Source organism: Eumetopias jubatus, unplaced genomic scaffold (genome assembly GCF_037043125.1).
Source record: "Eumetopias jubatus isolate StellerSeaLion01/CBP00866 unplaced genomic scaffold, mEumJub1_p1.0 scaffold_5, whole genome shotgun sequence".
Lineage (NCBI taxonomy): Eukaryota > Metazoa > Chordata > Mammalia > Carnivora > Otariidae > Eumetopias > Eumetopias jubatus.
In genome coordinates, this window is record NW_028274811.1 from 27,927,447 (window position 1) to 27,988,456 (window position 61,010).

A 61,010-nucleotide genomic window follows, 5' to 3' on the forward strand; every position below is an offset into this window, starting at 1 on the left:
AACTACAATACAAGTATCTCCCATTTAACATAGCACAACTCTAGAAAGTGATAATGAATCTGCAGAGATTATTTTTTTTCCTAACTACAAAAGGAGCTATGTTATACAGTTCTCTTTTAAAGCTCCCAATGCCATGCTTACTCTTATATTCAATGAAATATTTTATACATGAAGAGCAGATATTTGATGTATTTGTCACTGTGGCCAACTTATTTAAACAAATGAAGACCAAGGCACAGATACCCTCAGAACTTCCACAGGCAGTATGCAACAAGAATAGACAGCATCTCTACACCAAATGTATTATCAAAGGGAATGAAGTCAGGATAAATTCAGACAACTCAGACAACAGAACTAAAATTAAAGAGCATAACTCTGCATCCTTGAAGGAGACTCCAAAGGCCCTGTGAACATTAAATTATTTTTTATTTTATTTATTTTTTTTAGAGAGAGAGAGTGCACATGTGTCGGGGTGGGGGAGGGCAGAGGGACAGAGGGAAAGGGAGAGAATCTTAAGCAGGCTCCACGCCCATCATGGAACCTGCCATGGGGCTCCATTCCAGGACCCTGAGATCATGACCTGAGCCAAAGGCAGATGCTTAATCAACTGAGCCACCCAGGTACCCCAATATTGCTTTAAAGGTTTTACTAATACGGTTCAATGTGATAATTAGTAGCCACAAAGAAATTAGTCAGAAAAGCCCAAAAAATGCTGCCTGAATGTATATAAATAATCTATGGCTTGGTTTGAAATGTCCTTAGACTTTGGAATCATTCATGTGAAACAACCTAATTCCTAGCATGCATTTCTATTGCATCATTCTTCTGAGGGGGGTGCAAAAAAACACTGATTTAGAGCAAAAAACATTGCTGTATTAGTACCCCATCTTCACACACTGAAGTTCAGTCCAACGGAGGACAGAATGCCTTGTCTTCTGTTAAACCAGGACAGAGACTAGCTCAGATCCTGAAAATGCTGGACCCCGAGCTCCCTCTGGAGGAGGTTAGGACTAACTGATTTCAAAGAGAACTTGAGAATTGTTTTTACTCTTGGACTAGAAGGGCATATAGATTACATAATCACCACTGGACACCTGCAATCTATATATTGCTACCCATTAAATGAAAGCTACCTGTAAAAAGAAAGAACCTTAACCCAAAGTCAGTATGAAAGTCAATCTAAGGCAAAATTCATTTTATTTCCTGCTTTGAAGTGTACATGTCACAGGATCATTTATTCTTTTTTTCTTTTTTTAAGATTTTATTTATTTATTTGATAGAGAGAAACACAGCGAGAGGGGGAACACAAGCAGGGGGAGTGGGAGAGGGAGAAGCAGGCTTCCCGCAGAACAGGGAGCCCGACATGGGGCTCGATCCCAGGACCCTGGGATCATGACCTGAGCCAAAGGCAGACACCCAACGACTGAGCCACCCAGGCGCCCCAGGATCAATTATTCTTTCAATGCCATATGTATCCATACACTTAGGCAAAGAAGTCAGGAACTCATGAAGCAGAGATTTAGTGTTTTGTTCATTACTGCATTCTCCATGTCTAGAAAGGTGCCTGGAATATTTTGGTGGAGGGAGACCATTAATAAAATAAAGTTATGTAACTTGTCAGGTAAAGAAATGCTATATGAAAAAGTTAAAAAGGAATAGGAATGGTAAACGTTGTAATTTTAAGTAAAGTGGTAGAAAAGTCTTCATATATGAGTAAAAACCAGTAAGGAGGTTTCCTGAACAATGGGCAAGAAATGTGCATAGGAGTAGAGGAGTAAAAAGTACTCAAATTCTGGAAATTCCTTCAAGGTTTAGCTGAAAGAATGTAGAGTATGAGAGAAAAGGAGAAGTCAAGGATTACTCCAAGATATTTCCCCTGAGCCAATGGAAGAATGGAGTTGCCCTTAACTAAGGTGAGGGAAATATGGAGGAGCAGGAGGGAGTGAGGAAGCTATCAGGACCTTAATTCTGGACATGTGAAGTCGGAGATACCTATTATATGTTTTAGGGGAACTTTTGATGGGCAACTGGAAATGTGACTCTGGAGTTTAGGGGTCAAATCCAGGCTGGAAAGAGAGAACTGAGAGTTGTCAGTATGTAAACAGTATTTAAGGCCATGAATCTGGATGAGTTCACCAAGGGAGTACAGACAGAAAAGAGAAAGTCTAAGAACTGAATCCAAATGCTTTTTGATTATTTAAACTACAAAGCCATTATATCTCCTGCTTTCCCTTTGTTTACATAGCTCACTAAGCTATTATTAAGAGAAACTAACCAGATAAGACAAATTCATGATGATTATTGTCCACCATTCCTCTAGATAGCTATAAATCAACTGGTGATTTTTCCTAGGTCTTCAGGTTTCAAAATTAAAGTAAATAAATCTGTGCTCTTTTTTTTTCCAATGACATTTCATTTTTTTTCAAGATTTATTTACTTATTTGAGAGTGAGAGTGAGTGGGGGAGGGGGCAGTGACAAAGGGAGAGGGAGAGAATCTTCAATCAGACTCCCAGCTAAGCGTGGAGACCAATGTGGGGCTCGATCTCATGATCCATGAGGTCATGACCTGAACTAAAACCAAGAATCAGACACTCAACCAACTGAGCCACCCAGGCGCCCTTGCCAATGACATTTTAAAGAAGGGTGCTACATTTGTATGCCTTCTGGAAGGTCTCCCTAATACTCACTTATAGCTAATCTATAACTATTTCTTAGCAATCCTAGGATGAATGACAATGTATTAGACAAGACTGAATACACCACAGCTTTAACTAGTTTTGTCCTCTTCTCTTTTAGTTTGGCTTTCATCCCACCCATCATAAGTACATACTTCTGGTTATCTGACTTCAGGGTTACTTTTTTCAGGAAAGAAGAGAAATCATTATGATTCTCTGCCTTTACAAAGCCATCAGTTATCATCTTTTCCTAACATTATAAGGGGAGAATGTAGGCAGTTAGGAGGATAGCAGGATAGTAGGGTATTTCATTTGTTTCTATATTTTTGCTTTTTATTAAAATGAAGAGTGCTTTCTTGTTGTCTTGTATCATCTTGTAACTTATGGTTCGTACATCACCTAAAATTTCTTGATCATTTCCCTATGCAATTCTGCTGGTAGTTTCACTAAGATAGGCCAATTTCCACTTAGGGCCCTTTAATTTACACTTTGAACAGCTGTATGATTCTGTATTAAGCTAACTTGTCCTCTTCTTGGCATTCCTGTGTATTTGTTTTAGTTTCTCCTGTTTATAGAACGATGCTTTTTTTAAAGATTTATTTATTTATTTGACAGAGAGAATGAGATAGAGAGAGAGAGCGTGAGATAGGGGAGGGTCAGAGGGAGAAGCAGACTCCCCGCTGAGCAGGGAGCCCGATGCGGGACTCGATCCCGGGACTCCAGGATCATGACCTGAGCCGAAGGCAGTCGCTCAACCAACTGAGCCACCCAGGCGCCCTAGAACTATGCTTTTAAAAAGTATGACTTTCGGGCGCCTGGGTGGCTCAGTCGGTTAAGCGGCTGCCTTCAGCTCAGGTCATGATCCCAGGGTCCTGGGATCGAGCCCCACGTCAGGCTCCCTCTCAGCGGAGAGCATGCTTCTTCCTCTCCCTCTCCCTGCTGTTCTGCCTACTTGTGCTTTCTCTGTCAAATAAATAAATACAATCTTTAAAAAAAATAAAATAAAAAGTATGACTTTCTTAACCTTGAATTTGATGAAAATGTCAACTCTGCATCAGCAGTCTACCACATTTGGGGCCTTAGTAGGCACTGAAACTACTTTATAAACTACTGTTACTCAGGCCCTGGAAATCCAGCTCCTCTGGGAGAGGTGATAAAAGTTCTGCAGGAATGGAATACAAATAATTTAAACACAGAAATCAGGATATCTTCTTTCAAAGATTCTCCAAGCTCTGAGGCACCTGGGTGGCTCAGTTGGTTAAGCGTCTGCCTTTGGCTCAGGTCATGATCCCAGAGTCCTAGGATCAAGCCCTGCACTGGGCTCCCTGCTCGGGGTGGGGCGGGGGAGCCTGCTTCTCCCTCTTCCTCTGTCTGCCACTTTGCCTACTTGTGTTCCTTCTCTCTCCTTTTCTCTGTCAAATAAATAAATAAAATCTTAAAAAAAATTTTTTAAAAATTCTTCAAGCTCCATCCTAATGTTCTAGCCACCATGGAACATTTTCAGTTTTGATGTAAGCAACTCATTACTTCAACAATTTGCTTTTAAAAATGCTCTGTAACAAATATTTACAAGACAGAGTCATATGTGGGATGCCTGGGTGGTTCAATCAGTTAAGCGTCTACCTTCGGCTCAGGTCATGATCTCAGAGCCCTGGGATCAAGCCCTGCATTCGCATTCCAGGCTCCCTGCTCAGCGAGGAGTCTGCTTCTCCCTCTTCCTCTGCCTCAGACTCATGCTCTCTCCCTCCCCCTCCTCAAATAAATAAAAGCTTAAAAAAAATAAAAATAAAAGGACAGAGTCATATGTGGAAATGAAAGCAGACCAGAAATACAACTGAAACATACTTGCCTAATACCTTTTGACAAGTTTTATCAGCCAATAAACTATCCATTCTATCAACTATGTCCATTGCTGAAGTTTCATTTCATACTTGCATGCTGCAAGATTTCATACTATTGGCAAAGAATTAACAGAATTCTTAACCAGCTGAGCCACTCAGGCACCCCTCCACCACCAGAACTCTTAAACTGACCCTCTAGTTCTAGCCATGATGGAGTAGCAGGTATTGGTTTTACCTTAAACAATAATAAAACTGGATAAAACATATAAAACAACTGTTTTCAGATACTGGGCAGCAGATAAGGTCAATGTCTTCAGAAATATAAAGGCCCTAAATATATACGTACCTAATAACAGAGCTTCAAAATGCATAAAGCAACTACTAATAGAATGGAAAGGAGAAACAGACAAATCTACAAATATAAAGATTTCAATATTCCCCCATCAGCAACTGATAAAACAAGTAGACTAAGAATAAGTAAAGATATGGGACCTAAATACACTATCAACCAACTTGACCTAATTGTCATTTATAGAACACTACACCCAACTTCAGAAAAACACACATTTTTTTCAAGAATAATTCTTTTCAAGGGGTGCCTGGGTAATTGAGTCGGTTGAGCATCCAACTCTTGGGTTCGGCTCAGGTAGTGATCTCATGGTTGTGGGATAAAGCCCCACGTGGGGCTCCACACAGAGTCTGCTTGAGATTCTTTGTCTGTCTCCCTCCACCCCTCCCCTCTGCTATCTCTCTAAAATAAATAAACTTAAAAAAAAAGAAAAATTATTTTCAAGTGTACACATTCTTTTCAAGATTGTTCAACATTCACTAAGACCATATTCTGGGACATAAAATGAATCTCAATGGATTTAAAAGGGCTGAAATAATATATTCTCTGACCACAATGGAATTAAATTAAAAAATGATAACACTAAGTTATTTGGAAAAGACCTAAATAGCTGATAATTGAACAACACATTTCCTTCCTTTAAAGATTTTATTTATTCATTTGAGAGAGATAGAGAGCACTAGCAGGGGGAGGGGCAGAGGGACAAGCAGATACCCTGCTGAGCATGGAGTCTGATGTGGGGCTCCATCCCAGGACCCTGAGATCATGACCTGAGCTGAAGTCAGACACTTAACCGACTGATCCACCCAGGTGCCCCTTTAACAACACATTTCTAAAGAAATCATAAGGGAAATTGGGAAATATTTTTAAAGATTTTATTTATTTATTTGAGAGAGAGAAAGAGAGAGAGGGAAACAGCATGAGAGGGGATAGGGTCAGAGGGAGAAGCAGGCTCCCCGCTGAGCTGGGAGCCCGATGTGGGACTTGATCCCAGGACTCCGGGATCATGACCTGAGCCGAAGGCAGTTGCTTAACCAACTGAGCCACCCAGGCGCCCGGGGAAATATTTTTAACTGATTGAAATAATACCATTTAAATTTCTGGTATGCAGTTGAAAGGGAAATGTAAAGCTTTGAATGATCATATTAGAAAAGATGAAAAGTCTCAACTCATTGACCTCAGTTTCACCTTCAGGAGCTAGAAAAATAAAAGTAAATGGAAAAATTGCTTCCTCTACTCGTAAGACTTCTGACACTAGCTGGAGTTAGCCCACAGGTTAAGGGCTCAGTCCAAGACTGCCCCCATTCCAGACTCCAGTCACAAGTTTGGGCCTCTTCTACTTCTCACCAACTGGCTATAAATCAGGAGTTCCCACAACCTCCTTCTTGGGTCTAATAATTTGCTAGAATGGCTCACAGAACTCAGGAAAGTGCTTTACTTGCTATTATCAGTTTTTATATAGGATAGAATTCAGAAACAGCCAAATGAAAGAGATGTACAGGGCAGAATATGTGGGAAGGAGTGCAGATTTCCCATGCTTTCTCTGGGTGCGTCATTCTCCCAAGACTGCAATGTATTCATCAACTGGAAAGCTCTCCTAAGGGTTTGTTTAGGGTTTTCATAGAGGTTCCATTATATAGACATGATCAATGAAATCACTGGCCATTGGTGATGAACTCAATCTCTAGCCCTTCTCCTCTTCCTAGAGGTCAGACCTGAAAATTCTAATCCTCTTATGACATGGATAGTTCCTCTGGGAACCAGCCTCCTTACTCTGAGTCACATCTCATTAGCATAAACTCAGGTGTGGTTGAAAGGGGTTTCATTATCATAAACTTAGGTATGGGGGCACCTGGCTGGTTCAGTGTGTAGAGCGTGTGACTCTTGATCTTGGGGTTGTAAGTTTAATCTCTACACTCAACATGGGGTGTAGAGATTACTTAAAAATAAATAAGTAAATAAATGAAACTCAGCTATGGTTGTAAGGAGCTTATTATGATTAACAAAAGATGCTCTTTTCATCCCCATTAGTTAGGAAATTGTGTTTTTAGGAACTCTGTGCCAGAAATAGGTGATGAAGACCAAATATACATATTTCTTATATCACAATATCACAGAGCAATGTAAACCCAAAATAAACAGAGGAAAAAAACAACAAAGATAAATCAATAAATCATAAATCAATAAAATAGGCAAAAAACAATAGAAATAATTAATGAAACCAAAAGCTGGTTCTTTGAAAAAATTACCAAAATTGATAAACCTATAGCTAGAGTTACCAAGAAAAAAAGAAAACACAAATCGCCAATACGAGAAATGATAAAGGGGACATCACCATAGATCTTACCGACTTTAAAATGATAACAAGAGAAAAATGATAATCAGTGTTATGCCAATAAAATCAGCAACTTTGATGAAATGAATAAATTCTTTGAAAGAAGCAAATTACCAAAACTGTTACAAAGAGACTAACAGATGTGGCTATCTCTATATTTATTAAATAAATTTAAGGAAATTGAATTCACATATTAAAATACTTCCACAAAGAAAATTCCAGTCCTCATTGGCCTCTGTGGTGATTTCTAGCAAACATATAAGGAGAATATAAAATCAATCCTACACAAATTCTTTCAGAAAACAGAGGAAGAGGGAACACTTCCCAACCCAGTTATAAAGCAACATAACACTGATACCAAAACTAAACAAGGACAATATAATAAAAAAAGGGGGGGACTAAAATCCTTCATTAACATAAGTGCCAAAATCCTTAATAAAATATTAACCAATCAAATCCAATACAGAACATAAAAAGGATCAAGTAGAATTTAATCCTAGGAATATAGGGTTGATTTAACATTCAAATATCAGTTAACATAATTAACATTAACAGAATAAAGGAGGAAAATCATATGAACATCTCAGTTGATGTGGGAAAAGAATTTAACAAAGTTTAACACCTGTTCATGGTAAGGACACTGAGCAAAGAGAAACAGAAGGAACCTTCCTCAATGTAATAAAGATCATCTACATAAAACCTACAACTAACATCATACTTAATGGGAAAAAGCTGAATGTTTTGTTTTTCCTCTGGTATAGGAAAAAAAGTCATGGATGTCCACGCTCACTACTTCTGTTCAATATTATCACATGTCCTAGTCAGTACAACAAGGCAAGAAAAAGTAATAAAAGGCATAAACATTGGAAAGGAAGAAGTAAAACTATTTTTATCTGCAGATGTTATGATTACCTATGTGGAAAATTCTAAGAAATAGACAAAAAAAGAAGGAAGAAAGGAAGTAACAGATAAAGGAACAAGGGAAGGAAACCTACTAGAACAGTAAGTGAATTTTGCAAAGTCTCAGAATACAAGATCAATATAGAAAAACAAATTGTACTTCTGTATATTAGCAAAACTAACTAGAAGATGATATTTAAAAAATACCATTTATAATGCACCAAAAAAACAAAACATATGGAAATAAATTTAGTGAATAATGTATAAGACTTTTACAAAATATTACAGACAGAAATTAAAGATCTAATAAATGGAGAATTTATACCATGCTCATGTATGGGGAGGCTTAAAATTATTAAGATAACAATTTTCCTCAAATTGAGGTATAGATTTAACACAATCCCAATTAAAATCCAAGTAGGCATTTTTGTAGAAATTGAATCCAATGATATTGATCTAAGATCAACAAATACACAAATGCAACAGATAAGAGGCAGACTTGTATCTGTTGAACCTACCACAGGGAACAACTTTTAATTTCCCTGGAGATTAGTTGCTAAAAGTAACAGGAATTCTGTTAGAAAGATATATTATGTATAACAATCTCAGGTATGTATTCCAATCAACCTTAAAATGAGATGAAAAGAGACTACAATAGTGTAATAAAGAAATTATGTTTTCCTTTGTTTTTCATGTCTATTTAGTAAATACAAATCAGGTACAGCCCTGGTAAAACACCAGATAATCCCATTTTATTGTTGTTGTTGTTTTTGAAGACTAGGACAATCAAGAATTTTGGCAGTGTCCTCTGGGTTGTATATAATTTGTTTTATGGAATAGAAAAAGTTTGTATCACATAAAAGGCACTATCAGATGGAACTAGGAAACTGGAAGAGTGCTGGAATAAAAGAAGAAAAGAATAAAAGAATTCTCAACTAAGTGGAATTTAAATAAAAACAAAACAAAAAGAACAAAAGAATTTACTTAACATTTGAATACCACATAATTTCCAGGCATTTTATAAATACTATAGATGCTTTTACAGCTAAGAACATATTTTTAACCATGCAAGGGAAGAACAGCCTTTACAACAATGGGTCAGATATTTCATTAAGAACTCACTTCAGGAAGCCTGAGCATTGTAGGAAATATGCTAGTCACATAACTAAAGGTTATGTGACTAGCAGAGGGCAGAGATCAGTGTAAGTACAGGGTGTGTCATATGACAGTATGTGTTACCTACTCAGTAATCATGGCAAGTAAAGAAGCAGGCAGAGAGGGGAGATGACTTCATAATTCTAAACCAACAAAATTCTTAGAAGAAACTAAGAAGAAAAGAGTGAATGCTTTGCTAACAAAACAAAGTTGGAGGATGCTCATACAAGATGTGCAGCTGTCTTAATAGCCCATGTTACATTTCTAGTGTATATAAAATAAGAGAAGACTTGCCAATTTGAATTTTTAAGATTTAAAAGAAAAGACACTACCAGAAAAAAAATCTGTTCCTCTTCAAATTCTTCCCCTTAAAATGGCCATCTCCACCCTAAAATCAGAAACCAAGCCAGTAAGAACCAGCAATAAGAAATAAAATATATGCTGCCAAAACCTTGACTGTATCAATGTTTAAATTATATGTTAAAAATATATTCTATGTAAACTACTAATTGATAAACATGCTGGTAAGCCAAAAGATTTGCTTCAATGCTTTCCTCCATTTCTGTCCTTTTAAATGAACTTCATGATATGTTTAAATGCTATTCTAGAATGTTCAGTGTGGAACCAAATCCGTATTTCATGCTTATCAAGTATAACTGTTTGTTCAGAAATGTTTGGTGCTCTCAGACATTGGGATCTCACTTCATTACACAATTAGAAACTTTTCCTTCTATAATTACAAAGTTCTGAACCAAAGTTAAGAATGACCATTAATCATACATGACTAAGATAACAGATCATCGAATAAAATTATATGATTTAATGTAAGTTGCAGTTTTATTAGGATGTACCAGTCAGGCAATTTTTATAAATTAGTGTTCTAATTAAGAAAACATGAATAATTTAAAGATTAATAAATGTAAAAACAAATTTAGGTGAATATACACATAACTACACAGGATTTACGATATAGCTGTAGAATTTTCTAGTCAGCATTTTTTTGTATATGTAATATTAATAAAAAGGATTTTTTTTTTTAACCATACAATGATTCTGGGATTCCCTGAATTTTCAGCTGCTGCATTTTCTACTCTACATCTGGCAGGTTCTTCTTCCTTTCAGTTTGTGCATTTCCTGTATTCTAAAAAGTAAATAGAAATAGGACCTTAATTGAGGAAATGGTGAGTCTTTGGACAAGGAAATATAGCCACAGATAAGCGCTTGCACTTTGCACCTGGGCTTTGTTTTGTGAGAGAGACTATTTAGCAAAGTATTCTTCATGATCATCATGAAACAGAACTGAAGGTGGCTTTTGTATGGACTCTTTCATCTCTTGCCTATCTCATCAGCAGTAATTTAGGGTTTCTCTTAGATCATATTGTCTATTCAGTATACTACGCACTAATTCAGTATACGTTTAAGATGCCTGAAAGAACTGAAGATACAACTCGGAAACACTTGGATTTGAGTAGGTAATTCAAAAACAAGTCAATGGCACAGCCAAGAATAGAACAAAAAAGTTGCTATTTCCAGTCTTGTAAAAACATGTCATATTCTCTTGTGCTCTAAAATAACAAACTACCAACTCAAAATTTAGGACATTTTCTTAATTCTGACATTAATGTATTAAAAGTGTTTGGACTAGCCTTATATGAAATTTCACTGGGTTGTCAGAACTACATATGAATAGGTAACACAAAAAAACTATGACCATCTTTGATGACTACTCTAATAACTCTAACCTTTCCAAGGTCACTCTTAGAAAGGTCATCTTTTAAGGAGTTCTACACCACATGAGCAAGAAGGGATTTCCCCTTCCAATTTATTTATGTATTTTTTTAATGAAAGAACTGTCTGGAGAGTTCCTTTCTTCCTGCATTGGAATATAAATTTAGTTCCAGAGGCTCTCATAGGACAGTAGGATAAACACATGCAGCACACTACTAGGAGCCTAATACACAAACTCAGGAGCCTCATTTAGTCAGTCATTCAAAAAGTGTGCAAAGGGTGTGCTGCTCAACATGCTGGGACATCAGTAAGTCACCCAAATTTAAAAATTTAAAGCCACCTTATTACTTTCTATAATGAACTGAAAGATGACCATTAATGACTTTCTTGTTCTGTCTAGAAAATATTTCTTTCCTGCAAAGTGGATTGTGGAGTTCTTAACAAGTTCTAAGCCAAAAATAAGGCATAAGCATCACTATGAAGATATATCTAACAGTTATCTGGTAACTCTTTAATCTGAATGACTTAGAGATTGAATAGACATAGTGAAAATGCCTTCTTAGTATGGTTTCAAAGTTTCTCTTATTTTTCTAATTTCTCCAAATTTCCTTAATAAATATATGCTATTTTTATCATGAATAAAAATATAATCAATTTTATTTATAAAACAAGAAACTGATATAATGAAATTGATGACCTTACAAATGTGGAAATAGAAGGCCATCTATATGATTTAATTAAGTGGGTGCTGAGCACAATCCCCCTTCCCTTAAAAGAGTGTCTAGAGAGTATGCATTTGGATACGGAGGATCTTCAAGAATTCCAAATAAAATTAAGACTCTGGTGGGTAGGGATCGGAACATTTCAACACAGTTATCTGATAGCTGGCTGAGAACAAATCTTTGTGAATATAGAACAATAGGTGGACAGCACTGAAAACAGGAAGGGGGGGACTAAAGATAAATACATATGTTCCTGTGGCCAGCATAACTATATGTTCACACCATTATTTGTTTCCTCTGGCATGGTTTACCTGACCAATATTATGTAGTACACATAACACACGTAATATTTTCCCTGGGTACCATATATTCTAATCACTCAACATTCAAATGAGGGCTGGTATTAATTACCCCCCCAAAAAATAACTTTTAAAAACTTTTACTGATATGTCATTTTAAGAGAATATAGAACTGTTTCTCATGTTCAAAGACTACATAATTTTGAATTTTTATATAACTTTCTAATAGTAATAACTATATTTACGTACCAAGTCAAGGGTTCCAAATTGCACTGCATACTAAAACTATAAACAGAAAAATTTTACCTCTTGTTTTTCTTGATTTTGATCCACATTAAGTAAAGTTGGTATTTTAGATGAATCTGTTTTCTTTGATGCCCTCTTCAGCACTTTTATCTGTTTAACTTTTGCAAAAATATATACAATGACAACTTGTTATTCCTACCTTGAAATTTTACTTTCCTTTCCAAGAGTTTCAAATAGAACTTCTGATATCCACTAAAGTCAGTTTCTCAGTTTATTATAAAGGAACTGAATAAATCATCAGTTGTAATGGTAAGATACGCCAGTCATAAATGATCTGTTTTATAACTTTACAAATAGCCTACCAGGTATTAAAAGAAGACATTTATTTTTTAAAATTCTGCAGATAATTGTTAAGTGGATCAGATAATTCCTTGAACTGTACAAGTACTATTTTCTTGCTATTATATTAACTTTTCACAAGGTGTCGCTGTTCTTCAAAGAAACAAAACATTTACTGTGCAAAAAAAGGTGTTCCATTTTAAGAGCTCAGTACATGTTATAAATCTTAATCTACTAAATCTTTGGATGCCTGAAGCGCATATATTCCTGCTATTATCTGGGTAAAAATCATGGGGAAACAAAGGAAATTGATTTACTCCAAGTCATAGGATGAACCAAAACCGCTTTCCTCAAATACTTTCCTAACATTTCAACAATATTGAGCTAAGAAAAAATTTGCCTTTTAAAGTTTCCTTAATTCTTCTTTAAAAATTCTCTCCTTCAAGTCTTACCCCTTATTTGACTATGAGGGAAAAATTTCTCCTCAGCTGATAATATTTTTCACAGCAATTTACGATCTTCTATTAAAATCACATCATAAATGTAAGTTATCTTACAAAAAAAGGTCTTCTTGTAAAAGATACCATCTAGAAATTTGTAAAGCTGGGCAACAAATATGTACCTTCCATTCCTTTCACCTCCTTGGACTGTACTGTGAAAGGCAGTTCTGGGAAATGGAATTCCTTCCTGGCAGATCTGGAAAAATTCAGCTTCCTTTTGTTTCCATTTGCCATTTGGTCACTTTGACCTGTTCGCTCACTAAATATACTCTTCTCCATTTGGCTCTAAACAAGCAAATAAACAAGAGTTAATTTGAAAAAAAAGATGTGTAGCTGTTTTTTGAATGATAAGCCTAAAATTGCAGGCCATTTGGAAGGTAATAAGATAGGCATAAAATGTCTATCTTTGCAAAGTTATTTTAATAATTAATAAGTAGAATACCAGGGGAGCCCGGGTGACTCAGTTGGTTAAGTGGCTGCCTTCAGCTCAGGTCATGATGTCAGGGTCCTGGAATTGATACCCACATCCTGGCTCCTTGCTCAGCAGGGAGTCTGTTTCTTCCTGTCCCTCTGCCCCTCTGCCCACATGTGTGCTCTTTCTCAAATATGTAAAATCATTTAAAAAAAAAAGAATACCATTTAAATACATAAACATCAAATTCCAATAAAAGTTTAACGAAGCAAATTTTTAAAAATACATTGGATATTCTGAGAATAATAGCGTTGATCAGGAGAATCACCACCTTAACTTTTAATTTATAATCTTATTCATTGTACTCTGACTTTGGAAAAATTGCTTCAGTTTATTTTATTAATTTCTTTTTCTATTTACAAAATGATGTACTCTGGACACAGGGAGAGCCCAGCATTCTAGAAAATCTTTTGTGTTACCTATTTTTTACTTATTTTTGCTCATTTGGTAACTGATGATAAAAACTCTCCAAAGTTAATGAACACTCTACCACAATGCCATGTGTAGTATCCCACTGTGTAGATATATATTAATATGCTTAATGAGTCACTTGCTCTTAGACAGATTTGTGCTGTTCTCAATTTTTTATTATTATAAATAACATTATGCTCCCCTATGTAAAATGTTAATTTTGAATAAGCTACTTCCCTATGTAAAAAATGAGGGAATGAACAACACTGATCACATTTTTCTAGTGAAAAGTTTGATGTATTATTTGTCAATTGCCTTTAATCTATAAAATATTAAAAACATTTTTGGGGGGGTGAAAAAACAAAAAGTCTGTGACTTTATTTTTTTAAAGATTCTATTCTTTTGGGGTGCCTGGGTGGCTCAGTCGTTAAGTGTCTGCCTTCGGCTCAGGTTACGATCCCAGGAGGTCCTGGGATCGAACCCCACATCCAGCTCCCCGCTCAGCAGGAAGCCTGCTTCTCCCACTCCCCTTGTTTGTGTTCCCTCTCGCTGTGTATCTCTCTGTCAAATAAATAAATAAAATCTTTTAAAAAAAGATTCTATTCTTTTTATCTTTTTAAAGTAATCTTTACATCCAGTGTGGGGCTCAAACTCACGACCCTGAGATCAAGAACTGTATGCTCTTCTGACTGACCCAGCCAGGTGCCTCAAGTCTTGTGACTTTTAAGAGTAAAAATCTTAACTTTTTTTGTGCAAGTCACAGATAAAATACACAAATCAAATTTTAAGAAATTAACTAAAATTGTGAAAGCACTAAGGAAACGATGACCTATTTTCATCTCAGGAAAAACAAAAAAGCTAAAAGCACATTTTTAAAAATTATTTTTTAAATTTTATTTTAGAGACAGAGAGTGTGTGTATGAGTGGGTGGGGAGGGGCAGAAGGAGAGAGAGAGAATCTCAAGCAGACTCCACACTCAGTGTAGAGCCCACTGCAGGGCTCAATCTCATGACCCCGAGATCATGACCTGAGCTGAAATCAAGAGTAGGATGCTTAACCAACTGAGCCATCCAGGCACCCCTAAAAGCACATTTTTAAAAATGTTGGAGCCCCAAAGATAGAAAAAAGGATTTGGTGGGGAGGGAGTCAAGGATAATGTTGAAAGAGGCCATGTTTTAATGACTAGCTTCATGCCTTACTTGAGTGGGACCTGCATCCTCTTGCCTGCTATTAGACATAACCTGTCCAATAGATTGTGAAGAAGTACGTCTCTTTTTGGCTCGTTCAGTCAACCTATTATTTAAAAATTAATGCAAAGTTATTAGAACTCCCTAGAAGTACTTCTGTTTTAGCTTCAGTAATGAAGAAGTTATATCATGGTAGTCTAAAGTTTGAATGGTGAGTGCCAAAATGCAATTGTGAGTGTGTTAGTGCCAATTGCTCTAAGTAGGTGAAAACAGCAGAGAACAACTTGCTCATGGCTAACATCAGTGGTAACAACCATGTTGTGGGATTACTCTAGCTGGCCTGGTTTCTGTTTTAAATCTGGAGATCTTTTTTTTTTTTTTTTAAGTAGGCTCCACACCCAACATGGGGCTTGAACTCACAATCCTGAGATCAAGAGTCATATGCTCTACAGACTGAGTCACCTGGGTGCTCCTAAGTGTGGCTCTCCGAACTACTGGATTTCTGAATTTCTGAGCTTGCTGTCCAAAGCTGGTTTACAACCATGGTTATCGCAACCACGGTGTTGGGATCATCTCAAAAACGAATGGGTTCTTGCTGTCTGTAGCCTGCTGTACCTTTGGACTGACACAGAAATGTCCACTTGCCCACCTCTGCAGACCCCTCAGCTTCACAACTTATAGTCCAAACCAGTCTGCTAGTATTGGTTTGGGATATTGAATGTAGTCTCCTTCCTCATCTAGATTCACAGTAGTTTCCCTAAATTTAGTACTGGCCCTGATGCCTTGCTAGACAGACCCTTGCTATACAACACACTGCCCTTGATTAAGCAGACTCATGGTACCAGTCTTCCAATTTGTAACAGTAGCTAAATCTACAACTGGCCCAATATGTTGTTTTACTCCCAAAATATTTGACCTTCAAAATCTAATTGACTGTAAAAGATTATTTTCAACTGTTCTTTCTCCATTTAGAAAATTAGCTATGATACAGACGAAATGCTTACTTTGTTATACTAAGGCACATCAATACCAGAACCTAGGTTATATCACCTTCTTCCTATTCAGATGGGAAGAAATTATTCTGAGGGTCTTTTTTTTTTAATGAGGTCTTTCCAAAAGGCATTGGTGAAAAATTAAACATCTATATAAGCAAGAAAAGTTAATTTCTTCTACAGTATTCTTAACAAACACTAATGGTTCATTATATGATTATAATTTCAATATATCTTCAAATTCAGTTTATACACAGACACTACGATCTTGATTCTTTGAAATACCATTATATAGGAGCATTGTGTTACCTAGGTCCATTTCTTTCTGTCTCTTTTCTATTAAACTCACCTTGAGTTGGGATGGGAAAGATTTGAATTGGGATTTGAAGCCAGCAAATTATTGCTAGTTAGATTGATGGGTGGCATCATCATACTACCTCCAGCGTGTGGATCATCTTTCATGCCATTAGAATTAGTGCTGGGATTGACAGAGTTTGGTGGTTCATTGATTACAGGTTTTGTATCTTGAGACATAGTATGAGCATTTTCAACGGCATCCTGTTGACAATGTCCCCCTTCACACTCTATCTTGTTTGGTTCTAAGATATCTCCCTTTCCTCCTTTGACTTTAATAACTCTGACTTTGATCTCCTTGGGCTTTTTCTCTTTTTCCACTTCCTGGAATAGACGCATCCAAAATCTGAGTCAGAAGAATAGTTATTTTTATCATTAGAGTGCTAACTACACTACAGTTATACTGGCTAAAAAGAAAACAACTTTTACCTTTCCCAAAACTGGAGTACTTAGCAGTGTATTAGTATACGTTGTTTTTCTTTCATCTTTCATAAGTTCATTTTCTTTTGAATTCTCTTTTGGCTTTATGAATGAATTGACTTTTGCTTCTTGCAGTAATTTAGCTCTCAGTTCTGGTATGAATCTGATAAAACAAGCAATATCAACCAATAATCTTTTTATTTATGTAGATAAAGTATTTTATCTTTAATGGACCATTTAATCAATTAATTTACATATCAGGTATAGCATAAATAAGTTATCAATAATGCATACCAAGAAACGGTACAATATTTAATACAAATTTCTTCCTGGTAAAGATACATCTCCCAAAAATTTTGCCATGAGTATTTACTACATAAAACTCTTACAAAATAGTTTTATATGAATTAGATTCCTCTTGTGATGCAAACTTTACTCAATAAAAGTATTATTTTTCATTTTGATAAATATATTATTCTTTCAAGGAAAACTCAGACCATTTTGTCCTTTTTGTGGTTCTTTAAAGTAACAGTACTTAAAAGATGAACTAATTAGTTTCTGAAATCTTATTCTAAAGAAATATTTTTAGTACAAAATGTAACAAAATACATCAATATCAAAGGAAGATCATTTTGGTTTTGGTTTGAATTTTTTTAAGTTACTTATTTTTTAATAGAAAATCCATTGATATGGCTCAAAATTCAAAAGGCTATATTGAAAAGTCTCCTTCTTACCCTGCCCCTGAGTTGCAATTCCCCTCCCTGAAGCAGCTATAATTATCAGTTTGGGGAAATTTTATTTTATTTTATTTTTAACATTTTATTTATTTATTTATTTTTAAATGTTTTATTTATTCATGAGAGTCAGAGAGAGAGAGAGAGAGAGAGAGAGGCAGAGGAAGAGGGAGAAGCAGGCTTCCCGCGGAGCAGGGAGCCCGATGCGGGGCTCAATCCCAGGACCCTGGGATCATGACCTGAGCCGAGGGCAGACGCTTAACCATCTGAGCCACCCAGGTGCCCCTTGATTTTATTTATTTATTTGACAGAGAGAGACACAGTGAGAGAGGGAAAACAAGCAGGGGGAGTGGGAGAGGGAGAAGCAGGCTTCCCGCTGAGCAGGGAGCCCGATGTGGGGCTTGATCCCAGGACCCTGGGATCACGACCTGAGCCGAAGGCAGGTGATTAACGACTGAGCCACCCAGGCGCCCCTTAATTTATTTTAAAAAGTAAGCTGTACACCCAGTGTGGGGCTTGAACTCACCACCCTGAGATCAAGAGTGTATGTGCTATACTGACTGAGACAGCCAGGTGTCCCCTAGTTTGTGGAAATTTTAAAATATCATTCCATAAGTGAATTCTTCCCCAGTTTAGCCCAATCTTGCCAAAGCTGTGCAAGACACATGTCTAGTAAAGTGAAGTGTGAAGAGATGAAGGAAACAACCAGTGTGATTCATTGGGCTGAATAAGAACATGTCATACTTCTGTCAAAATGCCCTTGTATTGCAGAAGGTTCTGTGAAAGGGAGAGGCCTCTTATCAAAGGAAAGGGTCTTCCCCAAACATTTCCTGAAGATTCAATCATTGGAATTCAAGAACTTTCACCCCATCACACTAAAATCCTAGGATCTTAAGTACTCAAGAGAAATCAACGTGGTCTATGTAGAACTGATATAAGCAAATTTTTAACTCAGTAACGGGCACTTTCAATATATCTTCTTCTCATTTTTTTGTTTTAGATCAAAATTCTTGTTTTGCTTTATATTAAAATTCTTAAAATGCCTAAAGATATAAGTACTCTAAAGGATTCCCTCTTCTTTGCCTTTTTCTAGTTTAGTCTATCTTTGATGGCTGTTCCTGAACTTTTCCATGCCTAATCTTAAGTCCATCACATTTTAAAATGATGTCCATCTTTTCTGACCTCACATCCAAAGCCCACCTGAGTGACTCTGTAATTAAAGAAAAAAAATTTGTTTCTTTCAAAGCCCAAATAGAAAATGGTGGGGTTTTTTTTAGAAATACAGCTGATTTTAGGGGCACCTGGGTGGCTCAGTTGTTAAGCATCTGCCTTCGGCTCACGTCATGGTCCCAGGGTCCTGGGATCGAGCCCCGCATCGGGCTCCCTGCTCAGCGGGAAGCCTGCTTCTCCCTCTCCCACTCCCCCTGCTTGTGTTCCCTCTCTCGCTGTCTCTCTGTCAAATAAATAAAATCTTTAAAATACAGCCGATTTTAGCCAAAATATGGAAAGAGCCCAGATGTCCATCGACAGATGAATGGAAAAGAAGATGTGGTATATACACACAATGGAATATTACTCGGCCATCAAAAGGAATGAACTCTTACCATTTGAAACAATGTGGATGGAACTAGAGGGTATTATGCTAAGTGAAATAAGTCAGAGAAAGACAAGTACCGTATGATTTCACTCATATGTGGAATTTAAGAAACAAAACAGAAGAACATAGGGAAGGGAAGGAAAAATAAAATAAGATAAAAACAGAGAGGGAGGCAAACCATAAGAGACTCTTAACTATAGGAAACAAACTGAGGGTTGTTGGGAGGGGGTGATGGGCATTAAGGAGGGTATGTGATGTAATGAGCACTGGGTATTATACACAACTGATGAATCACTAAATTCTACCACTGAAACTAAAAATACACTATATGTTAACTAAGTTGAATTTAAGAAAAAAATTTAAAAAAAAGAAATACAGCTGATTTATAAATCTACATTGTCATTATATATTACATACACAATGTGGGACACAGAAGGCTAGAGGCATGGTCCCTCCTTCAGGAACTTCCACTTTGGTAGACAGAATATGACAATAAACACTATAACAGAAAGTAAATAAAGCAGAGGGAAAAAAACCATTTGGGAAATAAATGCCAATTTTAAGATATAGATCAGAGATGCTACCAGAAGAGGAAAAACCAGACTATTCTGAGTCAGAGGTCCAAATGGGAATAAAGCTAAAAAGTACTGATTATTTATTTACTATCTTCAGGCCTATGATCACCATTGAAAATGTGTATAAAGAGCTTAGCACACTGCCTAGGACATCGTAACTGTAATGAATGTTAAGTACAATTATTTTTATTAGTAGAATTTTCATCATGATGCCTATAAGTCTACCATAGAACTAGTTAATAGAGGAACTAAGTAAGTAAAGTTTTTGTTAAATTGAATTTTTTGTGTGTGTAACACTAAGAAGTCCACACACACTCAACATGCTTACTTTTCAATAAATCCATCTCTAGTAAAATACTCATGATGCAAAAGATCAGTAGATGATGTCCTCTCAGCAGGATCAATTTGTAAACAAGCCTAGAAAATGAAAAAAAAATTCTAATATTAAGTAAGGTCTTAACAGAGCTCTATAAGGTAAAAATTAAATGTATTTGACATATGTAAAAGTAAATAATTACCCGGAGCTAAAACCAGTCTTGAAAAGTTGGATTTAGACCTTAGGAATTTCTGACAATGAGTTCTGACCACTTACTTCCCAAAGAAATTTGTAGTTGTAAAGCATTATTATAGGTTAAATGTCCTATGATTCTAGCCAAAACAGAAGTCAATCTGTTTCTGCTGGAATTAGCAGAATTAGTTCATTTTGATCCTCTTATCAGCACTGTAAGGTGGAAAGTTCATGGATTATTATTTCCATTTTACAGAACTAGAAGCATAATTAGTGACTTACTATATGAGAATTTTAACTCATATTGTCTGAATCCTAATCCATTGCTTTTTCTATGGCATAATACAACTTCACAAACATTCAAGCCCCCAAATCTTTCAATATTCCATTATGAGAACAGCTCTTTTTTGTTTCCCTATCTTGGGAATACTTCAGCTGAATAGAGAAACAAGCAAACAAACAAACAGAAAACCCACAAAACAAAAACATGATAGAAGGAAGAGTTTTGAAAATAAGTCGAACATCATAAATTTATATATAATCAAATAACTTGTTGTAAATAGAAGATATTTTTTAAAAGATTTTATTTATTTGAGAGAGAGAATGAGAGAGAGAGAGAGCACATGAGAGGGGAGAGGGTCAGAGGGAGAAGCAGACTCCCTGTCGAGCAGGGAGCCCTATGCGGGACTCGATCCCGGGACTCCAGGATCATGACCTGAGCCGAAGGCAGTGGCTTAACCAACTGAGCCACCCAGGCGCCCTAAATAGAAGATATTTTTAACCAAAATATTAAAGATAGAATTTGAATAAAAGCCATTTGCAGTATAGTTTTCACTTCTTCCTTTAGAAGAAGGCAAACATTAAAAAAAGGCAAAACATAATAATAATTGGTAACTTTTATTGGTATTTACTGTGTGCCACACAATACTCTACCTAGTTTTTTCCTATAACTTGATGCCAACAACAACCCTACAGGTAGGTATTATTATTATCTCCATTGTACAGATAAGGAGACTGAGGCCCAGAGAAATCAAGTAATTTGTCTAGATCTAACAAATAGAAGAGTAGACTTAAAATCCAGAAAATCCAAGGTAATTGAATATAATATTACATTTTTGTCTATTTCCAAAATGTATGTGTTTAAATTGATTCACAAAAAAAGTTGTAAAGATCTGCTATACAGGGGCGCCTGGGTGGCTCAGTCGTTAAGTGTCTGCCTTCCGCTCAGGTCATGATCCCAGGGTCCTGGGATCAAGCCCCGCATCGGGCTCCCTGCTCGGCAGGAAGCCTGTTTCTCCCTCTCCCACTCCCCCTGCTTGTGTTCCTGTTCTCGCTATCTCTCTCTGTCAAATAAATAAATAAAATCTTAAAAAAAAAAAGATCTGCTATACAACAATATGAATATAGCTAACAGTACATTCTACACATTTTAAAATTTGGTAAGAGAGTAGATTTCATGTTATGTGTTTTTTACCACAATAAAAATACATTGACTCACAGAGCAAAATTGAGTTCATTATCTACTTTATGATCGGAGAATACCCAGACCCTTAAAACTGCAACTAGCTAAAAATATGGGCTTATTTTAGAATATTATAGTAATCCATCAATAAAACTTAGAACATGTTGGGGTGCCTGGGTGGCTCAGTCGTTAAGCATCTGCCTTCGGCTCAGGTCATGATCCCAGGGTCCTGGGATCGAGCCCCGCATTGGGCTCCCTGCTCAGCAGGGAGCATGCTTCTCCCTCTGTCCCTCCCCGCCCGCCTCCCTGCCGTGCTCGCTCGCTCTCTCTGTGTCTTTCTCCGTCTTTCTCTCTCAGAAAAATAAATAAGTAAAATCTTTTTAAAAATCTTAAAAGGTCTGCCCAACTCATAGCCTATTAGAGGCAGACAAATTAGTCCTTCTTTGAATAATATAATTAGAAAATTTAAATACATGCCTAGTTTGGAAAGTCTAAGATATTATACTTCGAGAAACAGACTGGCAGTTTCTTTAAAAATTAAACATACACATACCTTAAACCCACCCTTCCACTCTTAGATACTCAGAAGAATAAAAATATACATCTACAAAGACTTGTAGATGAATGTCCATAGGAATTTTGTTTGTAACAGACAAAAATAGGAAACAACCCAAAACAGGGGAATAGATTAAAAATTGTTATAGATCCTGGGGCGCCTGGGTGGCTCAGTCGTTAAGCGTCTGCCTTCGGCTCAGGTCATGATCCCAGGGTCCTGGGATCGAGCCCCGCATTGGGCTCCCTGCTCAGCAGGGAGCCTGCTTCTCCCTCTCCCCCTCCCCCTGCTTGTGTTCCCTCTCTCACTGTATCTTTCTCTGTCAAATAAATAAAATCTTTAAAAAAAAATTGTGGGCGCCTGGGTGGCTCAGTTGGTTAAGCGACTGCCTTCGGCTCAGGTCATGATCCTGGAGTCCTGGGATCGAGTCCCACATCGGGCTTCCTGCTCAGCAGGGAGTCTGCTTCTCCCTCTGACCCTCTTCCCTCTCGTGCTCTCTCTCTCTCATTCTCTCTCTCTCAAATAAATAAAATCTTTAAAAAATAAAAATAAAAATAAAAAAATAAAAAAAATTTGTTATATATCCTTATAATGGAGTACTACTCAGTAATAAAAAGGAATCAACTACTGACACACACAAAACATGAATGAATCTCTAAACCATAATGCTGAATTAATGAGTATATATCATGTAATTCCATATATATATCTAGACAATGTAAACGAATCTATAGTGATAGAAAGCAACTCAGAGGTTATCTGGGAACAGAAATGGAGGGATAAGAGGATTGAGAAAGGGTAAAAGGACATTTTAGAGGTTGATGAAAATGTTAGATATCTTGATTGGGGTGGTGGTTTCATAGGTATAAAAATCTATCAAAACTCATCAAATTATACATTTTAAGTATGTGTAGTTTAATGTAATTATATCACAATAAAGTTTAGAAAATTTAAATCTAGGAAATGATACAAGCTTTGCCCCAGATATTAAGATGGATTCTAAAGTTATAATAATCAATCAAACTGGTATTTATACTAGAATAAAAAAAGAAATCAACGAAATAGAAACAAACCCAAGTGCATATAAGCATTTTGTCTATGATAAATGTGGCACTCCAAGTCACTGGGATTATTCGAGTTGAAGAAAAATATTTACAACATATATGACAAAAGACTAATATGCCTATTATTTTACAAATCTATATGAAAAAAGATAGTCTAATTGACAAATAATGATTCTTAAAATAAGAAATACAAATGGTCAATTAATATTAGTAAAATGTTCAACCTTTCCTGTGGTGATATAAGTGCAACTAAAAAAAGATGGTATTTTAAGCTTATTAAATTGGCAAATATTTTGGGGTGCTTGGCTGGTTCAGTTGGTAGAATATGGTGACTCTTGATCTTGGGGTGGTGAGCTTGAGTTCCATGTTGGGTGTAGAGATGACTGAAAAAAAAACTTGGCAAACATTTTAAAAACTATAAATATCCATTGTTAGATTGAGAATGGGAACTTATATCCAGTGCTACTTGAGAGTACTTGAATATAAATCAGTGACACCTTTCTGGAGGAAAAAATAGCAAAATATATCAAAAATTCTGAAAAAGTGTAAACCCTATAGCCCTCTAATCACAATTCTAGGAATTTATCCTAAACAAATAATAAAGCAAGTTCAAAAAGACATATTTAAAAGATGCTCACTAAATCATCTTTACCAAGAGGGAGAAAACCTGAAAACAAATGTCCAAAATTGTAAGATCAGTTAAAGTATAGAACACTCATACAATGAAATACTATGCAAGCACTGAAAATTATGGTGTAGTTCCATATTTACTGACATGGTTACATAACAAACAGGTCACATTACTGTGTGAAGCATGGTGTCTTTTAAAAGCATAAATTCCTATGCACATATTTGGTTGGCAAAAGTCTAGAAGTATATAAATCAAAATGCCAATAGTAATTTTTCCCAGATTGTAGGAGTTGGGAAAATCTTACCTTCTTCTTCTTGTTTATCATGTATTCCCTACTTTTTCTATAATCATTATGTATTCCTTGTATAAGTAAAACTATGATACAAAAAATAAATTCAAATGAAAATGTAGCAAACATTGGGTTGCTGGGTGATAGACACTGGGGAGGGTATGTGCTATGGTGAACACTATGAATTGTACAAGACTGATGAATAACGGATCTGTACTTCTGAAACAAATAATGCAATATATGTTAAGAAAAAAAAAAGAAGAAGATAGCAGGAGGGGAAGAATGAAGGGGAGTAAGTCGGAGGGGGAGACGAACCATGAGAGACGATGGACTCTGAAAAACCAACTGAGGGTTCTAGAGGGGAGGGGGGTGGAGGAATGGGTTAGCCTGGTGATGGGTATTAAAGAGGGCACATTCTGCGTGGAGCACTGGGTGTTATGCACAAACAATGAATCATGGAACACTACATCAAAAACTAATAATATAATGTATGGTGATTAACATAACAATAAAAATTATTTTAAAAAAGAAAATGTAGCAAACAAATCTAATTCTTTTTTTTTTTTTAAGAAATCTTATTTATCTCTTTGAGAAAAAGAAAGAGAGAGTGAGACTGGGGGAAGGAGAAAGACAAGCAGACTCCATGCTGAGTGTGGAGCCAGACGTGGGGCTCAATCCCAAGACCCCGAGATTATGACCTCAGCCAAAAGCAAGAGTCAGATGCTCAACCAACTCAGCCACGCAGGCACCCCTGATTCTTTTTTTTTTAAGATTTATTTATTTATTTTAGAGAGAGAGTGAGCAAGAGTGGGAGGGGCAAAGGGAGAGGGAGAGGAAGAGAGAACCTTAAGCAGACTCCACACAGACCACAGAGCCCAACATGGGGCTCTATCTCATGACCATGAGAGCATGACCTGAGCCAAAACCAAGAGTTGGATGCTCAACCAACTGAGCCACCCAGGCGCCCTGAGGGAAAGAATCTTTTCTTTTTTTTAAGGTTTTATTTATTTGAGAAAGAGAGAGAGAGCACAGAGGGAGAGTGAGAGGGAGAAGCAGATTCCCTGCTGAGCAAGAAGCCCCATGAGGGGCTCAATCCCAGGACCCCGAGATCAAGACCTGAACTGAAGGCAGATGCTTAACCGACTGAGCCAAACAGGCATCCCCTGAGAGAAAGAACCTTAAGCAGACTCCCTGCTGAGTGTGAGGCCCACCATGGGGCTCAATCTCACAACCATGAGATGATAACCTGAGCCAAAATCCAGAGTTGGGACCCTCAACTGACTGAGCCACCCAGGTGCTCCAACAAATCTGATTCTTTTTTTTTTTTTCAACGTATCTGATTCTTAATAAACTCTAGTTTTCTTCAAATATCAATGAAATAATTTTTTCCTTTAAGAATACTCTTTAGATGCTACATATCATATGTTTAGTAAGTTTACCTAAATAATAACAGCAACAATTAAAATTAACAACATTTGTTGACAGCTTATTCAAGGTCCTGTGCTCAGAACATGTTCACCATTACCTCATTTAATCCTCCAGCCCCCCAAAATAAAGACCGTTAATGTTGTTTTATAGCCCAGTAAACTGGGGTACAGAGATTAAGTGACTTTCCCAAGGTTACAGAGCTAATTAGTGACAGAGCTGAGTTTTTGTCTATGTGATTCCAGAGCCCCTTCTTATAAACACTATACCATACTTACTTCGAAATTTAGGTAACTACTTTTTTTAAAGGGCTATACATCAGAAATAAGCTACCTCAGTTGACCCTGGGAAAGGAAATTAGCTAGATAAAGAAAATAAATAGAAGCAGATTTACTTTCCACAGTAAATTCTCTTGCTTTTTGAATTTTGCACTGTTATTGGTATATTTATTATGTAATTTAAAAAGAAATTTACAGGATGCCTGGGTTGCTCAGTCATTAAGCATCTGCCTTCTGCTCAGGTCATGATCCCAGGGTCCTGGGATCGAGCCCCGCATCGGGCTCCCTGCTCTGTGGGAAGCCTGCTTCTCCCTCTCACTCCCCCTGCTTGTGTTCCCTCTCTCTCGCTGTGTCTCTCTCTGTCAATAAATAAAATTTAAAAAAAAATACAAATACAAATAAAAAATAAAAAGAAATTTACATCTTAAAATAATTAGCAAGTGTTATACAGTATAATGTTTTTTTTTTCTCAAAATTCAAGGTGAATTTTGGCATTGGTATACCTTCAAACAACATTAAAACTGCAGCTGCCAATGCCTGGTAGATATCTTAGGATACCAGTGTACAAGGCACAGAGCCCTAGCTTGGGTAGACTGGCTATTAAAAGGTGGTGATAAACATGGTAAATCCTTTGAATTTTTCCAGTTTATCCCTAATTATCATTAAAATTGGGATAAACTAAAAATAATGAACAGGATTATCCTAGGGAGTTTTCAATTCTAACAGTCTATGAATTTTAATTTTTCTGGAGTAAAGACATAAAGACAGAAATATAGTAAATTTTAACAGATAACATTATGAATCCTTTCAGAATTTCATCAAAGTAATATTTTAAAACTATATTATAATTTACACAAATTTCCCAGAAATAAGTCCTTAATTCTTAACATACATCAACTATATCTGCCAACAATCCATTTAGCTTTGGGTATTTTTTTCTTGCATTTTTGGGGTGTTGAACTTGCGGAAGGACCACCCCAGCAAAAGTGGGACTCTTGGAAAATATATTCTGTAAGTGAGGTGTCAAATTGCCTGAAAAGAGAAAAAAATATGAATGTAAGAAAACAGAGAAATTAATCTGCAATCAAAATAAACAAATTGCTATGTGGTCTGCATTAAATCACTAAAAAGGGAGAATAACAATTATATTCTTTTAATTTTTTAAGGCTGAACAAGGAACTATCTGAATATAGCATAAAAATTGGAAGTTTCCCCAGTAATCTGTTGATAGCATGTAGGCAGCAGAAAACTTAAAACCAGGTACATTTTCATTTCCCAAAATACAAGACATAATATAAAATGCTATTAGGAAAAGCAAATTTTTACATATTTCCATATAGGTATCTAAATGGTCTAACAAGTGTTTACCAGCAAATTCTTACTCAAAACAGCTAAAATATCTAAATTATTTAGAAATAGAAATACTGCAAAGAAACAAGGCTATAGAGTAGTAGTAGAATGAAAAGAACTGTAAATAGAAGTGGAGAGAGCCAAGTTCTAGTGCCAGTTTTATTATAACTATTTCTGTGACCTTGGGCAAATCTTTTCCCTTTCTATGCTTCAGTTTCCTTATCTGTAAAATGACAGAATTAATCCCATCATCTCTAGCGTGTTTTTTTTTCTAACATTACTCTCAAAACCAGAACTTTAAAGATGACAAAAAAAGTGTGATGCTTTAAGACTCCAAACTATATCTTTAATTAGTATTTATCCAGACTTCATGATTTTTATTCCAGTATCTTCCTCATGATCCTGTAACAACATGTTTATGTATACCTTCTCTATACCACAAAAGGAGCTCTTCAAGATCATCATTCAGAAATATATCAAAAAAACAAATCATTGAAACTCCATGAGTAAGGCTAACCATCAGAATGTTTGGGTAGTCAAAGCAGATCATTTAAAAAGTAAAAGCACTCATCAAATGTATTTTTGAATAGGTTATTTAGCTACCTGGATTTCTACTGTGGTTTTTAAAAAAAAGTTTTCTCAATAAGTAACTTTCTATCTCTAAGTGCTTCAAAAAGACATCTAAATCAACTCTATTATTTAAAAGTCCACTTTGAGAGATGCAAATATTTGTAGAAGCCAAAAAAAAATTTTTAAGATTTTATTTATTTATTTGACAGAGAGAGAGAGAGAGTGAGACCACACAAGCTGGGGGAGCAGCAGAGGGAGAGGGAGAAGCAGGCTCTCTACTGAGCAAGGGAGCCCCATGCCAGGCTCAATCCCAGGACCCTGAGATCATGACCTGAGATGAAGGCAGACACTACAAACTGAGCCACCCAGGTACCCCCTAGAAGCCAAAATTTTAAAACAACTTTCAGACAAATTGAAGTATGTTCCTATTGTACCATTTTTCTTAGTATAACCATTAGCAAATGACTTAGCTATTTGCAACCTGGCAAAGAAAATATTATTTACAAAAACAGAGAAGAATTTCCTACCTTCTTTACCAGCCCAAAGCATATACCTGCTGCCATCTATCAAAACAATATGCTTCCCTGTTCTTATAAAGAAAAAACTGAATTTGAAAATCAAGCAGAATTGATATAGCAATATTTACTTTAAGCATTTAACAGTGTATTTCAGTAGTACCCACCTACTTTTAAAACAATTTTATGAAGTAAATCCAAATCAGAGCTGCTAGGAAGATAGGGATTTCCGGTGGCCATCTCAATGATCATACAACCCAAAGCCCAGATATCTACAGGTCTGAAACAAACAAGAATAAATCATTTTTTCATGGAGAAATATATAAAATATCTCTTCTTTTTATTTTTTTTAAGATTTAATTATTTATTTATTTGAGAGAGAGAGAGAGAGAGAGAGAGAGAGAGAGCACGAGCAGAGTGAGGGTCAGAGGGAGAAGCAGACTCCCCACTGACCGGCCAGCCTGAAGCAGGGCTCGATCCCAGGTCTCCGGTATCATGACCTGAACCAAAGGCAGATGCCCAACCAACTAAATCACCCAGGTACTCCTAAAATATCTCTTCTAAAATGTTTTTAAATAATGTTCCAGCCAAAGAAAATATAATGGTTAGATGGTATCATTTATAAATTTTCATTTTAATATCATATGCCAACTTTAGGATATATATTAAACACTGTCACATTTTATTAATAATATTAAATATTTTATATTTAAATCACATGAGAAACCATGTAGTAGTCCAGATGAAATGTAACTGTAATTCTAAAATTGTTCCAGATACTTACATAAGGACATTATGATAAATCGTTTATGAATTAGAGTAATTGAATACCAAAGCCATCTTGTACTTAAAAAGTAAAATTTAGGGCACCTGGGTGGCTTAGTCATTAAGCATCTGCCTTCAGCTCAGGTCATGATCCCAGGGTCCTGGAATCGAGGCCTGCATCGGGCTCCCTGCTCCATGGGAAGCCTGCTTCTCCCTCTCCCACTCCCCCTGCTTGTGTTCCCTCTCTCGCTGTGTCCCTCTCTGTCAAATAAATAAATAATATCTTTTTAAAATAAATAAATAAATAAAATAAAAAAATTTAAAAATCTTAAATATTTTACCACTTACATTTATTTATCTTTTTTTTAATTAATTAATGTATTTAAAGTAGGCTTCATGCCTAATGTGGGGCTTAAACTCATAACCCTGAGATCAAGAGTCACATGCTCTACCAACTGAGCCAGCCAGGCACCCACATTTATTTATCTTGTATTGTGAGTCATCCATAATTCCAACTTTTTTGCCACATAATCAGTTTTTTACAGATTTTTTTAAAGATTTTATTTATTTATTTGAGAGAGAGAGAATGAGAGATAGAGAGCATGAGAGGGAAGAGGGTCAGAGGGAGAAGCAGACTCCCCGCTGAGCAGGGAGCCCGATGCAGGACTCGATCCCAGGACTCCGGGACCATGACCTGAGCCGAAGGCAGTTGTTCAACAACCTGAACCACCCAGGTGCCCCTATAATCAGTTTTTTAAAAGACAGTTTATGTCACTAGGACTTCTAAAGATTTTATTTTTTTTAAGTAATCTCTACACCGAACATAAAGCTCGAGCTTAACAACCCCAAGATCAGAGTCACACGCTCCACTGACTGAGCCAGCCAGGCACCCACTAGGATTTTTTTTACAGATGTATTTATTTATTTATTTTAAGGAGGGGGGTTGTAGGGGGAGAGAGGATGAGAATCTCAAGCAGACCCTGCACTGAGCAGGGAACCCAACACGGGGTTCAATTTCCGGACTCTGAGATCACAGTATTAGCCAAAACCAAGAGTCAGATGCTCAACTAAGCCACTCAGGCATACCCCCACCCCACTAGGAATTTTAAATAGATAAAAAGTAGTCCAATCTCACATTCAGAAGAAATATAAACACTACAATGAACTGACCCAACTGATAAAAATTATAAGATTCAATAACTGCTATATTGGTGAAGCCATGGAAAATGAACACTCCTGTGTACCACCCTGGGAGTGTAAACCACACTTCTTTGAAGGGAAAATTGGCAAAAGCTACCAAAATTAAAAATGTACCTACTTTTGACCAAACAACTTTATTCCTAGGAATTTAACCAAAGATCTACTCACCCATGTGCACAAAGATAAATGATACAAGAATTTCACTGAAACATTGTTTGTGGTAGGAAAAAAATTGGAAACAACCTAACCATCCTTCAATATGAGAATTGCTATGTAATATTTTGTACAACCACACAATGAAATATTATTCAGCTATCAAAAAGGAGGTATATGCTAATAGAAATTGATCTCCAAGATGAACTCTCAAGCAAAAAAAGCAAAATTCACTGAAGAAATCCAAGAAGATGTATATAAAAGGAAAGATATTGATTGTGTGTTCATGATTAGGAAGACTCAATATTGTCAAAACGTCAGCTCTTGGGGTACGTGCACCCCGATGTTTATAGCAGCAATGTCCACAATAGCCAAACTGTGGAAAGAGCCAAGATGTCCATCGACAGATGAATGGATAAAGAAGATGTGGTATATATATACAATGGAATATTATGCAGCCATCAAAAGGAATGAGATCTTGCCATTTACAACAACGTGGATGGAACTGGAGGGTGTTATGCTGAGCAAAGTAAGTCAATCAGAGAAAGACATGTATCATAGGACCTCACTGATATGAGGAATTCTTAATCTCAGGAAACAAACTGAGGGTTGCAGGAGTGGTGGGGGGTGGGAGGGATGGGGTGGCTGGGTGATAGACACTGGGGAGGGTATGTGCTATGGTGAGCGCTGTGAATTGTGCAAGACTGTTGAATCACAGATCTGTACCTCTGAAACAAATAATACAATATATGTTAAAAAAAAAAAAAGAAGAAGATAGCAGGAGGGGAAGAATGAAGAGGGGGAAATCGGAGGGGGAGATGAACCATGAGAGACGATGGACTCTGAAAAACAAACGGAGGGTTCTAGAGGGGAGGGGGGTGGGGGATGGGTTAGCCTGGTGATGGGTATTAAAGAGGGCACGTTCTGCGTGGAGCACTGGGTGTTATGCACAAACAATGAATCATGGAACACTACATCAAAAACTAATGATGTAATGTATGGTGATTAACATAACATAATAAAAAAAAATATTTGCCCAAGAAGAGAGATTGTAGTTTCTTCCTTTACCTAGAACAAGGACAGACATACAGATCAACAGAATAGAACTGAAAGTCCAGAAATAAACCTTACATTTCTGGTCAAGTGGTTTTCAACAAAGGTGCCAAGACCATTCAATGAGGGAAAAACATTCAACAAATGGTGCTTAGACAAGTAGATATAGCCACATCAAAAGGAGGAAACCCCTTACCTTATGCCACATATTAAAATTAACTCAAAATAGAGGCATCTGGGTGGTGCACTTGGTTAAGCCTAACAACTTCTGGTTTCGGCTCAGGTCATGATCTCAGCGTTGTGAGATTAAGCCCCATGTGGGGAATCCGTGCTCAGTGGGGAGTCTGCTGGAGATTCTCTCCCTCTCCCTTTGCCCCTGCCTCAGCCCCCACTCGCAGTCTCTCTCTCTCTCTCAAATAAATAAATCCTAAAAAAAAAATTAAAAACTTTTGTGTGTCACAGGACACCATCAAGAAAATGAAGAAACAATCCATAGAATGAGAGAAAAAATTTAAAAATGTATTATCTGATAAGGAATTGAATCTAGAGTATACAATGAATTCTTACAGCTCCATAATAAAAAGCCAATACAATTTAAAAATGGGCAAAGAATCTGAACAGACATTGCTCAAAGGAAGATATACAAATGGCCAGTAACACATGAAAAGATGCTCAATATCATTAGTCATCAAGGAAATGCAAATCAAATCCACAATGAGATACCACTTCACACCCATTAGGATGACTAGAATCTAAGTCAGATAATAACAAGTATTGATGAGGATATTAGAGAAACTGTAACCCTCACACTCTGTTGGTGGGATTTCAAAATGATGCAGACACTTTGGAAAACAGTATGACAGTGTCTCAAATGATTAAACATAGGGTTACCATAAGACTCATTAATTCTACTCCAAGGGAAATGAAAACATATGTCCACATAAAAACTGATACATGAATATTTAGAGCAGCATTATTCATAATAGCCAAAAAATGAATACAACTCAAATGTCTATCAATGGACAAATGGATAAACAAAAGTGATCTATCCACATAATGGGGAAATAATTGGATTCAATTCCTTAGGAAAGGAAGGGGGTGCCTAGCTGGCTCAGTCAGAAGAGCATCTGACTCTTGATCTCAGTGTTGTGAGTTCAAGGCCCATATTGGGTGTAGAGATTACTTAAAAATAAAATCTTAAAAAAAAAGGAAAGGAAGTACTAATATGTGCCACAACTTGGATGAACCTTGAAATCACTATGCTAAGTAAACAAGTTAGTCACAAAAAATCACATGTTATATAATTCCACTCATATGAAAATCAGAATAGGGAAATCTATAAAGTTAGAAAGTAGATTAGTGGTTGATTAGGGCTGGAACAAGAAGGGTGGGGGTATAGGAGGGTGATAGCTAAAGGATACAGGGTTTCTTTTAAGGTGATGAAAATGCTCAAAAATTATGGTGATATTGCATCTATCTGTGAATATACTAAAAATCACTGAATTGCATACTTTAAATGCATGAATTGTATTATGTATGAATTTTATCTTAACAAAGGTTTTTTTAAAAAACAAGTAGGGAGCATTTATTTATTTATTTTGCATTTTTAATTTTTAAAATTTTTATTTTAATTTTTTGCTTTGTACCAACCATAATTTTTTTAATTTAAATTTTACTTAGTTAACATACAGTGCAATATTTGTTTCTGGAATAAAATTCAGTGATTCATCACTTACATACAAGACCCACTGCTCATCACAAAAAGTGCCCTCCTTAATACCCTTCACCCAAAAGTATTATAAGTAATAAGAAGAGGAGATAAAATTAAAATACCACCATTTGCAAACCCCAATGAATTGACAGATCTAGCCATTAAGCATCAGTGGCTACTAACGTCACAAAAAGAGACATTCAGACTTATGTCTCTCCTAACTCAAGAAGACAAGACTGCCTATAATCTTGCCAAATAGACTGAACCTCAGACTAACCCAACATCTGGACCCAGGTGCCAATTTGCACAAAATATAAAGGACAAAGAAACATGTTGAACTCCACTGCGAGTATGCAATCAACAAAATTCAGACTTAGAAACTCAATGGTCTGGGTTCTTCAACAGATAAGTTGTAAGAAAAATAAAGGGATAGAGGAAATTACTGTAGTTTAAAAGAGTCTTTAAAAACATATCAGATCTTGGGGCGCCTGGTTGGCTCAGTTGGTTAAACATCTGCCTTGGGCTCAGGTCATGATCCCAGGGTCCTGGGATGGAGTCAGTCCTGCATCGGGCTCCCTGCTCAGCGGGGAGTCTGCTTCTCCCTCTACCCCTACCCCCACTCATGTTTGCTTTCTCTTGCGTGCGCTCTTTCTCTCTCTCTCTCTCTCACAAAAATAAATAAAATCTAAAAATAAATAAATTAATAAATAAAAACAGATCTTATTTAAATAAAAAAGCAAGACTAGTTTTAACAAATATACCACAATAATGTAAGATCATGACGTCAGGAGAAGCAGAAATTGGGTGAGGGCTGTATGGGAACTCTCTGTACTATGTGTGCAGCTTTTCTATAAATGTAGAATTATTCGAAAATAAAAGCATATTTTTTTAAGATTTTATTTATTTATTTGAGAGAGTGCACGAGAGAGAGAGAGCACAAGTGGGAGGGAAGGGCAAAGAGAGAGAGGGAGAAGCAGACACCCCCTGAGCAGGGAGCCCGATGTGGGGCTTGATCCCAGGACCCTGGGATCATGACCTGAGCCGAAGGCAGACACTTAACCAACTGAGACACCCAGGTGCCTCTAAAAAGCCTATTTAAAAAAGAATGCCGGGGCGCCTGCGTGGCTCAGTCATTAAGCGTCTGCCTTCCGCTCAGGTCATGATCCCAGGGTCCTAGGATCGAGCCCCGCATCGGGCTCTCTGCTCCATGGGAAGCCTGCTTCTCCCTCTCCCACTCCCCCTGCTTGTGTTCCCTCTCTCGCTGTGTCTCTCTCTGTCAAATAAATAAATAAAATCTTAAAAAAAAAAAAAAGAATGCCTGGCTCAGTCGTTAAGCGTCTGCCTTCAGCTCAGGTCATGATCCCAGGGTCCTGGGATCAAGCCCCGCATTGGGCTCCCTGCTCAGTGGGGAGTCTGCTTCTCCCTCTCCCACTCCCCCTGCCTGTGTTCCTGCTTTTGCTATCTCTCTCTCTGTCAAATAAATAAAACCTTAAAAAAAAAAAAAAAGAATGCCTGGGGGGTAGAGGAGAAAGTCTAGGGTGGCCATAAAAAATGATAATAATAAGTGTTGGCGAGGATATGAAGAAATCATAGTCCCTACATTCTGCTGGCGGGAATGTAAAACAATACAGACACTGTGGAAACTAATCTGGCAGTTCCTCAAAGGATCAAACATAGAGTTGCCACCCATAATTCCAGCTCCCAGGTATGAAACCCAAAGAAATGAAGACACATGTCCACACTGAAACATGTACACGAATGTTCACATTATTCATCATAGCCAAAAAGTGGAAACAATCAAGATGTCTATCAACTAAAACTTAGATAAATAAAATGTGGTATATCCATAGAATGGATATTATTCAGCCATAAAAAGAAATAAAGTACTGATACATGCTACAACATGGATGACATTTGAAAACAATATTCAAAGTGAGAGAAGTCAGTCCCCAAAAAACAGATCTTGCTGAATCTCATTTATATGAAATGTCCAGAATAGGCAAATCCACAGAGAATTCAAAGTAGCCTGGTGGTTGCTAGGCCTGGAAGGCTTGGCAGGAAAGGGAGAGTGACTGCCAATGGATATAGGGTTTCTTTTTGGGGTGATGAAAATGTTCTAAAATTGAATGTAGTGATGATTGTACAACTCTGTGAATATACTAAAAACCACTGAATTGCACAATTTAAATGGGTGATTTTTATGGTATGTGAATCATATCTCAAAAAAGCTATCATTTAAAAAAGCCTAGATCAAACTAAGTGCATGTACTTAGATAAGTAGATAAAACTATAAAGAAATATAAGGAACTGAATATAATAAAAGTCAATATCATGTTCACTTTTGGGATCAGGGAGAACGATATAATTGGAATAGGGCACATGAGAGTCTTTGGAGGGACAGCAAAATTCTATTTTTTTAATTCAAGTATAATTAATGTAAAGTGTTATATTAGTTTCAAGCATATAATATGATTCAAAGATTCTATGCACTACTCATTGCTCATTACGATAAATATTTCTTAATCCCCTTCACCTATTTAACCCATCCCTCTGCCCCAAAATTCTATTTTTTGATCTGGTAGTGAAGCTATACATTCATTGTGTGAGCTTTTTTTGGATCCGTGTGTTGTTTAACAATAAAAGGATTTTTTTTAAAACACGCACTAGCAAATTTATTTCAAACGTAATGTGAAGTCTCACAGAATCCAAATTTACCATGTGTGAGTTACCAATTTTGTCTCTGTGGACTACAAGAGATTATATCTGTTCTCAAAGAACATATCTTTCAGCAGGAAGTATTTATTATTTTTTTAAAGATTTTATTCATTTGTTTGACAGAGACAGAGCGAGAGAGGGAACACAAGCAGGGGGAGTGGGAGAGGGAGAAGCAGGCTCCCCGCTAAGAAGGCAGACGCTTAACGACTGAGCCACCCAGGTGCCCCTGGAGTTAGATATTATTGTAAAAACAGAATAATGGTTTCTAGGAAAAGTGTGTGAGAATTATCCACCATCCCCCCATTTCTTGTGTTAAGTTGGACCACTTGGTCCCTTTATGTACTTCAAGATTTGCTATTTGTATATTAGGTTGCAATTTCATATACTGTTTCTATGGTTTCACAACAGACTGATACCATACTACTTTTTAAGGCATCTAGAGCAGCACAATTTAAAAATTATTTGCCAGGGCACCTAGGTGGCTCAGTTGGTTAAGGGACTGCCTTTGGCTCAGGTCTTAATCCTGGAGTCCCTGGATGGAGTCCTGCATTGGGTTCCCTGTTCAGTGGGGAGTCTGCTTCTCCCTCTGACCCTCCCCCTTCTCGTGCTCTCTCTCATTCTCTCTCTCAAATAAAGAAAATCTTCTAAAAAAATTATTTGCCAGACTTTGTAAAGAGGGTGCCATATTCCAGAAAATAGGAAACTTGGCAGTTCCTATGGTAACACTGGCAGAGTGAGGTAAATGATTTTTAAATCTCTGCAGAATGTAGAGGCTAAAGATAAGCGGAGGAGACAACTCTGCCAAGGCTGGGGCACAGCTTAAAGCAAGCGTGGATACAGCCTGAAAGATGTCTGCCAAGGTCACCTGAGGTTGGGGCCCCTCAACAGTACAGGGCAGGCAACATCATTATGTAGCAGGACAGGTGCCTAGAGGGTCTTTCTTTTTTTTAGAGGCATCCCTTTCTTATTCCTAACCCATAAGCACAAGGCAGAGGGTATTAGTGGTAGGTGACAGATACAGAAAGGAAAAAAAGAGATGACCAGGAAAGGTCAGAAAGGATCCCAAAATATACATACTTTCCGTAAGAGGTATCTTTTAATACTAATTCTGGAGCTCTATACCAGCGTGTGGCCACATAGTCCGTATAAATGTCCCCAGGAGCTGCTAGAGTTCGTGCAAAACCAAAATCACAGAGCTTAGTAATTCCTGACTGGGATACTAAAATATTCTCAGGTTTTATATCTCGATGAATGATCTAAAATCAAACAGAAGATGCAATAGATTAAAATGAGGTTTTATTATCTAGAGGATCGCTCAAAAATTATATAGAGAAAAATCTAGCTAATTAAGACAGTAAAGGTATTTTCTTACCATATGCAAAGGATTAATTATACAAGGCAAAAGCTAAATAGTTACATATTTTCAATTCTTGCCCCATCCATCATCTCAGAATGAAATGAAGCCAGGGGCACCTGGATAGCTCAATCAGTTGAGCCTCCAACTCTTGATTTTGGCTCAGGTCACAATCTCAAGGTTGTGGGATCAAGCCCTGCATCGGGCTCCATGCTCAACGTAGAGTCTGCTTGTCCCTCTCCCTCTGCTCTGCCCCCCCCCCACCGTGCTCTCTCGCTTGCTCTCTCTCTCTCAAATAAATAAATAAAATCTTTTTTAAAGAAATGAAATGAAGCCAAGAAAACAAAATAATACTAAAAAGGTAAATCACGATCCCCAAAACAAAAGTAATCAAAAGAACTTAATGAAAAACAGGCGATTTCCTTTAACCCCATGTCATTCTAGATATAACTGCCCTTTCTCTCATGCCTTTACAGCTAAACCTCTTGAAGACATTATTTTTACTAAATCTTCTCTTTGTCACCACTCATTCACTCCTTAAAGTAATATAATCTATCTTTTGCTTCTACATTCCATTAGACTGCCCCAACCCAGAGTCATCATGAACTTCATTGTTGCTGCATCCAATATACACCCCTCAATACACATCTTACTTGATACATTAGCGTAAAAATGTTGCCAACTATTCCTCCCTTCCTGATTTCTGGGACCTAAAATTCTCCCAGTCCCTTCTATTTCTGTGGCATTTCCTCTTTCCCTATTTGTCTCTTAAAAGTAGGATTCTAGTCTCAGATTTTCTTTTCTCATACATCATGTTCCCCAGGCAATCACATCTACTCATTTTTGGTTTTTGGTTTTTGGTTTTACCACTTCCTTTACTTGTTATGGGGAAACTATATTTTCTTGGTTTTCTTCTCACCTATTGGCTGCTCCATCTCAATCTCATCTACTCTTCTAGCTTTAGTAACAATATACAGATGATTTCCAAATTTCTATCTCTAACCAAGATATCTCTCCTGATTTCCACAAGGAGTAGAAGTCCACAAGAAGTCCAACAAGGCTGACCCAGACACCCCTCAAACTTAGCAAATCCAAAACTGAATTCATCTTCTCCCCCAAACCTATTTTGTTCTCAACAGTCCCTTAGCTCAGCAGATGGAACAAACATTGACCCCATGGCTCAAGTCAGAAACCAAGGTATCTTTCTCCTTCAGCTCCCATACATACTTTTGTCCCTAGTTCAAGTCCCCTCAACGCTCTCACCAAAATTACTACATTGCCAACTGGTCTCCCTGAATTCATTCTGATCCCCTCCAACCCACTGTCCACAAAAGGAAGTCACAATACTATTTTAAAATCACATGGGTGTGGCACCCGGTTGGCTGAGTTGGAAGAGCATGTGACTCTCGATCTCAGGATCATGGGTTTGAGCCCTACACTGTGTGTAGTGGTTACTAAAAAAATTTAAAACTTAAAAAAAATCACATGTGTGATCATGTCACTTCTCTGCTTAACATCCTTCAAGGATTCCCCATCCCACAGGACAAATTTGAAACTCCCAAAAATGGCTTGTAAGGCCTTGTAGAATTTGGCCCTTGCTCACTTTCTCCACCTCCCTTCCCTAGCCTATAGGATATTTCCCAATTTTCTAAGGTTTGTCTCATCTCTGTTCATTTGCTGATGCTGTTCCAACTGCCTAGAACACTTTGCCTGGCCAACTATTTCCTTAGGTCTTAGCTTAGATATTTATATTAGATGTTCCTTGGATATGGTCTCACATCATTCTGCACTTCCCCCACCACATTATTTGTCATGCCATATTATTAATTGCCTGTTCACTTGTTTGTAACTCCCACTAGACTGGAAACTCCACAAGGGCAAGAGGTATGTCTGTCTTGTTCAAGCTATATCCCCAGTGACCAATACAGTGCCTAAAACAAAGAAAGCATTTAAAAACTTTATGAAATGAATGAAGCATATTCTCATCACCTACAAAGTGTCATAGCACAAGTGAAAATATCTCAGTGACAGAAATCTAAGATCTTTCCTTGTTTATACAACTTACCGCTATAAGTTTTTGGGACTGGCTTGTGTTCTGCCTCAGTCTCCCTCCATAAATGGCCAAAATATTAACTTGGGGTAATGAGTCACCTTAAGTGTGCCATACATAAAGCTGTATTAATCCTTCTTTATTTCTACAACTTTTACTGAATGACTACTATATGCTAGGCACTATACCAAGATCTAAGGATATAACAGGAGCAAACGCTGACATAGGAAAAAGCACATCAACATACCACTTCACATATTCTGCCCACCACACATCCATTGTTCTCCTTTTCAGTCCTTTAAACAAAAGGCAGAAGGCTCCACCCAGCTGATACCCTAATATTTTCATTCTTTTCCATAACTAACACCATGACTATATGTGGAATTTTGTTATCCTTGAGAACAAAGCACTTTCTAAATCCCAACTTTGTAAAACTCTATGTTTAACTACATCCTCCTTCGTCTTCCACTATCACACTTTGACCTCCATAAATAACAGTATTTCTTTCCATTTGTTTAGATCTTTAATTTCTCTCAATGTTTAGTAGTTTTCGGTTTACAGGTCTTATACATCTTTTGTCAGATTCTCCCTAAATATTTCTTTTTTTTCTAAAGATTTTATTTATTTATTTGAGAGAGAGAGAGAATGAGAGATAGAAAGCACGAGAGGGAAGAGGGTCAGAGGGAGAAGCTGACTCCCCGCTGAGCAGGAAGCCCGATGCGGGACTCGATCCCGGGACTCCAGGACCACGACCTGAGCCGAAGGCAGTCGCTTAACCAACTGAGCCACTTAGGCGCCCCTCCCTAAATATTTCTTATATTTAAAGCTGTTTAGGGTGCCTGGGTGGCTCAGTTGGTTAAGCGTCTTCCTTCAGCTCAGGTCATGATCCCGGGGTCCTGGGATCGAGTCCCACATCGGGCTCCCTGCTCTGCAGAGAGCCTGTTTCTCTCTTGCCTCTGCCTCTCTGTCTCTCATGAATAAATAAATAAAATCTTAAAAAAATAAAAATAAAGCTGCTTAATTTTTTTTTTAAGATTTTATTTTTGGGGCACATGGGTGGCTCAGTTGGTTAAGCGTACCACTCTTGGTTTTGGCTTAGGTCGTGATCTCAGGATCATGGGATCAAGCTTTCTCTCTCCCTCCTCCTCTGCTCCTCCCCTCCCTATGTGCATGCTCTCTCTCTCTCTCTCAAATAAATAAATAAATGTTTAAGAAAGAAAAAGAAACAAAGAAAAAAAGAAAGAAAGAAAGAAAAAGAAAGAAAGAAAGAGAGAGAAAGAAAGAAAAAAAAAGAAAGAAGGAAAGAAAGAAAGAAAAGGAGCGTCTGGGTGGCTCAGTTGGTTAAACATCTGCCTTCAGCTCAGGTCATAATCCCAGAGTCCAGGGATCAAGCCCAACATCGGGCTCTCTGCTCAGTGGAAAGCCTGCCTCTCACCCCGCTCATGCTCACTCTCTTCCTCTCTTTCTCTCAAATAAATAAATAAGATCTTTTTTTAAAAAAAAAGAAAGAAAGAAAGATTTTATTTTTAAGTAATCTTTTCACTCAACCTGGGGCTTGAACTCAGAACCCTGAGATCAAGAGTCACGCGCTCTACTGACTGAGCCAGTCAGGTACCCCTGTTTAATGGTATTTTTAATTCCAATTTCTTTTTCTTTTAAGATTTTATTTATTTATTTGAGAGAGAGAGAGCACGAGCAGGGCGAGGGGCAGAGGGAGAGGGAGAAACAGTCTCCCTGCTGAGCAGGGAGCCTGACGTGGGGCTTGATCCCAGGACCCCAGGATCATGACCTGAGCTGAAGGCAGATGTTTAACCAACTGAACCACCCAGCGCCCCTATTTTCAATTTCTGATTGTTGATTGCCAGTATATAAAATTATAATTAATTTTGATATATAGATCTTATATCCCACAACCTTGATAAACTTAGAAATTAGTTCTATTAATTTTGTTGCAGATTCCATAGGATTTTCTACATAGACGATCGTATCATCTGTAAATAAAGACAGTTCTACTTCTTGGGGGGGAAAAAAGGTACCATTTCACACCCACTAGAATTGCCACAACCAAAATGACAATAAACAAATATTGGGGAGGAAGTGGAAAACTGGAATGCATTGTTAGTGGGGATGTAAAATGATACAGCCACTTTGGAAAACAGCTTAGCAGTTCTTTAAAGAGTTAAAACATAAATCATATGACCCATATGGTATTTTTTTAATGTAAGCTCTACACCCAACATGCAGCTTGAACTCATGAACCCTAAGATCAAGAGTCACATGTTGTACTGATGGAGCCAGCCAGTCACTCCTACCCATACAGTATTCTTTTTTTTAAAGACTTATTATTTATTTGAGAGAGAGTGTGTGTGCAAGAGTGCATGAGTGGGTGGAGAGGCAGAGGGAGAGAATCTTCAGGCAGACTCCCCACTGAACTCCAAGCCCCATGGGGGTGAAGGTGGGGCACCTTGATCTCCAGACCCATGAGATCATGATCTAAGCCAAAACCAGGACCTGGATGTTTAACTGACTGAGCCACCCATGCACACACACACACACACACACACACACATACACACACACACACACACACTCCATATAGTATCCTTTACTTGCCTTATTTTACCTCCCTCTCCCTAGCTTCTGGGAGCTTTGTAAACCAACAGTCCCCCAAATCATAGTGAAAACCAGTAGCCTAGCAGCCACCAGAGAAAGTAGAACGGGTTATATCTCCTCCAAAGCCCTATTCCCAGCTATCATTATTTGACTTGTCTGACAAGTTACTGGAAAATCCCACTAGAAGCCTTGCCTTTGTTTGACCTAAGGCAGAGCTTGCCTAGTGCAAACAGCCTTTCTCCTGGGGCCTTAGTCAGAAATAATTAACAGCCACTTTATAATATTATAGCCATCTGAGGTAACTATAACAATTAGGACAAACAACAAGTTGACCAAAATACTTAAAAAGATAGATTGGCAGTAAGATGTCCATAAAGGATTTGAAAGGCCTCAACATGGGCACCTGGGTGGCTCAGTCATTAAAGCATCTGCCTTCGGCTCAGGTCATGATCCCAGGGTCCTGGAATGGAGCCCCACGTGCATCAGGCTCCCTGCTCAGCGGGGAGCCTTCTCTCTCTCCCTATGCAGCTCCCCCTGCTTGTGTTTGCTCTCTCCACCACCACCCCTTGTCAAATAAATAAATAAAAAAGAAAGAAAGAAGGGAGGGAGGGAGGGGGAAAGAAGAAAGAAAGAAAGAAAGAAAGAAAGAAAGGAAGGAAGGAAGGAAGGAAGGAAGGAAGGAAGGAAGGAAGGAAGGAAGGAAGGAAGGAAGGAAGGAGAAAGAAAGAAAGAAAGAAAGAAAGAAAGAAAGAAAGAAAGAAAGAAAGAAAGAAAGAAAGAAAGAAAGAAAGAAAGAAAGAAAGAAAGGAAGGAAAGAAAAGCTTCAACATATTCCTGAGAATCCAAAAGGCCACATACAGAGCTGTGCACATGCTCAGGAAGACCGGAGATGGTACGAAAGCTCTTACCTGTGAATGAGTTTGAGGCTCTGAGCAAGCAAGAAGGTAAGGCTGTGAGAGTTGCAAACTGCCTGCCTGAACATTGAAGACAGGTCCCAACACACTGGAAGAGCCCCTCAGTATAAAAGGCTGAGAGATTTCTTGGTTTCAGGCATTTATGGAAATCTCTGCCTGATCATTAGCTCACCACTAAGCCAAACGAGCAGAGATTTCAGTGGTCACACATGAGGAAGAACACACACTTTGCCGAATTAGTTCAGTAAAGTAACTAAACAGTTCACAACAACAAACTCTGAGTGATGGCGAACTCCAATGTCCAGAGTTTCCATAATATATTATTTTAAATTCCAGTTTTCAACAAAAAATTATAAATTTCTAAAAAATCTCCCCCTCAAAAAGGTATGCAAAGAAACAAGTATGGCCCATATATGGAAAGAAAAGCAGTCCGTAAGAAATCTTCCCTGGGGTGCTGGGATGGGTCAGTTAGTTGAGCATCAGACTCTTGGTTTCATCTCAGGTCATGATCTCATGGTTCTTGGGATTGAGCCCCACATAGGGCTCCATGCTCAGTGGGGAGTCTGCTTGAAGATTCTCTCCCTCCCCTCACTCTCTCTCTCTCTGTGTCTCTCTAAAATAAATAAATCTTAAAAAAGAAAAAGAAAGAAAGAAAAAGAAATCTTCCCTGAAGAAGCTCAGATATTGAATTTGCTGAAGACAATAATCAGCTACTTTAAATATGTTCTAAGTTAGGGGTGCCTGGCTGGCTCAGTCAGTAGTGTGCGTGACTCTTGATCTTGGGGTTGTGAGTCCAAGCCCCACACTGGGTGTAGAGATTACTGAAAAAATAAATAAGTAAAACTTTAAAGAAATGTTCCAAGCTAAAGGAAACAATGTCTGAAGAACTAAGAAAATTATGAACACAATGTCTCAACAAATAAGGAATATGCAGGGGTGCCTGGGTGGATCAGTCAGTTAAGGGTCTGACTCTTGGTTTCAGCTCAGGTCATGATCTCAGGGTCTTGGGATTGAGCCCCACATGGGGCTCTGCACTCAGCAGGGAGTCTGCTGGAGCTTCTGTCTCTCCCTTTCCCTCTACCCCTTCCCCCACTCGTGCTCTCACTCTCTCTCTAAAATAAATAAAAACTTCCTAAAAAATTAAAAATAAAGAATATCCTTAAAGAGAAAGAAATTACTAAAAAGAACTAAATAGGGATGCCTGGGTGGTTCAGTCAGTTAAGCATCTGCCTTCAGCTCAGGTCATGATCCCAGGGATCTAGGATCAAGTCCGGCATCAGGCTCCTTGCTCAGCGGGGAGCCTGCTTCTCCCTCTCCTTCTACCTGCTGCTCCCCCTGCTCATGCTCTCTCTCTCTGACAAATAAATAAATAAAATCTTTAAAAATAAATAGATAAGAATAAAAAGAACATGATCAAGAAAGCAAAAAGGCAACCCACAGGAGAAAAATATTTGCAAATTTTATATCTGATAAGCATCTAATACTCAAAATATATAAAGTACAACTCAACAATAAAAAGACAAGTAACCCAGTTTAAAAATGAGCAAAGGACTTGAATAGACATTTCTTCAAAGAAGATATACTAATATGAATTTGCCAGCCCTGAAGTTTTCATTTTAATGGAATTTATATTTGTGTGGTCTTTTACATGTGGATTTCTTCATTTACCGTGATGTTTTCAAGGTCATTCATGATGTAGCATGTATCAGTACTTCATTCTTTTTGATGGCTGAATACATTTCGTTGTATGTATATACCTCATTTGTTTATCCATTCATCAGACTGATATATATTTGTTTCCACTTTTTGGCTATTATGAATAATGCTGCTATGAATATTCTTGTGCAAGTTTTCATGTGAACACATGTTTTCAATTCTTTTGTGTAGATACGTAGGACTAGAATTGCTAGGTCATATGGTAATTCTATATTTAACTTTCTGAGGAACTGCCAAACTGTTTTCCATACCATCTGCACCATTTTACATTACCACCAGCAGTGTATGAACGTTCCAATTTCTCTACTTCCTCGCCAATATTTGTCATTGTCTGCTTTTTAAATTACAGCCAGCCTGGTGGGTGTGAAGTGATTTCTCATTGTAATTTTGACTTGTATTTTCATAACGACTAATGATATTGAGCATCATTTCATGTGCTATCAGCCATTTATATATCTTATTTGGAGAAATGTCTGTTCAAATCCTTTGACCATATTTAAATTGGGTTGTCTTTTTACTCTTGAGTTGTATTTTACATATCCTGGATACTTATCAGATACATGATTTGCAAATATTTTCTCCCATTCTTTGAACTTTTTACTGTCTTGTGCACAAAAGTTTTTAATTTTGATGAAGTCCAATTTGTCTACTTTTTTCTTTGATTACTTTTGCTTTTGATGTTATATCTAAAGAACTATTGCCTAGGGATGCCTAGCTGACTCAGTCAGAGGAGTGTGCAGCTCTTGATCTCAGGATTGTAGGTTCAAGCCCCACCTTGGGTGTAGAGATTACTTAATAAAATCCATTTAAAAATTGCCTAATAAATGGTCACACAGATCTTCATCTACATCTTCTTCTAAGAGTTTTATACTTTCAGCACTTATATTAAGGTCTTTCATCCATTTTGAGTTAATTTTTGTATATAGTGTTAACTATTAGACCTAGGATTCAAAGAGTTGGTTTCTCCTTTACTTTGTAGTGAATGCTCCAGAACTACATAAAACGCCATGTTGAAATCTGATTTATCACCTGAAAACAATATTACACTGTATGTTAACTGGAATTTAAATAAATTTTTAAATATTAAAAAAAGTTTTTTTTTAATCAGGGCGCCTGGGTGGTTTAGTCAGTTAAGCATCTGCCTTCATCTCAACTCATGATCCCAGGGTCCTGGGATCGAGCCCCAGGTTGGGGGAAGGGGGGGCGGTCCCTGCTCAGCGGGGAGTCTGCTTCTACCTCTCCCTCTTGTGCTTTCTCATTCTAATAAAATCTTACAAAAATTTTTTTAATCTGATTTATAATACCTCTGCTTATGCAGCCCTATATGCTTGAATGTAAACACTCATTTAGAGGGGAGAACTCAAATTTCCATATCATCTAACAGCCTCAGAGAACTTGGTTCTAAATCACCTAGAATCTCAGTTTGATAAACTTTCCAGTTGGAAAGTTATACATTAAATGCTAATGTGTATATGAAAAAATAAGCCAGTTGCTTCTAGAAAGAGGCTGAATAAGGATGTTTGAGATTGACCAAAAAACTGGGAATTCCCTTTATGCCCTAAAAACCAAATGGAAAATGCAGTCCTTGGATTGGATTGGATTGGATCCTGACCTTAATAAATCATTTTGTAAAAGACATTTTAGGAACAACTGGGTACATCTTAATATAAGTTTGGTATTACATGACATTAAGAGATTATTGTTTATTGTGCAAATATAATCATAATTCTGAAGTTACATAGGAGAATTTTTGTTTTTTTATTTAAATTCAATTAATTAACATACAGTGTATTATTAGTTTCAGAGGTAGAGTTCAGTGATTCACACCCAGTGCTCATTACATCACGTGCCCTCCTTAATGCCCATCACCCAATTACCCCATCCTCCCACCCCCTTTCCCTCCAGCAACCCTGTTTGTTTCCTATGGTTAAGAGTCTCTTATGGTTTGTCTCCCTCTTCTCCATTCTGATTTCATCTTGTTTTATTTTTCCCTCCCTTTACCTATGCTCCTCCGTTTTGTTTCTTAAATTCCACACGAGTGAAATCATATAATTGTCTTTCTCTGATTGACTTATTTCGCTTAGCATAATACCTTCTAGTTCCATCCACTTTGTTGCAAATGACAAGATTTCAATTTTTTGATGGATAATATTCCATTGTATACATATACCACATCTTCTTTATTCATTTATCTGTCAATGGACAACTGGGCTTTTTCCATAGTTTGGCTATTGTGGACATTGCTGCTATAAACATTGGGGTGTAGGTGTGCCCCTTTAGATCATTACATTTGTATCTTTGGGGTAAATACCTACTAGTGCAATTGCTGGGTCTTAGTGTAGCTCTATTTTTAACTTCTTGAGGAACCTCCATACTGTTTTCCAGAGTGGCTGTACCAGCTTGCATTTCTCCCAACAGTGGAAGAGGGTTCCCCCTTCTCTGCATCCTTGCCAACACTGGTTGTTTCCTGACTTGTTAATTTTAGCCATTCTGACTGGTGTGAGGTGTATCTCATTGTGGTTTTGATTTCTATTTCCCTGATGCAGAGTGATGTTGAGCATATTTTCATGTGTCTGTTGGCCATTTGTATGTCTTCTTTGGAGAAATGTCTGTTCACGTCGTCTGCCCATTGCTTGATTGTATTATTTGTTCTTTGGGTGTTGAGTTTGGTAAGTTCTTTATCGATTTTGGATACTAGCCCTTTATCTGATAAGGTATTTGCAAAAATCTTCTCCCGTTCTGTGGGTAGTCTTTTGGTTTTGTTAACTGTTTCCTTTGCTGTGCAAAAGCTTTTTATCTTGATGAAGTCCCGATAGCTCATTTTTGCCTTTGTTTCCCCCGCCTTTGGAGAAGTGTCTAGTAAGAAGTTGCTGCAGCTGAGGTCAAAGAGGTTGCTGCCCGTGTTCTCCTCCAGGATTTTGATGGATTCCTGTCTCACATTTAGGTCTTTCATCCATTTTGAGTTTATTTTTGTGTATGGTATAAGAAAACGGTCCAGTTTCAATCTTCAGCATGTGGCTGTCCAATGGAAAATATGCTTTTATAAAGAGATACATAGTGACCTATTTAGGGATAAAACATCAGGGTACCTATAATTTTAAAATACCTCAGAAAACAAAATAGATGAAGCACATATAGCAAAACATTAATATATTAAAACATATTTTTTAAAAAGATTTTATTTATTTGTCAGAGAGAGAGAGAGCACAAGCAGGGGGAGAGGCAGGCAGAGGGAGAAGCAGGCTTCCCGTTGAGTAAGGAGCCTGATGCGGGACTCAATCCTAGGACCCTGGGATCATTACCTGAGCCGAAGGCAGATGCTTAACCGACTGAGCCACCCAGGCATCCCAAAACATATATATTTTTTTAAGATTTACTTATTTATTTGAGAGAGGGCACATGAATTGGGGGGTAGAGGAGGGGCAGGGTGAGAGGGAGAGAGACTCTCAAGCAGACTCTGTGCTGAGTACAGAGCCTAACGTGGGGCTCAATCTCATGACCCTGAGATCATGACCTGAGGAGAAACCAAGAGTGGGATGCTTAATTGACTGAGCCACCCAGTCACCCCAAAACATATTAAATAATAGTAAAATGTTAACAATAACATTATCCAAAGAGTAACAATTCCTTGTTTGGAAGACTATGAGTTTAAAATTCGAAGCAGAGTTTTAAAAAACTATGCAAGGGGCACCTGGGTGGCACAGTTGGTTAAGCATCTGCCTTCGGCTCAGGTCATGATCTCCAGGTCCTGAGATCAGGCCCCATGTCAGGCTTCCTGCTCAGCAGGGAGTCTGCTTCTCTCTCGCTCCCTCTGCTCCACCCCACCACTCATTTCTTTTTGTCTCTCTCTCTCTCTCAAATAAAATCTTTTAAAAAATAAAAATAAAAATAAATAAAACCCTATGCAAAAGTGGCCTAAACTTAGGGAAAAAGGGCTTTGTGGAGTAGGAGGTGGGATGGGGCTAAGAAATATCAACAGTGTTTAGGTATTAGAATAATTCATAATTCATAAAGGTTACTGAAAATTTAATAAAATTTGAGAAGCTCCATAAGGACAGGAACCAAGTCTTTTTACTCAAGGCTGCATCCTCAGCTCTTACTACAATCAATGATTGCTACTGGAAGATGCTCAATGACTATTTATTAGATAAATGAATGAGGGAATGAATAATCATTTCTTCCCCATAAGTGGCCACATATTTGTGTTTACACTTTGCTTCCAAAATGGTTTCAAAGAGGTTTAGAATATTTTTCAGGATTCACAAAACTTTATTCATTTAGAATTAACAAACTCTTTACATAGCACTTAATATTGCTTCACAAGCTTATAGGACTTGGACTATTTTTGAGGAACTATTTCAATTTGTATGAAGTTTACAACTTTGTGTACAGTATGGTATTTTCTCTGTAAGTAAACAATAAGCAGTTTGAATTATCACATGAATTCCAAAACTTTGAGTTTTTAAAAAATAATTATATGAAATAAAAGCATGGTGATATTTATTGTTTATACAGCTTTTTTTATTAAATAATTTTTTTTAATTTATTTGAGAGAAAGAGAGCATGAGAGAGAGGGAGAGCACAAGCGGGGGGGAGGGAGAGGGAGAGGGGGAAGCAGACTCCCCACTGAGCAGGGAGCCCGATGCGGGACTCGATCCCAGGACTCTGGGATCATGACCTGAGCCGAAGACAGATGCTTAACTGACTGAGACACCAGGTGTCCTGTGTAAACAGTTTTAATCTGTCAGACCCATTTGTTCTAAAATAATGAGCTGAAATTATATGACATACCACTTGTGAAAGCCAGACCCAGTCAACTCTCACTTGTGTGTTTGATAGTGGGAGACCAGGAGTGCACATCAGCACAAACAGCACATAATCTTATGCTACATAGTTTGGATATTTTATAATATATTTTTAAATTTTTTTATTGAAGTATAGTTGACACATAATGTTACATTTGTTTCAGGTCTAAGAGGCTTATAATACTAACCAGATGAAAATTTTAAACTTTAAAAAACAACCAGAGTGAAAAAGATAAACCAAATTCCTATAATTAACTAGTGACTATAACTGAATACTAAATTTTTATTTGAGCTGCTTAGAAGCCAATATAGGAAAGAAAACATATTTTCATTATTAAATAAAAGAAGGTAAACATATTTCTGGAGATAAAAAGCTTTTTCAGGTACTGAACTGTATCTGACTTCATAAATTCTTACAAAAAGTAACATGGGGTATCATGGTAGACACTATCTCAGACATTTCAGTTACATAAAAATATTCATCTGAAATTTGGAGATATTAGGAAAATAAAGTTTTCCTTTCTTGGTTTTTGTCAACATGAAGATAACCTTAAATCATCAAGGCCAGAACCCAGATACCCAGATAATAGGCATAATATTCTAATGAGCCACTTCATTCATGGCTGCCTTAATTCTCAGGAGTAACTAACTTTACAATATTCTGTGAGGTGAGTGACAGGGTTAATTTTACTTTAGGTCCTTGGTGAGACCAACAGGATAAAGAATTTAGGTGCTTCTGTCTAGGCCTTTTTCTCTGCTGCCCCCACAATTCCATGGATATTCTTCCATATTTGGTGCTGAGGACTACCTTTTACTTTTCTTTTTGTCCCTTGGAGAATAATCCATCCTTAAATTCTTCAACCATACTCTCTAAGAGGAAGATTCCCAAATCTGTATATCCAGTTCTGACAACTTCCTAGAAAGGCCATGTTAAATAATATGTCAACCACTATTCTGACTTAGAAATTCTCACTGTCCCTTAAAATATATCAATGTTTCTAAAAGCAATCCCCCCTTGTAAAACCGGTTACAGCCAATGGCACCATAATTTTCCTGCACTCAATTAAAAATTTTGTAATTATCTTTGATTTCTCACTTTATTCACATCCCTTTCATATCTACTTAGTCCCCATATCCTACCATTTCCCCTTTGAGTCTTTCCATCCTCTCTGCCTTTGCTATCCTTCCTCTCCCTATTTCAAGTCCTTACCACTTCATATCTGGACTGTCACAAAAGCCTCTCTCCTGATCTGCTTCTACCCATACTTTTCCTCTATACTTGCCAAAATAAGCTTAGGTTTTGTTTTAATCCAGTTACAGCCAGGTTCAAAACCCTTCCGTGGTTTCCCAGTATCCTCAGGAAAAAGTCCAAACTCGTCAGGACGAATTTCAAGACTCTGGAAACCTCTCCTCAGGGAACCCATGCAATCTTATCATCCTTTACCTAGTCTCTGTAAAGCTCACTCACTCCCACTCTCTGAAGTCCCCTGCTCAGGCCTGCCACTGTTCTCACAGTGGTACCCCAACTGAATCTATTTCCTCTTCTATTCCAGTGAAATCTTAGCTACAATTCCAAATTCTACTTACTTTAATTTTACTTCCTCTTTGAAGTCCTCTCCTCTGAGTATAGCCCATACTGGTGTCTCCCTTGATTCAAGAAACACTTTCAAATAGATAAAGCACGACAGGGATACAGATAACACAACTATTCCTGACTCCCTACCAGCACTACTTATTAAGGACTTAAAATATGCTTGACACAATGCTAAACACTTTATACCTACTACCTAATTTGACCTTTACAAAAAAATCTGTGAGGTACTATATCCTTTTAAAAATCTGAGGACAGTGAGGCTCAGAGAGATTAGGTAACTTTCCTGGAATCAGAGCATAATGGGGCTGCCACCTGTCACTGCAGACTACTGCAGTGAGCTGTGAACTGCACAGGTGTGTTGTTATCCAGAGAAAAGCTGGTGGGTGAAAGTCTAGGAGACTCTGATTCTACAGACTGTGCTCTCAACCATTACATTATACAGCCTTCCCATGGATCCAGCTGGCAAGGAAATGACAATCTGAATTCCAGTTGCTATCACAACCACATTTTTCAAAACCACAAAATGAGATGTACTATTAGCAAGGCAGAAAATTAGAAATTAAGATATCCAAAAAAGCTTAGGATATAAGATATTATGCCTATATCATTTATTAATAAATTTTCTGAGGCTCTTCCTGTTATTACCTGTATATCTAACTTTCCAGAAAGTAGAGTTGAAGTTGGGAACGAAATATCACCATAAAAACTTACTGAGCTAAACACTTACTAGGCAGTGTTAAAGGCAACACTAAAAATCAGAACAGTTAATCTTTCCTGTCTTGATTTTTTCACATTAAGCAAGACTCTGTACCTCTTAGCAACTTCATTTCTGCTTTCTTTCCCTAAAAGCATCCACATTTATTTGCCATTCCCCTGTCCTATTTTCCAGTTCCTACCTCCAAACCTTCCTACATTTGAGCCTGCCTGGCAACATTTTGATGTACTTTCCCCGATAAAAGGTCCCACTTGACTGTTGGTTCCTCCTTACCAAATTACTGATACTTCCTCTAGCATCCCATACTTGGTCTGCCCTGTTGTTATAGTTACAGCTTTATTAGTGTGTACTTAACATGTTTTGCAATTCTGCAACTCAAGTGTAAGGTAGTGACCCGAGCTTCAGGATATCAATTACTATTTTACAGGAAAATACTTTTAAAACCTTCATTAAAGAGCACTTAAGATTCATATACATCCTATAATTTGGCTTACTCCGAAGCACTTACGTTATTATTGTGAAGATACTCAATTGCTCGAAGGATCTGGAAGAGGTATTTTCTAAGTCGTTTACTCTCTAGTCCATGACAATAATGTTGTAACTCATCTAATACTGTGTGGTCAATAAATTCAAACACCAAATGAATTTTCTTTTTCTGCCTAAAAACTTCAATCAGATTGACCAGGTTTTCATGATGAAATTGCTATTGACAAAAAAAACAGATTTATAATACATTATTTCATGCACAATAATTTATATATAATACCTAATTTATATATAACACCTATGTTATATATTTATATATAACACCATATAATTTTTAAAAGCAGAAATATTCTCAGCCTATTTTTTTTTAAGATTTTATGTATTTATTTGAGAGAGAGAGAGATCGAGAGAGAATGAGCAGGGAGGAGAGGGAGAAGCAGACTCCCTGCTGAGCAGGGGGCCCAACTTGGGGCTCAATTCCAGGACCCTGGGATTATGATCTGAACCTAAGGCAAACGCTTAACCAAATGAGCCAGCCAGGTGCCCCTATTCTCAGCCCCTTTTACTCCATGCATTTCAATAGAAATTTTTCAACTTATTTGTTTACATTCCTATTTTTAAAAAATGCTAAACTAGGGGTTCCTGGCTGGCTCAGTCAAAAGAGCATGCAACCCTTGATCTTGTGGTCATAAGTTTGAGCCCCATGTTGGGTATAGAGATTACTAAAAAAATAAACTTAAGAAAATGCTAAACTATTTCATAATTAATACATACAGAACAAGGGGAGATAATATACTGCCTTACTTCAAGTTGGCATTTGATTGTTTATCAAAATAATGTAGAGTTAATGTACTATAATCAAACTTGGTACGCTAAGACGTATCTTTTTTTTTTCAAGATTTCTTTATTTGAGAGAGTGTGTACAAATGGGAGGGGCAGAGGGACACAGAGAGAGAGAATCCCAAGAAGGCTCCGTGCTCAGCAGATGTGGAGCTCGATCTCACAACCCTGAGGATCATGAGCTGAAACCAAGAGTCAGACACTTAACCTACTGCATCATCCAGGTGCCCCTAAGACATATCTTTCTATCCTTTAAGTTGGTTTATAATTAAGTCTAACATCTGAAGGGTGCCTGGGTGGCTCAGTCATTAAGCATCTGCCTTCAGCTCAAGTCATGATCCAAGGGCCCTGGGATTGAGCCCCGCATCAGGCTCCCTGCTCAGCTGGAAGCCTGCTTCTCCCTCTCCCACTCCCCCTGCTTGTGTTCCTGCTCTCGCTATCTCTCTCTTTCTGTCAAATAAATAAATAAAATCTTTAAAAAAAAAGTCTAACATCTGAAATTTAAAATGTTATCTTTTCAAATGAGCATGGATTTCAATGCCACTCAGTACATGATCTGAATTCAAATAAATTATTTTCTTAGTTTGATCCTCAACTCTCGAAAGTGAAACATAAGTTCCAGGTGGACAATATAAATTAATTAATTATACTGGAACAAAAGAGTATCAAAATACGTAGAAACTTTACAGATATGTGAGATAACAATTTATAATCATAGGAACTTCACAAAAATATACAATTATTTGTGGATACCTTTTTGTTCACTATCTATAATATTCTACTAAGTAACAAAACACCTTTTTAAACTAGTAACAATCAATGGTAAAATAACTTCAAAAGGTCAAAAATGGCCTTATAAGCTTAGAAAACAAATGAGGTTCAATATTTTATGCTGCTTATTTTTTAACACACTGACTTAATTATCACCAATTCTCAAATATTTAACATTTTCAAATTACTAAAAGCACTTATTCCTTTGGCTAAAAAGTGAGAGGTATATTTTCAATGTTAGATTCATTAGAAAATTAAACTTATGAAAAATATTTGTCTTTATTCTAACAGCACAATTATCAATTTTTCTACTTATCTGTACTATCACATAGACCAAAGTCCTTAAAATATGACTAAAAGAAAAACATGCCAGAATATAATGCCAAATTCCTTTCCTACTTTTGCTCCCAATTTCCCTGGTTGGCAAGATGCCAAAGGGCTGCAGTGACACCATGCTAGTGGCAGCAAAAACAATTGACTGCTTTTGGACACTACACTACTAATCCTTCAACTAAGGAAAATTACTGGTTCCCTCTCTAGTCTTAAGGCTAAAGCAATGAAGAGTTAATGTGAGTTAATAAGAATTATGGAAGAACCATCAGGGTAAAGAATCAGGTGCTTTCTCAGATTAACCATGAAACTCCTAGAAATGCTCCATTGCCACTGTTCAAGTTGTTGACTTTTGTTTTCCTTCATTACCAGACAACTTTTCTACAGATATTGTCACTAATTACTCTAACTGTAATTTATTTAATAAATCTAGCAGATAAAAATTTAATTCAAATGAAGTCATAATGGCAACCTTTTTAGACTAAAAATGTGAATTAACCCAAGAACTCTCTCTTGTTACTGTTGAATCACAGATCTGTACTTCTGAAACAAATAATGCAACATATGTTAAGAAAAAAGAAAAAGAAGAAGATAGCAGGAGGGGAAGAATGAAGGGGAGTAAGTCAGAGGGGGAAACGAACCATGAAAGACGATGGACTCTGAAAAACAAACAGGGTTCTAGAGGGGAGGAGCGTAGGGGGATGGGTTAGCCTGGTGATGGGTATTAAAGAGGGCACATTCTGCATGGAGCACTGGGTGTTATGCACAAACAATGAATCATGGAACACTACATCAAAAACTAATGATGTAATATATGGTGATTAACATAACAATAAAAATTAAAAAAAAAAGAACTCTCTCTTGTTGAATTAGGTAAGATCAAACTAAAAATTCTATAAGAAATAAGCCAACGAGGGGTGCCTTGGCGGCTTGGTTGGTTAAGCCTCTGACTCTTGATTTCACCTCAGGTCTTGATCTTAGGCCCAGTGTGGAGCCTACTTAAAAGTAAAACAAACAGGGGCACCTGGGTGGCTCAGTCGTTAAGCGGCTGTCTTCGGCTCAGGTCATGATCCCAGGGTCCTGGGATTGAGCCCCGCATCAAGCTCCCTGCTCAGTGGGAAGCCTGCTTCTCCCTCTCCCACTCCCCCTGCTTGTGTTTGCTCTCTCTCTGTCAAATAAATAAATAAAATCTTTTAAAAAAATAAACAAAAATACCCAAACAAATAAGCCAATGAGAATAAATAGTTAAGGTGTTTCAAAACAGTTTGCATAATAGTTGTAATAGTTAAGTACATTTTCTAATTCTTCTCTGTGTTCTTGCCACATATTGGTTGTTTTTACAAAATGATAAAGTAGAGGGGTGCCTGGGTGGCTCAGTTTTGGGGCGTCTGCCTTTGGCTCAGGTCATGATCCCAGGATCCTGGGATCAAGGGTTGGGCTCCCTGCTTGGTGGGAAGCCTGCTTCTCCCTCTCCCACTCCCCCTGCTTGTGTTCCCTCTCTCGCTCTCGCTCTCTGTCAAATAAATAAATAAAATCTTTGGAAAAAAAAATGATAAAGTAGAAAAAAATAATCAGCTTAAATGTAACAGAGTTGAAGAAAGAGCAAAAGATACTGCCTGGGAAAAGATCTCCATCTAAGCAGATTTTCACTTATGGTGTACAACAGTTGCCTTACAGTATTACAATGTTTTCGGTCATCAGGAATAGCACTAGCATCTCACAAAATCATAACATCTTTACTGACTTTACCTTTTCTTTCCACTATCTAGAAAGAGTACTTCAACAATCCACATATATAGATGCTTAATATATTTATTTTATTTAAAAACCAAATTGATCCATCATATCTAATATAGACTTACAAAGAAGAGAATTTCACAGAACTAGAACAAATAATCCTAAAATTTATACAGAATCACAAAAGACCTCGAATAGTCAAAGCAATATTGAGAAAGTAGAACAAAACTGGAAGTACCACAATCCCAGATTTCAAGATATACTACAAAGCTATAGTATCAAAATAGTATGGTACTGACACAAAAATAGACACACAGATCAATAGAAAAGGACACAGAGATCAATGGAATACACAGATAAATAGAAGTGGCATAAAAACTTGCCCACAAATCAAAAGAACAGAACACACCTACATGGTCAATTAATTGACAACAAAAGAGGCAAGACAATCAAGAAAAGACAGTCTTTTCAGTAAATAGTATTGGGGAAACTGGACAGCTACATGCAAAACAATGAAACTGCACCACTTTCTAACACCATACACAAAAATAAACTCAAAATGGATTAAAGACCTAAATATGAGACCTGAAACCATAAAATCCTAAAAGAAAATATTAGGTAGTTATCTCTTAGAGATCCCCCTTAGCAAATGTTTATGGATCTGCGTCCTCAGACAAGGGAAATAAAAGCAAAAATAAATTATTGGGACTATACCAAAATAAAAAGCTTTTGCACAGCAAAGGAAACCATCAACAAAACAAAAAGGCAACCTACTGAATGGGAGAAGACACTTAAAAATGATGTATAGGATAAGGGTTTAATATCCAACATATATAAAGAACTTACACAACTCGACACTAAAAAAGACAAACAATACTATTTCCAAATGGGCAAAGGACCTGGATAGACATTTTTCCAAAGGAGATATACAGATGGCAAACAGACACATAAAAGATGCTCAACATCACTCATCATCAGGGAAATGCAAATCAAAACCACAATGAGATATCTACTCACACCAATCAGAATGGCTAGTATTAAAAAGACAAGAAAATAACAAGTGTTGGCAAGAATGTGGAGGAAAGGAAACCCTTGTGCACTGTTGGGTGAGGGGTGGCTATAAATTGAAGAAGCTGCTATGGAAAATAGTATGGAGGTTGCTCAAAAAATTAGATGTAGCAATACCACATGATCCCGTAATTCCATTACTGGGTATTTGCCCAAAGAAAGTGAAAACACTAATTCAAAAAGATATATGCATCCCTATGTTTACTGCAGTGTTATTTACAATAGCCAAGATACGGAAGCAACCAAAGTATCCATCCATAGACGAATGGATAAAGAAGATATGGTGTATATATACAATGGAATATTACTCAACCATAGATTTTTTTTTTTTAAGTACTCTCTACACCCAATGTGGGGCTCAAACTCACAACCCTGAGATCAAGAGCCACATGCTCTACTGACTGAGCCAGTCAAGCGCCCACCCCCCAAAAATGAGATCTTAATATTTGAGACATGGATGGACCTAGAAGGTATTACACTGACTGAAATAAGTCAGACAAAGAAAGACAAATACCATATGACTTGACTTACATGTGGAATCCAAAAAACACAAAACAAATGAACAAACACAAAAATCAAACAGACTCTTAAATACAGAAAACAAACTGGTGGTTGCCAGAGGGGATGGAGGATGAACTAGATAAAAGGGGATTAAGAGGTATAAACTTCCAGGGATAAAACTAAAAAGTCACAGAAATGAAAAGTACACCACAGGGAATATGGTCAATAACATTGTATGGTGACAGATGACGACACTTACCATGGTAAGCATTCAGTAGAGAAATGTCAAATCACTACATTGTACACCTTAAATTTATAATATTGCATGTTAATTATACTTCAATTGTAAAAAAGAGGTGAATATTACTTTTGTATCAGATAAAAATGAAAGAGTATCTGTTTTCTTCACATAAAACATCTAGACTATGTTGTCAAAGTCATAAAACTTAAAGCATCTAGACAAATTCTAATAAACAAAATATGTAGATTTAAATATTTTTTAAATCACTAGTTTTGTACCCAATCCCCTAGGACCTAGAAGGTTAATGCTCCTTTCTTCACAGTCCTGAGTTCTTTAGCCTGGGTTGACCTGTCATACCTACAAAAAAATTCTAATTTCTGCCCCATTTCTAAAAGCACACTAGTCAGCTTTACTTAAATGTATTCTTGTCACATCAAATTCAACATTTCTAAAACTGAACTAGTTCCCAGACCATTTCTCGTTTGGGTCTTTCATATTTTCATCAGTGAGAACAGTCACTGAACTCCACCAATCCTTTTGTCTCCCTCTTTGTGTTTCCTTCTACATTCTTTCATGTCTTCTTTTGCAATATATTCTATTTTAACTTTGCTTTTCTAACTTTAAATTCAAATTGCTGCAACCCAGCAAGGGCTCTCATGATCTTTACCAGATTCTTGAATTAAACTTATAACAGACCTCCCTATTTTCACTCTTACAACCTGTTCTAAAAAATAGTACTAAATTATTATAGTTGCTTTATTTTTAATTCAAAACCTTCCACCTCTTACAAAATCACATTTTGTCCTTGTAAGACAAGACTTTAAAACCTAACTCCAGTTTACTTCTCTAATCTCACCTCTTTCTACTTTTGTACAAAAAACTCTACAGACCAATCAATGTCTCTGCTCTCTGTCCTTTGTCCTGCTTGAACATCTCTGAGTTTATGTTGTTCCCTAACCTAGAATACAATAGTTTCTCCCTCCTACCTAAATTCTGCACATCCGGGCGCCTGGGTGGCTCAGTCGGTTAAGCGACTGCCTTCGGCTCAGGTCATGATCCTGGAGTCCCAGGATTGAGTCCCACATCAGGCTCCCTGCTCAGCAGTGAGTCTGCTTCTCCCTCTGACCCTCCTCCCTCTCGTGCTCTCTATCTCTCATTCTGTCTCTCTCAAATAACTAAATAAATAAAATCTTAAAAAAAATAAATAAATAAATTCTGCACATCCTTTAAGACCAAATGCATGTCCCATTTCCTCCAAGAAAATTCCTCTACCCAACTGGACTTTGTATTCATTACTTGGCATTTATTATGAGTCACTTTTTATTCAGTATTGTTTTCAAGTGCCCTCCCATCTTTCTGATTAAACAATAAAAGTCCTTTAGAGCAGATACTGTCTTTTACTATTTCTGAATAAATATTTTATAATATTTGGCATAACTTTTGTTACATTATATATAAGCATATATATCTTCTATCACTATAAAATTTCAAAATGTAGACAATAAGATAGGGTACCACACTTTTTTATTCTACTCTATGTCTTAATACATATGTTAACTAAAAGATTCCCTATAAAATTTTTTATTCCGTAACAATTCCTCTTTTGACTTACAGCAATTAAGGTAAAAGAAGCAAACCTTTAAAAACTTTATTTCTCTCGTTGCAATTTTGTTGACAGATTTCTCTGGTTTCTCATAAAATATCTTAATGGCCACTATCTGCCCAGTATCCTTATGTTTACACTTCATGACTGTTCCATAACTTCCTTCTCCCACTTTTCCGAGGGTTTCATACATCTCCATTTTCAAGCCCAGATTCTTCTTCATAAAAATAAAGAAAAAAAAGTTAAACATTGGTACTTTTATTTATTCAAGCTGGACAATGTATTTCCACAATAAACTCATATTTTAAAATACGTAAACATGGAAAATATTAATCTTTTCCACATACGCTTGTTTGTCCTTGGGAACTCTGCCAACTAGGCAGTAGGGTGTGCTTGTGGGGCTCCAGGGCTCACCAGAAATTAGGGAGCTTCCTGCTGTCTCGGTCATTCCTGTGAACACTCAGATTTAAGATTCCCTCACTACATGTCACCAATCCATCAGGAGTGGGGTCCGCACCCGCATACTTCCTATCATACGCCCCTCAACTATGGGGTTCCCGAAATACTGCAGTCGCCCACAGATCAGGCCCCCGGACCCAAGAAAACCTCAGCCCCACCGGTTCCTCAAACCAGACGTCTTAGGGTCCCGGACCAGTGTTGCGCCCCTTGCCCCGCAGTCGACCTCGTCCGGTCAGCCGCAGACGTCTCAGCCCATTTTGCAGTCCCGCCGGCCCGGCTCCGTGCAGAACCGGCGGAACAACTCGAGACCGACCCTACTTAGCTTGCCAGCCCCGCTAGCTCCAGGCAGCCCACTACCATGGCAACGGTGCCGCTGACCTCGCGCTCGGAGCCTACTGCGCAAGACCGGAACATCGGCCGGACGCCGCCGCCGCACCGGCCCGACCCGGAAGAGAAAATGAGAAATGGTGAAAAACGAGCTCCCGGTGGGTGCTAAGTGAAAGCTTTCTTGGGGTTGGGGTGGGAAGTTTGTGGGTTGAGACCAACTCACAAGGTTGGTTTTGAGCAGAGGTGGGGGAAGATCCACATTTTACTGCACCCAGAGTCTGCATGTCTTTTAGGGAGGGGCAACAGAGGCCGAGGCTTGCCTGACCAGCGTCTTAGATACCCCCAAGCCAAAGAACTTCCGCCGCTGGTGCTGGGTCCTAAAAGGATGGCTGGCGTCATTAAATAGAGACATCTTGTAAAACTAGTCTTCCAAGGAAGTCTTGTGTAATTATAGTCTTCTGAGTTACCTAGTTACATTAATATTCCATAGACCTGAGTTCGATCTCAGCTGTCGACATTCATCCTTAAAATGGGGTTAAGACGGTTCTCAAAATCAAGAATGTTTCTTGAACACCTATATACTTTTTTTTTTTTTTCGAACTCGTACTACTTCTTTTTAAAGACACCCTATTTGGGAAAACGATTAAAAGGGCTCGGTAGACATACCGACATGGCCTGACATACAAGGGCACAGCAAAGGGAAGGAGAGCCATTAACTAATTGCTTAAGAAGTAGACCTGGCGTTCTGCTGGCCTGACAGCCTCCATAAACTAGGAGTTTCCATAACAATTATACATTGCTAGATAAATGAC

General features: G+C 37.5%; 1 protein-coding gene across 2 annotated transcripts; it reads right to left on the bottom strand.

Moving 5' to 3' along the window:
- Positions 1-9,584: 9,584 nt before the first annotated feature.
- CDKL3 (cyclin dependent kinase like 3) lies at positions 9,585-59,635 on the bottom strand. 2 transcript variants are annotated; one of them, XM_028103671.2, is made up of 12 exons: positions 59,447-59,635; positions 52,344-52,538; positions 37,152-37,330; positions 28,645-28,757; positions 26,935-27,074; positions 20,161-20,249; positions 16,936-17,089; positions 16,502-16,830; positions 15,173-15,266; positions 13,213-13,375; positions 12,312-12,409; positions 9,585-9,644 (listed from the first exon to the last, which is right to left on the bottom strand). In XM_028103671.2, exons 1-12 carry the CDS (start codon positions 59,633-59,635, stop codon positions 9,585-9,587), a joined length of 1,803 nt encoding a protein of 600 aa, XP_027959472.2. The 2 variants fall into 2 exon arrangements, with proteins under 2 accessions (XP_027959472.2, XP_027959474.2); XM_028103673.2 differs by lacking the exon at positions 9,585-9,644 and adding an exon at positions 10,344-10,397 and having other exon boundaries at positions 59,447-59,625.
- Positions 59,636-61,010: the final 1,375 nt, after the last annotated feature.

What these genes read in the sequence shown, in the direction of transcription:
- CDKL3 (XM_028103671.2), bottom strand. Translation starts at nt 59,635, where the DNA reads ATGAAGAAGAATCTGGGCTTGAAAATGGAGATGTATGAAACCCTCGGA. An exon ending in TAAAATTGTTTTAAAAGTAG is followed by an intron (nt 27,075 to 28,644) that starts GTGGGTACTACT and finishes TTCTCTTTTCAG; the next exon opens with GCAATTTGACACCTCACTTA. An exon ending in AGAGATGGATTTATTGAAAA is followed by an intron (nt 17,090 to 20,160) that starts GTAAGCATGTTG and finishes TTGTTTTATCAG; the next exon opens with ATTCATACCAGAACTGAGAG.